Source organism: Engystomops pustulosus, chromosome 7, assembly GCF_040894005.1.
Source record: "Engystomops pustulosus chromosome 7, aEngPut4.maternal, whole genome shotgun sequence".
NCBI classification, from domain to species: Eukaryota; Metazoa; Chordata; class Amphibia; order Anura; family Leptodactylidae; genus Engystomops; species Engystomops pustulosus.
The window spans coordinates 10,901,645-10,973,733 of record NC_092417.1 but is presented as its reverse complement, the minus strand read 5'-3'; the positions used below and the strand labels follow the sequence as shown (position 1 = coordinate 10,973,733).

At 47.0% G+C, this 72,089-nt stretch overlaps 1 protein-coding gene across 1 annotated transcript; it reads right to left on the bottom strand.

Annotated features, from left to right (window-relative positions):
• Window positions 1-16,491: 16,491 nt before the first annotated feature.
• Window positions 16,492-49,946, bottom strand: LOC140069201 (Fc receptor-like protein 5). Its single transcript, XM_072114620.1, has 19 exons — window positions 49,888-49,946; window positions 46,711-46,731; window positions 43,751-43,771; window positions 43,310-43,330; window positions 39,367-39,618; window positions 37,798-38,064; window positions 35,706-35,987; window positions 26,701-26,946; window positions 24,428-24,688; window positions 23,990-24,271; window positions 23,178-23,429; window positions 22,317-22,580; window positions 20,546-20,839; window positions 19,673-19,945; window positions 18,720-19,007; window positions 18,326-18,628; window positions 18,105-18,245; window positions 17,891-17,951; window positions 16,492-17,479 (listed from the first exon to the last, which is right to left on the bottom strand). The coding sequence occupies exons 1-19, from the start codon at window positions 49,910-49,912 to the stop codon at window positions 17,458-17,460; spliced, it is 3,576 nt and encodes a 1,191-aa protein (XP_071970721.1). The 5' UTR covers window positions 49,913-49,946; the 3' UTR covers window positions 16,492-17,457.
• Window positions 49,947-72,089: the final 22,143 nt, after the last annotated feature.

The following is a 72,089-nucleotide window of genomic DNA, read 5'->3' as shown; positions in this document are numbered from 1 at the left end:
TTCCCCCTGTAGTATATAGGCAGCCAGCCTGCTCCCCATGTAGTGTATATAGCCATCCTGCTCCCTCTGTAGTGTATATAGCCAGCTTGACCCGCTGTACCATATAGCCAGCCTGTAGTATATAGTCAGCATGCTCCCCTTGTAATATTTATAGCCATACAGCCCCCCTGTAGTGTATATAGCCAGCCTGCTCCCCTGTAGTGTATATAGCTAGCCTCCCCCCTGTAGTATATAGCCAGCCTACCCCCCTGTAGTATATAGGCAGCCAGCCTGCTCCCCCTGTAGTATATAGCCAGCTTGTCCCTCTGTATTATATAGTCTGTCTGCCCCCTGTAGTGTACATAGCCAGCCTATAAACCCCTGTATTATATAGGCAGCCTGCCCCCCCCCCTGTGTTATATAGTCTGCCTGCCTACTGTAGTGTATATAGTTAGTCTGCATCCCCTGTAGTATATAGCCAGCCTGTCCTCCCTGTATTATATAGTCTGTCTGCCCCCTGTAGTGTATATAGCCAGCCTATAAACCCCTGTAGTATATAGGCAGCCTGCCCCCCTGTATTATATAGTCTGCCTGCCTCCTGTAGTGTATATAGTTAGTCTGTATCCCCTGTAGTATACAGCCAGCCTGCCCCCTGTAGTTTATAGCCAGCCTGCCCACTGTAGTATATAACCAGTCTGCCCCCTGTAGTATATAGCCAGTCTGCCCCCTCTGTAGTATATAGTCAGCCTGCAAACTGTAGCATATAACCATCCTGCCCAGCCCCGTAGTATTAAGCCAGCCTGCCCACTGTAGTATATAGCCAGTCTGCCCCCTGTAGTATATAGCCAGTCTGCCCCCTCTGTAGTATATAGTCAGCCTGCAAACTGTAGCATATAACCATCCTGCCCAGCCCCGTAGTATTAAGCCAGCCTGCCCACTGTAGTATATAGCCAGCAAGCCTGCTCCCCCTGTAGTGTATATACCCATCCTCTGCAAAAAATATTAAATAATACTTACCTACCTGCGCTCCCTGGAACCGCATGGTCTGTCCTGCATCGCCAGCATCCTCTCACTCTATGACCCAGGGGGCGCCTGAGCAATGATGAGTATCTTAAAGATACACAATTCACTGATTGCTCCTGGGGGCTGGGATGACGCCCCAAGATGGGAGGCGAGGGTAGCTCCCTAGGTGATCACCTACCCCTCGTCCCGGCAATATGGGAACACACAGTGCACTAGAAGACAGTATGGATCTACACAGTGTTATTAGCTGCTAGGGGTATGTACATGTCACAGCGATGTGTAAAAGGGAATTTGGGTAGCAGGTTTAGATACAATTATTTTCAGGTGTCACAATGTACTTGCAGAGCCCTTAAGGTACCAGCACAATAAAAAACCCCCCCAAATTACCACATTTTTGAAACTACACCCTAAAAGAATTTATCTAGGGGTGTAGAGAACATATTAGCCCCCGATGGTGTTGGCTTAAATTTTATACACATTGATTGGCCTAACTAGCTGATGTCAATGGATACATACACCCCAGAAATCACTATGTACAGGTACAGCAATACCCTATATGTGGCAATAATCTACAGGCTGAGCACACGGCAGGGCTCAGAGGGGATGGACCGAAATGTAGCTTTCATTAGCAATAGAGGACAGAATCAGTGGCGTAACTACCGCCGTAGCAGCAGTAGCGGTTGCTACGGGGCCCGTGAGGTTCAGGGGCCCGGGGATGCACGCTCCCTGCAGTGCTTTGCCACGGCCTGGGGTAAGTGGTCCGGGGCTGCAGTGCCGGATCGTGCCCCCGGGCCCCTCCCTCTCTGTGCATCTACACGTCTCCTGAGCCCGGCCGCCCACCCATCCACCTCTTTCCGGGATCCCTGCCTGCTCATATCCTTGACCCGGTCCCCAGCCACCTCTCTGACCCGCCCCCCTCATCTCCCTGACCTGCCCGCTCATCAGCCTGCAGGGCGGCACAGATGATTCTCTTCCCCCCCCCCTTCCCCCGCTCGCCCCCCCCCCTTTCCCCCGCTCGGCCCCCCCCTTCCCCCGCTCGCCCCCCCCCCGCTCGCGCCCCCCCCCCCGCCGTCTGAATGCATCTGGACACCCACCTGAACACCTGCCTGAACACCCATACAGCTCCCAAACTTCCTAAAAGGTAAGTATATACAGATGTATTTATCTGTATGTATATATGTATTTATCTGTATGTATATATGTATTTATCTGTATGTATATATGTATTTATATGCATATACTGTGTACATATGTATATACAGTGTATGTGTATATACAGTGTATATACTGTGTATATGTGTATATACTGTGTATATGTGTATATATTGTGTATATACTGTGTATATACGTGTATATGTGTATATACTGTGTATATGTGTGTATATACTGTGTATTTGTGTATATATTGTATATATACTGTGTATATGTGTCTATATATGTATATATTGTATATATACTGTGTATATGTGTGTATATATGTATATATTGTATATATACTGTGTATATGTGTATATATTGTATATATACTGTGTATATGTGTATATATTGTATATATACTGTGTATATGTGTGTATATACTGTGTATATGTGTATATATTGTATATATACTGTGTATATGTGTGTATATACTGTGTATATGTGTACATATTGTATATATACTGTGAATATGTGTGTATATACTTTGTATATGTGTATATATTGTATATATACTGTGTATACATATATATATATATATATATATATATATATATTTATATATATACTGTTTATGCATATTCCGTATATATATATATATATATGTAAATCCTATGTATATGTGTGTATATGCATCTACTATGTATACATGTATATACTGTGTATAAATGCATTGAAGCAAATACTGTATTTTTACATGCATGTATTTATATTAGCATATATATATATATATATATATATATATATATATATATATATATGATGTGTGTTTTTGTATGTGGTAAGTATGTATGCTGTATATACTGAATGTATGTGTATATTCTGTATGTATATGCAGCATGTGTGTATATGGTGTTTTTATCCTGCATGTATGTGTATATATGGTCAGTGTATATGCATGTATGTATATATATATTTATATATATATATGTGTGTGTGTGTATTGTAAATGTATTATATGTATATAATGTGTATACTGTATGAGTTTGTATATACTCTGTGTATTAGTGTATAAATGTATAGGAGTGCATAAGTGTGTGTATAAGTGAATGCTTGTATGTATAAGGGTGTGAGTATACGAGAGTAGAACTTTATGTGTGTGTATATAAAGGTGTGTATATATCAGTGTATAAATGTGTGTAATTGTATAAATATGTCTGTATAGGGGTACCTTCCCAAGAACATATGGGGGACGTATATCTGGCCGCAGATTTGCTGCCGGATATACTTCCCCCATAAGCTTCTATACGCCAGGGCTCGGCACGGTGAGCACAACGAGTACTCACTGTTTTGAGCAAAAGAGATAGAGCGTGCTCAATCTATGGCCGTAAGAACGACCATGCGGCTCTATTCTCTATGGAGAGGGGAGGGGTGAGCCGCTCTCACCTCTCCTCCTCTCCAGCGCGCCCGACGTGTGCCTGCCATATATATATATATTTTAAGGGGAAGGGGGGCCCCATGCTGAAATCTGCTATGGGGCCCAGCCTCTCCTAGTTACGCCCCTGGACAGAATGTACCAGTACGTATAAGACCTGGATTTATAAAATACAAAGAATTTCTACAGATAATAAACCTCTCAAAATGTAATATAACTCAGGAGGAGATGACTGTCCTCTCTGAGGGTCTAGTCCTCTGTCCCAGCTTCTAGGTTTGACAGGTTTGCATGGACCAAAAATATCAACCTATATTCCAGGAAATGTGGGCACATGCGTTGATGTCCTCCTCCGAGCCTTTGTTACAGCACTTGGGATTACGGTAGATGATGATTTATGTGCAATACCCCTGCCAATACATGGGCAAGGGGGTCGTTGCGAATAGGGCTCTCTATCTGTCTCCTCCCCAGCAGGTGAGCATGCGCAACTCTCCTAAGGGGTAGTGCAGTAAGTCTAAGGTAATTAGCAGCTGTAGATCCTGCCTGAATAGGCAATGGTTAAGTGGGTGTAAGTGTTTGACCAATTGTATTTCTACCATGTGCACTGGAGTTTGATTGGAGAGGAAGCCACCACCTGACCGTGAGAATAATACCCCTGGGCATGGAGGAGCCAAGTCCCTTGGAACCAAGCTCTGCCTAGAGAGCACAACATCTATACCAGCAGACAGAGTGAAGAGAGAGAGAGACAGTGTCAGTGCACCATCAGTGCTGACAATTAGCTAATCCCAGGACACGAGTCAGGAGACAGTCAGGACATTAGCTGCCAACTGTATTGTATTCATTTTTGTGTACCGAGGCCGATAACAATCCCTATTCCTGTCTCTAGGACCGTGGGCAGTTTGTCTCCCCTAACCTGCACATAGCCAGCACTTCCCAGAAAGTGCCCTTTACCATCCAAATTGTGCATGGACCATCTGGAGGCCATATGCTGCTGGCCAGCTTTGGTTGTCCTTTCCCATCTGGTCCATAGCCGAGCAGTGGGCGGCTCTTTAAATTACCTAGGGGGTATGCAACACCCCTGCCAATACATAGGCAAACGGGTTGTTGCGAATAGGGCCCTCTATCTGTCTCTTCCCAGCAGGTCATCCTGCGCAGCTCGCCTAAGGGGTAGTGCAGTAAGTCTAAGGTAATTAGCAGCTGTAGATCCTGTCTGAACAGGCAATACTATTTCTATTATGTGCACTGTAATGTGATTGGAGAGGTAGCCACCACCTGACCGGGAGAATAAAACCCCTGGGCAGGGAGGAGCAAGGTCTCTTAGGCCTAAGGCTCTCTTAGGTTCCAGATCCAGACCACAATGTCTGTCAGAGAAAACAGTGTCCATCAGTGCTGACACTTAGCTTATCCCAGGACAAGAGTCAGGAGACCAAGAGCTGCAGCTTCCACAAGTGGACACAGGTCCATCCCAGCCTGCATCTACTACCAGGCTGGTGAACTGTTCCTGAGGACACCTCTCCATGACCACTCCAGTAATCCGAATATGCTGTGAGAACGTTTAGGCCGGTTGCCTGCTGTTGTTCAATAAAGAACCGTGAGTTATTTTGCACAACGTGGGGGGTTGCCCCTGTGAGAACCAGTACATTGGCCTCTCCCTCCATATTTCTTACACACACCACCTGCTGGAGACCTGCCAGGCTGTAGGACAGCTCTCCAGTCCCCATACCAAGCACTGGGACATCAGCGTGCCTAGGCCGCAATGGCTAGCCACTCTGGTATTCTGGGCCCATGGAAAGGCTAGGCCCGGTGGGGGATGTTACATATGCTTAGCTAGGATTGATGTGGTCACCCTGCCTGGAGTTTAAGGAAGTTCTTCTGAAAAGTGTTGCCCAAGTATAATATGTGTAGCCTCTCTTCCAGGAGTACAGGCAATCCCCTCTTCCTGTTCTCTAAAAAATTGAAAGGCTTTACTGCCACCTCTTGAAACTCCAGGAAAGCTCCTCTCTGGCCTGCACATCGATGTAAGGCCTCCTGCAGACAATCACTCTGTGGATATCGGCCATATGTCAACCCAGCCTCACAGACTGCAACCTGGGCATAGGATGGAAGTCCCCAAAATATGCTAGAAGGACTTTGCGCCTGTTGGCAGGACTGCACCGACGGCTAATGGTTAATACAGTGCAGACAATCATTCATATACACTCACCGGCCACTTTATTAGGTACACCTGTCCAACTGCTCGTTAACACTTAATTTCTAATCAGCCAATCACATGGCGGCAACTCAGTGCATTTAGGCATGTAGACATGGTCAAGACAATCTCCTGCAGTTCACACTGAGCATCAGTATGGGGAAGAAAGGTGATTTGTGGCCTTTGAACGTGGCATGGTTGTTGGTGCCAGAAGGGCTGGTCTGAGTATTTCAGAAATAGCTGATCTACTGGGATTTTCACGCACAACCATCTATAGGGTTTACAGAGAACGGTCTGAAAAAGAAAAAAACATCCAGTGAGCGGCAGTTCTGTGGGCGGAAATGCCTTGTTGATGCCAGAGGTCAGAGGAGAATGGGCAGACTGGTTCGAGCTGATAGAAAGGCAACAGTGACTCAAATCGCCACCCGTTACAACCAAGGTAGGCAGAAGAGCATCTCTGAACGCACAGTACGTCCAACTTTGAGGCAGATGGGCTACAGCAGCAGAAGACCACACCGGGTGCCACTCCTTTCAGCTAAGAACAGGAAACTGAGGCTACAATTTGCACAAGCTCATCGAAATTGGACAGTAGAAGACTGGAAAAATGTTGCCTGGTCTGATGAGTCTCGATTTCTGCTGCGACATTCGGATGGTAGGGTCAGAATTTGGCGTCAACAACATGAAAGCACGGATCCATCCTGCCTTGTATCAGCGGGTCAGGCTGGTGGTGGTGGTGTCATGGTGTGGGGAATATTTTCTTGGCACTCTTTGGGCCCCTTGGTACAACGCCACAGCCTACCTGAGTATTGTTGCTGACCATGTCCATCCCTTTATGAGCACAATGTACCCTGTAACATCTGATGGCTACTTTCAGCAGGATAATGCGCCATGTCATAAAGCTGGAAGCATCTCAGACTGGTTTCTTGAACATGACAATGAGGTCACTGGACACAAATGGCCTCCACAGTCACCAGATCTCAATCCAATAGAGCATCTTTGGGATGTGGTGGAACGGGAGATTCGCATCATGGATGTGCAGCCGACATTTCTGCGGCAACTGTGTGATGCCATCATGTCAATATGGACCAAAATCTCTGAGGAGCTTCCAGCACCTTGTTGTATCTATGCCACGAAGAATTGAGGCAGTTCTGAAGGCAAAAGGGGGTCCAACCCGCTACTAGCATGGTGTACCTAATAAAGTGGCCGGTGAGTGTATGTAGCAGGAGGCCTAAAGCCATCTGCTTGCTGTGCACAGTAGCTTCTTGTACCAGGCCTGGGTGTACCTCAAATCAGATGTACTGGAGGTGCAGGAACTCCTGGATCTATCCAGAGACAGAGAGGACATCTGGGGTTTTCCAGTGTCAGGGGATCAGTGCAGCTATCAATATAAAACTTGCAAGGGTGAGGGAAATGTTTTTTTTGGGAGGCGGGGATCTCAACATCATAGATAGTCGGTAGAGATGGGCGAATTTGTTAAAATTCGTTTCAACCCGATTCGCCAAATTTCTCTTAGAATCGCTTCACTCTTCACTTCCATGTGCACTTACATAGGCCAACTTCCCCAAATAAGCGAAGTGGGAACGCAGCCTGACAAGGTAAGGTCTGTGCCAGCTCAAAAGGACTGAGCTGAGGGCCAAGATCTCACTGCAACATCAAAGAGTGCACTCTTTTTACACTGAGTGGCACAATGATATAGTGTGTTGGTGGCATCAAAAGCAGCAGCAGGAGCCCGCAGAGTGGTACAATGATATAGTGTGAAGGTGGCATCAGTAGCAGGAGGAGCCCGCAGAGTGGCACAATGATATAGTGTGAAGGTGGTATCGGAAGCAGCAGGAGCCTGCAGAGTGGCACAATGATATAGTGCGTTGGTGGCATCAGTAGCAGCAGCAGCAGGAGCCCACAGAGTGGCACAATGATATAGTGTGAAGGTGGCATCAGTAGCAGCAGCAGCAGGAGGAGCCCACAGAGTGGCACAATGATATAGTGTGAAGGTGGCATCAGAAGCAGCAGGAGCCCGCACAGTGGCACAATGATATAGTGTGTTGGTGGCATCAAAAGCAGCAGCAGCAGGAGCCCGCAGAGTGGCACAATGATATAGTGTGAAGGTGGCATCAGTAGCAGCAGGAGCCCGCAGAGTAGCACAATGATATAGTGTGAAGGTGGCATCAGAAGCAGCAGGAGCCTGCAGAGTGGCACAATGATATAGTGTGTTGGTGGCATCAGTAGCAGCAGCAGCAGCAGGAGCCCACAGAGTGGCACAATGATAAAGTGTGAAGGTGGCATCAGTAGCAGCAGCAGCAGGAGGAGCACACAGAGTGGCACAATGATATTGTGTGTTGGTGGCATCAGAAGCAGCAGGAGCCTTCAGAGTGTCAAAATGATATAGTGCGTTGGTGGCATCAGAAGCAGCAAGAGCGGCAGAGTGGCACAATGATATAGTGTGTTGGTGGCATCAAAAGCAGCAGCAGCAGGAGCCCGCAGAGTGGCACAATGATATAGTGTGAAGGTGGGCATCAGTAGCAGCAGGAGCCTGCAGAATGGCACAATGATATAGTGCATTGGTGGCATCAGTAGCAGCAGCAGGAGCCCGCAGAGTGGCACAATGATATAGTGTGAAGGTGGCATCAGTAGTAGCAGCAGCAGGAGGAGCCCACAGAGTGGCACAATGATATAGTGTGTTGGTGGCATCAGAAGCAGCAGGAGCCCGCAGAGTGGCACAATGATATAGTGTGAAGGTGGCATCAGAAGCAGCAGGAGCCTGCAGAGTGGCACAATGATATAGTGAGTTGGTGGCATCAGTAGCAGCAGCAACAGGAGCCCGCAGATTCGCACAATGATATAGTGTGAAGGTGGCATCAGAAGCAGCAAGAGCGGCAGAGTGGCACAATGATATAGTGTGTTGGTGGCATCAAAAGCAGCAGCAGCAGGAGCCCGCAGAGTGGCACAATGATATAGTGTGAAGGTGGCATCAGTAGCAGCAGGAGCCCGCAGAGTGGCACAATGATATAGTGTGAAGGTGGCATCAGAAGCAGCAAGAGCGGCAGAGTGGCACAATGATATAGTGTGTTGGTGGCATCAAAAGCAGCAGCAGCAGGAGCCCGCAGAGTGGCACAATGATATAGTGTGAAGGTGGCATCAGTAGCAGCAGGAGCCCGCAGAGTGGCACAAGGATATAGTGTGAAGGTGGCATCAGAAGCAGCAAGAGCGGCAGAGTGGCACAATGATATAGTGTGAATGTGGCATCAGAAGCAGCAGGAGCCTGCAGAGTGGCACAATGATATAGTGTGAAGGTGGCATCAGAAGCAGCAGGAGCCTGCAGAGTGGCACAATGATATAGTGAGTTGGTGGCATCAGTAGCAGCAGCAACAGGAGCCCGCAGATTCGCACAATGATATAGTGTGAAGGTGGCATCAGAAGCAGCAAGAGCGGCAGAGTGGCACAATGATATAGTGTGTTGGTGGCATCAAAAGCAGCAGCAGCAGGAGCCCGCAGAGTGGCACAATGATATAGTGTGAAGGTGGCATCAGTAGCAGCAGGAGCCCGCAGAGTGGCACAATGATATAGTGTGAAGGTGGCATCAGAAGCAGCAAGAGCGGCAGAGTGGCACAATGATATAGTGTGTTGGTGGCATCAAAAGCAGCAGCAGCAGGAGCCCGCAGAGTGGCACAATGATATAGTGTGAAGGTGGCATCAGTAGCAGCAGGAGCCCGCAGAGTGGCACAAGGATATAGTGTGAAGGTGGCATCAGAAGCAGCAAGAGCGGCAGAGTGGCACAATGATATAGTGTGAATGTGGCATCAGAAGCAGCAGGAGCCTGCAGAGTGGCACAATGATATAGTGAGTTGGTGGCATCAGTAGCAGCAGCAGCAGAAGCCCGCAGATTCGCACAATGATATAGTGTGAAGGTGGCATCAGAAGCAGCAAGAGCGGCAGAGTGGCACAATGATATAGTGTGTTGGTGGCATCAAAAGCAGCAGCAGCAGGAGCCCGCAGAGTGGCACAATGATATAGTGTGAAGGTGGCATCAGTAGCAGCAGGAGCCCGCAGAGTGGCACAATGATACAGTGTGAAGGTGGCATCAGAAGCAGCAAGAGCGGCAGAGTGGCACAATGATATAGTGTGTTGGCGGCATCAAAAGCAGCAGCAGCAGGAGCCCGCAGATTGGCACAATGATATAGTGTGAAGGTGGCATCAGAAGCAGCAGGAGCCCGCAGAGTGGCACAATGATATAGTGTGAAGGTGGCATCAGTAGCAGCAGGAGCCCGCAGAGTGGCACAATGATATAGTATGAAGGTGGCATCAAAAGCAGCAGGAGCCCGCAGAGTGGCACAATGATATAGTGTGGAGGTGGCGGAGAATTCCAGTCCCTGGTAAAGATGGTAGGAGGCAGGTAGTTAGAACTCTGACTCATTTCTCAACGTTTGGAGGAGGCATCATGGCTGATCTAATCTGATGCATTAGGCATTGGTGAGTTGAAATCCTGGGCGATCCAAGCCTGATTCATCTTGACAAAGGTCAGTCTCTCCACATTACGGGTGGACAAGCGGGTTCTCCTGGGGGTAACAGTGGCCCCCGCAGCACTGAACACCTGCTCTGATGCCACACTACTGGTCGGGCAGGACAGCTTCTCTACAGCAAACTCCGCAAGTTGCGGCCACGCATCAAGTTTGGCTGCCCAGTAGTCCATGGGATCCTCTACCTCAGGTGGTGAGGTCCAAGTAGGCCACCACCTGCTGGTGCAGGGTCTGCTTCATGTCCTGCTGCTGCTGCCGGTGGCGGCTACCCTCCTCACTAGGCGGGTGAAGGAAATTGCTCATTAAGGAATCCAGACTTAAGCGACTGTTGATGGAACTGCTACTGCTCCTACCCCCCCAGCTCCCCACAGCAGCCGGAGTAGTAGTACGTGAGCAATGACTGCCAGGAATCCCCCGGTCATACCTGACAGAGGATGGACAATGGCGCACATAGGCAGCGGCCAACTGCGTGCTCAGTATTTCTCTATAGTATGCCAGTTGTTCCTTCCTCTCAGCAGCAGGAAAAAAGTCACCCATTTTGGACCGGTAGCGAGGGTCCAAGAGGAGAGCCAAAAGTCATCCCTATGCCGGAGGTTGACTATTCGGCTGTCACTAGTTAGGCAAAGCAGCATGCTGCGGGCCATCTTCGCAAGTGACTCTGAGGGACTCCCGGTCTCCATATCCACAGTATACTGCCACGGTGCTTCTGGGTCATCTGCCTCGTCTTCTACCTCCTCCGGATGCTCCTGCTCCTCCTCTCCTGTCACCTGAGTAGAAAAACCAAAAATTGCACCAGACTCTGCTTGTGCTCCAATGTCCTCCTCCTCCTCCAGTTCAGCCCCCACCGGACTCATGTGGCCATGAGATGTAGTCTCCACTTCTCCAGTGCCCTGCCCTGAAAATCATTAATGGCTTTTGTCTGTTCATACAGGCGGTCCAACATATGGAGGCTGGAATTCCAACGGGTGGAAACATCGCATATCAGACTATGTTGGGGTAGGCCGTTCTGGCGCTGCAACTCAAGGAGGGTGTGCTTGGCTTTGTAAGAATGGCTGAAGTGCATGCACAGTGTCCTGGCCATTTTTAGAATGTCTTGCAGATGGGTGTAAGACTTCAGGAACTTGTTGACTACCAGATTGAACACGTGTGCCATGCAGGGCGCATGGACCATCCCTCCTTGGTGCAGCGTGGACACCATGTTCCTCCCATTCTGTCACCATGGTTCCGATTTTTAGTTGTCGCGGAGAAAGCCACACATTGATTTCTTATTGCATGACACGGAGCAGTTCCTCCCCTGTGTGACTTCGTTCACCCAGGCAAACCAGGTGTAGAACTGCGTGACACCGCTGTGCCCTGCACATGTGGTATGATGGAGCAGCACTTGTGGAGGCTGAGGTGGTGGTGGAGAAGGAGGAGGCGGACACTGGCGCAGGAGCAGCAGTTTGACAACGTGGAGGAGAAAGCGCCATCTCTTGTTGAAGTTGTTGGTGTGGCTGGGCTGGAAGCACATTCACCCAGTGGGCCGTAAAGGACATATACTGGCCCTGACCGTAATTACAGCTCCACACTTCCGCGCTGCTGTGCACCTTGGAAGAAACTGATAAGCTCAAGGACTGGCCCACCTTCTGTTGTACATATTGGTGAAGGGCTGGCACAGCCTTTTTGGAAAAAAAATTGCGTTTGGAACTCTCCACCTCGGTTCGGCACAAGCCATTAGTTCTCTGAAGGGTGCAGAGTCCATGACTTGGAAAGGGAGAGACTGCAGTACCAACAACTTCGACAAGAGCATGGTCAGCTTCTGCACCTTAGGATGGCTGGACGCATAGAGTTGTCTTTTTGTAATCGCCTCGCTCAACGACTGCTGGCACCATGCGTAGCGAGGAGCAGGAGCATATGGACCGGGAGATGATGTCAAAGACAAACAGCTCCCTTCGGCAGAGGTGCTGGAGCCTTGACTTGCTGAAACAGCATGTGTGCCACTAGGTGCTGCTGCTGCTGTTGCTGCGCCTGCAGGAAGGACCGCATCTGACACCCGTTTATCCCAGGCCATTGGATGGTGACGCTGCATGTGTTGGTGCAGGGCCGTGGTGCCAAGGTTAGCTCCCTGGCCACGCGACTACTACCGCCGCTGCCTCGCTGAGCCCCTGTGCCACTGCTTATTTGGGCCTGCAAATCGGGATTTGTACCCCGCGGATGTTTGGCTCCCATCCTCGCACTGCTGCCACCCTGCTGACACCCTGCTGCCTGCTCCGCAAGCTGACACTCTCTTCGCCTGACGATGATGAATCCCCTGCTACACCCGGCTTCCAAGTGCGATCGCCTACATCATCGACAATTTGCGTTTCCCAGTCACTGCTACTCTCCTCACCGATGTCAGTATGCACAGCCTGCCTACTGCAGGAAGCAGCGGAAGTCTGCCCCACCTCTTCACTGCAAAGCAGCTGCTGACTGTCCAAAAGTCATCCCTATGCCGGAGGTTGACTATTCGGCTGTCACTAGTTAGGCAAAGCAGCATGCTGCGGGCCATCTTCGCAAGTGACTCTGAGGGACTCCCGGTCTCCATATCCACAGTATACTGCCACGGTGCTTCTGGGTCATCTGCCTCGTCTTCTACCTCCTCCGGATGCTCCTGCTCCTCCTCTCCTGTCACCTGAGTAGAAAAACCAAAAATTGCACCAGACTCTGCTTGTGCTCCAATGTCCTCCTCCTCCTCCAGTTCAGCCCCCACCGGACTCATGTGGCCATGAGATGTAGTCTCCACTTCTCCAGTGCCCTGCCCTGAAAATCATTAATGGCTTTTGTCTGTTCATACAGGCGGTCCAACATATGGAGGCTGGAATTCCAACGGGTGGAAACATCGCATATCAGACTATGTTGGGGTAGGCCGTTCTGACGCTGCAACTCAAGGAGGGTGTGCTTGGCTTTGTAAGAATGGCTGAAGTGCATGCACAGTGTCCTGGCCATTTTTAGAATGTCTTGCAGATGGGTGTAAGACTTCAGGAACTTGTTGACTACCAGATTGAACACGTGTGCCATGCAGGGCGCATGGACCATCCCTCCTTGGTGCAGCGTGGACACCATGTTCCTCCCATTGTCTGTCACCATGGTTCCGATTTTTAGTTGTCGCGGAGAAAGCCACACATTGATTTCTTATTGCATGACACGGAGCAGTTCCTCCCCTGTGTGACTTCGTTCGCCCAGGCAAACCAGGTGTAGAACTGCGTGACACCGCTGTGCCCTGCACATGTGGTATGATGGAGCAGCACTTGTGGAGGCTGAGGTGGTGGTGGAGAAGGAGGAGGCGGACACTGGCGCAGGAGCAGCAGTTTGACAGGAGCAGCAGTTTGACTGTCCTCAAACACTTCGTCCTTGCTGAATAGTGGCGCAGAGCCCAGACCACCTAGTAGCTCTCTGGCTGCGGGAAAGGAACAGGACAGAGCCTGGTTGAGGACGGATGAGGGCCGCTGGGCCATGCCAACTAATTGTTGTATCTGAGGAACCCACAGACTCTTGGCTGGGGTTGTCAGATGTTATATTTGAGGAATTGGATGACCTAGTCAACCATTCAACAACCTTTGGGTTGTTGATCAACACACTGCCACTAGACGACAATGGCAGTTCTGGCCTCACAGAGTCACCCCCCGGATGTTTGGCTCCCATCCTCGCACTGCTGCCACCCTGCTGACTCACAGCCACAGTAGCGACTTGCTGCCTGCTCCGCAAGCTGACACTCTCTTCGCCTGACGATGATGAATCCCCTGCTACACCCGGCTTCCAAGTGCGATCGCCTACATCATCGACAATTTGCGTTTCCCGGTCACTGCTACTCTCCTCACCGATGTCAGTATGCACAGCCTGCCTACTGCAGGAAGCAGCGGAAGTCTGCCCCACCTCTTCACTGCAAAGCAGCTGCTGACTGTCCTCAAACACTTCGTCCTTGCTGAATAGTGGCGCGGAGCCCAGACCACCTAGTAGCTCTCTGGCTGTGGGAAAGGAACAGGACAGAGCCTGGTTGAGGACGGATGAGGGCCGCTGGGCCATGCCAACTAATTGTTGTATCTGAGGAACCCACAGACTCTTGGCTGGGGTTGTCAGATGTTATATTTGAGGAATTGGATGACCTAGTCAACCATTCAACAACCTTTGGGTTGTTGATCAACACACTGCCACTAGACGACAATGGCAGTTCTGGCCTCACAGAGTCACCCCTGCTGCGACATCCCCTTACTGTGCTGCCACCTCTGCCTGCTCCACCTGCCACCTTTCTGTCTGACATAGTGGTTTATAAACTACGTGGATTTGACAAGTAAATCTGGCTGTAAACTAGAGCCCCCAAAAGGTATTGCAATGTCCGTTATACAGATACCCCACAACTGACAGTGTAATTTCAGCCAATATCACTGTATAAACTATGTGGATTTCACACTTAAATCTGGCTGTAAGCTAGAGCCCCCAAAATGTATGGCAATGTGCGTTATAAAGATACCCCACAACTGACAGTGTAATTTCAGCGAAAATCACTGTATAAACTATGTGGATTTGACACGTAAATCTGGCTGTAAACTAGAGCCCCCAAAAGGTACTGCAATGTGCGTTATACAGATACCCCACAACTGACAGTGACATCACATAAGCCTGCCGGTCGCTGATTGGCTTACAGGTCTGCAGATGTCATCGGGGGTGTTCCTTTCTCCTTCCCAGAGTTCTCTGCCCCACGTAACACGTTGTTCTCGCGCCCATTTAGCAGAAACATGAGGGGAAAAAATCAGCATAAACTTCGGCTTCGTGGTGTTTCAAATTTTTCCTGAAATTCTAACCGAAGTTAGAATCATTAGAATCGATTCGCCCATCTCTAGACATGAGTAAATGAGAAGAGAGAGAGAAGAGACATGAGTAGGAGAGAAGAGAAATGAGTAGGAGAAGAGGTAGGAGAGAAAAGACACGAGTAGGAGAGGAGAGACTTGAGTAGTAGAGAAGGGACATGAATAGGAGAAGAGGTAGGAGAGAAGAGAAGAGACATGAGTAGGAAAGAAGAGACATGAGTAGGACAGAAGAGAAGAGACATGAGTAGGAAAGAAGAGACATGAGTAGGACAGAAGAGACATGTGTAGGAGCGAAGACTCATGAGTAGGAGAAGAGAAGAAACATGAGTAGGAGAGACGAGTCATGAGTAGGAGAGAGGAAACATGAGTAGGAGAAGAGGTAGGAGAGAAGAGACATGAGTAGGAGAGAAGAAACATGAGTAGGAGAAGAGGTAGGAGAGAAGAAACATGAGTAGGTGAGAAGAGACATGAGTAGGAGAGAAGAGACATGAGTAGGATAGAAGAGCCATGAGTAGGAGAAAAGGGCCATGAGTAGGAGAGAAGAGCCATGAGTAGGTGAGAAGATACATGAGTAGGTGAGAAGAGCCATGAGTAGGAGAGAAGAGCCATGAGTAGGTGAGAAGATACATGAGTAGGTGAGAAGAGCCATGAGTAGGAGAGAAGAGCCATGAGTAGGTGAGAAGATACATGAGTAGGTGAGAAGAGCCATGAGTAGGTGAGAAGATACATGAGTAGGAGAGTAGAGCCATGAGTAGGTGAGAAGATACATGAGTAGGAGAGAAGAGCCATGAGTAGGTGAGAAGATACATGAGTAGGTGAGAAGAGCCATGAGTAGGTGAGAAGAGACATGAATAGGAGAAAAGAGACATGAGTAAAAGAGAAGAGACATGCGTAGGAGAGAAAAGACATGAGTTAGAGAGAAGAGACATGAGTAGAAGAAAAGAGCCTTGAGTAGGAGAGAAGAGCAATGAATAAGAACGAAGAGACATCAGTAGGAGAGAAAAGACATGAGTAAGAGAGAAGCGACATGAGTAGGAGAGTACTGCTTTCAGAGCTCAAAGATAAAAGCTTCTTATGCACTCCCACTCTCGTGTAACGTCGTGGGGTGCACCTACGCTAGAGAGCCTCAAATTTAACACACAAAGTCCCACCCAGCGATTCTTGATGGTGCCTAAATTTTACTTTTAGATTTCACTAATTTTCGTCAATTCCTCCCCCTATATATGAGAAATCTCATGTCCTGACAATCCACACCCACTCTGTGATTGACGAGCTCCGTAGGTCTTCATAAATATGGGTTCTCAATCTGCTACACAGATATGAATGGACCACCAGAGCTGTAGATCCAACAGGACCATAGAGAACCCCCAAAATATTGCTACAAGTTTCAGTCCTGATTTTAATTTTTTTTTTATTTCTCTTTGTTTTTTTTTCTTGATCTGTAAAGTAAAAACTTAAAAAAGTGTGGTTATGTAAAATATTCACAATCTCAGAAAAAAATAAAAATCACAGCATTACTCGATGGTTATCAATAAAGCTCACTCTTTGGACACAGCAGAAAAATATTGAGATGATGATAAAGCAACTTAGGTTCAGATGCCACATCTGGGCCATAACAGAGGCATGATGGGAAATGAGGGATGAAGTAAGGACGTAAGGGGCATCATTTGGCCATGGACAGGTACAGCCTTCAGGCCATGGACAGGTACAGCCTTCAGGTCATGGACAGGTACAGCCTTCAGGCCATGGACAGGTACAGCCTTCAGGCCATGGACAGGTACAGCCTTCAGGCCATGGACAGGTACAGCCTTCAGGTCATGGACAGGTACAGCCTTCAGGTCATGGACAGGTACAGCCTTCAGGCCATGGACAGGTACAGCCTTCAGGCCATGCGCCATGGACAGGTACAGCCTTCAGGCCATGGACAGGTACAGCCTTCAGGTCATGGACATGTACAGCCTTCAGGTCATGGACAGGTACAGCCTTCAGGCCATGGACAGGTACAGCCTTCAGGCCATGGACAGGTACAGCCTTCAGGCCATGGACAGGTACAGCCTTCAGGCCATGGACAGGTACAGCCTTCAGGCCATGGACAGGTACAGCCTTCAGGCCATGGACAGGTACAGCTTTCAGGCCATGGACAGGTACAGCCTTCAGGCCATGGACAGGTACAGCCTTCAGGTCATGGACAGGTACAGCCTTCAGGTCATGGACAGGTACAGCCTTCAGGCCATGGACAGGTACAGCCCTCAGGCCATGGACAGGTACAGCCTTCAGGCCATAGTATGCAGGAAAGACCCAGGAGGACACATGTGGCTGGACATAGGTCATTATTGTGCTTTTCTTTAAAAATTTCTTCTCTTTTCAGTTTGGGGGACTGGAAATTCTGGAAAAAACAGAAATTAGGAATGACAAATTAATAGCAATTGTGCTCACTAACACTTGTTTCTCTGGTTTTGAAGGCTCCCCCAACAACAGCTCATCACAACGTATCCTGCTACTGTGATCCTCTGTGATCAGCCATGATCGTTGTGGGAGCCAGATTGGAAATGTTCAACTACAGCACCCCTGCAGGAGAACTGTGGTATTACACCGCTTATGGTGTCATCATTATGGTGTCTGTGTATTATGTGGAATTGTTTAGTCCTACAGAGGAAGTGAGATGTCATCTGTAGCTGTACTATCAATCATAAATGGAATAGTAGGTTGTATGAAATTGAGTGGCTGAGGCAAATATCTTCTTCTTTATTAGTCATGAACCGTGTTGCCTCTCAAGTCATCCCAGTAAAATACTGACCTCTCAAAATTCTCAGCATTTTCCACTAAAACAGCCTTATCTTCAATGTTTACCAAGGGAACTGGAAAAAACAAAGATAAGAGAAGGTAATAGTCCACCCCACACCACTCTGTAACTCCATATACAACCCAGGTCGGATCTAATTTTTGGTCTTCTCAAAGATGCGGTCAAAGATTTCGTTCTAAATCTCAATTGATAGATATTTTTTCCTTACCTCTGATATTGTGTAGTTTTCCTTGGAGAAAATGGGGCTTAAAAATCTTGTTCTGATACTTGTATGCAATAACAATGATGAGAATGATAAGTACCACCACCAGGACTATCAGGAATGGTTTGAGGTATGAACCACCTTTACCTATCAAAAACTCAAGATTAGATAAGTAGAATTTTTTGTATTATCCTCTACATCTGTCCAACACCATGCAGTAGACTTACTTGATATTTTTAAGGTCCAAATACCACTTTTGGAAACCAATGGTCTTCCTGAGGGGATGTCCTTTTCCACCCCACATTGGTAGGAGCCCTCGTGATATGGCTGTGCAGACTTTATATGCAGCACTTTTCCTCCTTCTCTGAACTCGTATGTAGCTGTGTCCTGTTTCAGGTTTTGATCATTGTGTAACCAGAAGAAGTTGGAACCATTACCTTGAGTCAAAGAGCAAGTTAATTTGACACTGTCTTCAGGCATCAAGTCAATTTCTTTTAAGTCGGTCAACAGAAAGGCGCCTCCAGGTGGCTCTATAGAAGAAAAACATACTATAGTGAGATGCCTTCAAAAATAGTCTGAACTTGTTGAGATGGGATCTGTGACACATTATTTATCTCTTACCTATGACCGTGATCTTCAGCTCATCACTCATACTAGAGGAGAAGTGATTGCTGACATTACATCGATAGACCCCGGAGTGCTCCTGCTGAAGGGCTTCTATGTAGAGCACTCTACCATCTTGTCGGATATTATACAATGCACAGTTCTTGGCTATCTCCTTGCCATTGTGCAGCCATGTAAATGAAATAGGTGTACCCTCATGCACAGAACATGTGAAAGTTGTATTACTTCCAACCAACATATTGGCATCTTGCTGGTCAACACTGATCTTGGCACCGTCCATTCGTTCTGCAAGAAAAAAATATGAGAATTGGGAAATTTCTCATCTATGGCAGGAGCTTTGCCCTATTGTAGAAGTCCAGGTATGTTCAGTTCCTTGTCTTCCCATACAATGCCCAGTACGTTGTGTGTTTTCCAGTTGAAAGCTCAATATCACAAATGAAAAGTAACCCCGGTGTCATCAGTAAGATGGTTCGCATTTGTTTTCCACGTAAGTGAGAGGTTTGTGGATGTTATAATAGCAATTCTCAGGGGATAGCTAGCTGCCCCCATACACAATTGAGGGGAAGTGAGATATGTAAGACTTGTCAACTCCTTTCTCAGTGGACAATGGTCCCTGTTTACGATGCAGGCCCTTTAAGTTCAGAGCATGGCACGGGTCCTCCTTGCTAGTTTTTTTGAGTACTACAAAAGGTGTATATGATGTACATTTAATTTTTTATGTAAGTCTCTTATTTGACTTGCATGATGATATGTTTGCTGAAGGCCAATGTCAAAACTTGCTACTGAAGGCTACTGGAGGTTTCACGACTTGTAATCAAACGATGGATGTGTTGTGAGTAGTGAAAAACCTCTAGTTGGCTAAAAAACTAATTTTTGGCCAGTTATGATCTATTTAGGACATGGACATTCTTATAAGCGGAGCAGGAGGTTAACCTAAAATCATGACTTACCTTCTACCAAGATGTACCGGGTTTCGCTGTATTTGATGATCTGCCTGTTGTAGTTATTGGCTGAGCACCTGTATTCTGCGGAAATATATGTCTGAGCCGCATTTATTCGGAAAGTTCTGCTATTTGAATAAACTTTGCCGTTCTTGTAAATGACAGGACGTATAGTGTCGTCCGCTACGTCTGGATGAATCGTGAAGTCACAGGTTAAAGTCAGGGGTTTTCCTTGTCGGATAAAAGTGGGGGACACTGATAGAACGGGAGTAGAAAAGGACTCTAGAATCAAGAAAAGAACAAAAAATTTGATGAGCGTAGTGACCTACACAGATCACATAGAAACACACATGGAGCTATGGCTCCTAAATGTCTTCAGAGTCATGAATGTAGAATAAAGCCACCACTGGAGGGAGCAAGACAATTGGTTTACAATTTTTGTCACACTACATTATTGCTCGGGGTAGAGGCTTTTAAAGGGGAGTTAGTAAAAAACAGAGCTCAATATTTAGGTCAAACCATAAGACGTGGAGAAAGACCAAGAATCTTACACCTCCCCATGGATAGATGCCCCTTTACAACACCTCAGTAAGTGTATAATAACTATTGGTTATTATCCCAGGAACCTGGTGACCACTCTCTGTCCACCAGTGGTTAGAAAAACTCACCAAATCCATCAGCATGTCAAGCTTTATGGTGACCAGCACTACTTGTGGTCTAGAAGAGTTTAGTCTAGGTTCCTAAAGGCACAGCTGGAGCTAGGCTTTCTGGTACCCGAAAAGGGTTCTGCTCTAGCAGAACTCTAGGCCAACGCAAAGTAACCTTTCCTCTCCCGAATATAGACACAAACCCAACAAATTGACCCATGTTTCTTCATATTACCTTCTACATTGATTTCCACTTCTGGGCTGCTCCTCACTAGACCTCTCAGCAAGTACTTGACATTACACGTATAATTCCCAGAATCCTTCACCATGGCTGATGCCATCTCATATGTAGAACTTGTACTAAAATCCCGAATCGAGTTTCCATCTTTGTAAAATGCGAATTCTAGCTTCGTACTGCCACGGAGAGGATTCAAGACAGGATTTAGGGCGACATTGCAGGACAGAGTGATGGCGGTACCTTCCACTGTTGAAGCTGATATTACCTTTAGTACCAGATATGTAAAGATTTCTAGGAAAAAGACATCCCATCACACAAATGTTATAACTAATTATAGGTGAACCAGAACAGCAAAGATCGGGTTAGTGCCGAACTTCCCAACCTTGAACATCATTAGAATTTTGGGGCTGGAATCGGCTCAAACCTCGTCCGTGATCAGTACTGGCAACAATCAGGACATTAACTCTTTGGATAAAAGTAGGCTGCGCACAAACCTCTACTAAAAATATACATTTACATACATATACATTGAAATATGTAAATATAATAGACATGAAGTAAATGGCCACATTAATGCACAGCTACATAAAAAACAAGATCCACAATGGTCTAAAGTGATTACAATGGAAAAAATATAATAATTGGTAGATCACAGGCTGGACTAATAGGATACGGACACTGAAAGGCCCAAGTGTCAGTCATACTCAGAAACCAGCCCGACGTGTCCTACAACGTATGGAACAGAACCCAATGGGAACCTTGTCCAGGGGCTGGAAGAAGTGCTGTGTTATGTTAAACGGCCATTGCCTCATCTATGGGTCCCTGTGCGTCCTCCTTCCACTATACACCCTATGTCAGTTTTGTCAGTATGTCTGTTTTAAAAATTGTGGCATCGTATAATCCAGTACAAGCCAATCAGAATATAAACCGAGGACCCTAATTTTACCACAAAAAAATTGGAAAACCTATTGACTCGAGTATAAGCCTAGGGTGGGAAATACATTGATCACAGACAATATATACCTAATCAGTTCCCTTCCCCCCTAGTATATAGCCATCCAGACCCTGTCCAAAGTATATAGCCAGCAGTCCCTTCCCTCAGTATATAGCCAGACCCCTGCCCCAGTATATAGCCAGCCTCCTGCCCCTGTATATAGCCAGCCATTATTCCTCCAGTATATAGCCAGCCATTATTCCTCCAGTATATAGCCAGCCTCCTGCCCCTGTATAAAGCCAGTCATCTGCCCAAGTACATAGTCAGCCAGCATTCTCCCAGTATATAGCCAGTCCACTGTCCAAGTATATAACCTGCCAGTCCCCTGCCCAAGTATATATCCAGCAAGCCCCCTGCCCCAGTATATAGCCAGTCAGCATTCCTCCAGTATATAGCTAGTCAGTCCCCTTCCCCCAGTATATAGCCATCCAGACCCTGCCCGCAGTATATAGCCAGCAGCCCCTTCCCTCAGTATATAGCCATCCTCCTGCCCCTGTATATAGCCAGCCCTCTGCCCCAGTATATAGCCAGCCATTATTCCTCCAGTATATAGCCAGCCTCCTGCCCCTGTATATAGCCAGCCATCTGCCCAAGTATATAACCTGCCAGGCCCCTGCCCAAGTATATATCCAGCAAGCCCCCTGCCCCAGTATATAGCCAGTCAGCATTCCTCCAGTATATAGCTAGTCAGTCCCCTTTCCCCCTTAGTATATAGCCATCCAGACCCTGCCCTCAGTATATAGCCAGCCTCCTGACCAAGTATATAGATTTTACCTGTGACAGGAACAAAAAGTTCTGCAGCATAATCTTTATAGAGGTAATTAGTCGCAACCGCTTTTTTTTGGCATCTATATGTGCCGGTCATACTCGGGTCAGCTCTTCCCTGGGCTAGAACAGAGCTAGAGTCCATAATTTTCAGGAGTTTGTCATCTTTATAAAACTGGGTCTGATGTAATTGTTGACTTTGCCGATGGCGACAGTCGAGGAGCAGGTCATCGCCTTCTAATATAAATGGAGGAGCCTGAATAACGAGATCACCTGAAAGATAGAACACAAATAATAGAGCTGAAGGTTATGTCCTTCTCTGAACAACATTTTGTTTGTTCTTTTTATTGGTTTCTCCAGGACAGATTAGCTCCGTGGAGACTGGCCGCCAGTAGACCGGAAAATCTTTCGGTGTGCCCCGAAACTGTCTAGCCAAGTGACAACTGGGTCACATTCAATTTAGGGCACAGGCCTGTCCCTAACTTAGTGAGGCCTTTACCCTACATGTTCCAGCATGAGTAGACGATACAATGTCATCTGCTTTGCCCATGTTGGCTTACGGAGTACTTTCAGCATAAGTCCTTTGCCCTAAGTTCACTGGCTGCCAGCACGGCAGCGGGAAGGCAAATCCGATACCATCTAAGTATTGTCCGAATCCGTCAGGTTGTCGGACACCCCCCCAGATTTGTGTCACATGCAAGCCGGCGCCGGGGCAAATCGGCACAAAACGGAAACCATTGGGAAACCCGACGAAAATGTGCTCCGCGGACCCTTAGTAAGTGCGCCCCATTAAGTCTCTGGCGGCCATGTTTCTTTTTCTGCATTATTATGGTGGAAGATGTGATAAGACCATTGACTTTGTTGACTTACCATTACAGACGTCCAGCCTGAGGGGCTCACTCATATGAGTATTGGTGGAGCGGCACTGGTAATACCCGCTGTCACTGACACCCGCGTCCTGAATAGTGAAGCTCTGATGAGTTCTGTCCATCCGGATCCCGTCCTTGTACCAGGAATACTCTTGTTTGTCTTTGATTTTAGGATCCACGTTACACGTCAGGGTCATGTTTTCTGTCGTCAAGATCTTTCCAACATTAGGTGTAAAAGTCACCACGGCCATACCTGACGGAAGAGAAAATGCTCTTTTTGGACCATGTAACATGTGGCTTATTCCTTGGCTTGCAGTGGACTTGAGGTTAATGTCGACCAAACAACCCCTCAGTCTACAATAGGTCCTGTTTTTTACATTCAAAATCTGCATTATTGACAGTAACTGGGATGGAACCCACCTTACCACCACCCTCCTATGTATCACTGAACTAGTCTAGAGCACCAGTTTATAATCCTACAAGGTTGATGCAGAGCTAGCCAAAAACCCATCGAGGATGACCCCCATTGCACATATGGGGGAAAAAATGTCTCCCCAACTCTACAAACGACATCTTTCTGTAGGTGTTTCCCATTGTTACAGGACTTATAACTAAGTTTATAACCTATTCTTATACTCTAATCCACCTATTCCCTCAGGTATTGGCCCCATAACTGCCATGTGTTGCCTTTTTATGGCATGTAACTATGTATTCTGGAGGTACAATTGACTTACAAGGTTGACATTTTATCATAGAATCGTAAGAATAGAATATGAAGGACACGTTTCTTCACTAAACACATGGTTGACTCACCTTGTACATCGATAGATACGGCTTCACTCATTTTTTTGACTGTTGCGCTGGAAGCTTTCACTTCACAGGTGTAACTCCCAGAATCCTCCAACTGGGCCGATAAAATTTTGTATCTACTGGACTTACTAAAATCTTGCACAATCTTTCCATTTTTGTAAAAGGCAAATGCCAAAGTGATGGAGTATCTGAATGGACTGCGTGTGGTGTGACAAGTCAGCGTCATGTCAGCTCCTTCCACCACCGGATGTAGATTTAGTCTGATTTCTGGAGAAGTAAAAAGCTCTAAAATAAAAATATAAAAGAAATAAAATAGTTATCACATCTTACACCCAGAGATAAGTCTACTAAGTACCAGTATGACAAAAGATGTAACTCCAGCCATGAGCACTAGGAGAACTAAGAACATTCTCCGAAAGTTATCAAATTTGAAAAATATACCTGCGACGGAAACATATCCCTCAGCGACATAAGTTTTAGATGACGACCCCGTGTTTATAAATCTTGTACATTTATATTTTCCTGTGGCGTTTTTGGAGACAATTCCAAGATCCAGGTCAGTCTCAGATCCCAAAAACTTTATCATATTGTCGTCTTTATAGAAGGTGGTATTTACAGCCGAGCCGCTCTTCCACATACTACACTGTAGCGTCACCTTGTCCCCTTCATGGATGTGAGGCGGGATCTGCAGGATGAGCCACACTGAAATAAAGATATAAAACAGTAGAAAGAATCTCATCATATGTATATAAATAAAGTATGAATTACATGAACATGATACTGAGGCTAGAGGGCAAAGCCAGGAGGCTGCCTGTAAAGGGGTATTCCAAAGAAGACAAGATTCTTACTCAGGATAACAAAATAACACATTCTCTAATTCACTGCTATTAACAAAAATACAGGATTTCACTGATATAAGTCCAACCTGTGTCTATCATTCCTGCTGTACACAATTTTGGTTGATCTCGGACCCGAACCTGGATCTTCTAACTTTAGAGACGGCAGACATATTGCTCTTCTGTCTGCACTGAGCTCCTCTCTGCCTCTAGCCCCAACCCTTGCATTCCAGGATGAGCTCACACACACACTGAATTCCTGCTGGCAAGCAACACATCACATTGTGAGGAGAGTAAAGCTACAAGCTACAGGCAGATAAGATCTTTATCCAGTGAAGAGGGAGGGAGGTATATAGTAGAGCTGACAGTATGTAATTACTGTGATAGCAGAGCTGAGAATGTCATGTTTAATATATTTCTCATGGGTCTCATCTCTCTTTCTATGTGTCAGGTGCTATTAGAATGTTCAGAAGCTAAATGAAGGTGTATATAGACCTTGTACCCTGATAATCTAAGCATATTGTCAGCACACAGCATCTCAGAGCACAGAGGGGTCATGAAGTATCTGCTCAGAGATTCCCCGCCTGGATTTTACACTTACCAACCTAGGGAGTGATAGGAGCTAAAACAGCAATAACACTATCAAATTGTAAATAAGGGTCTAAAAATGATCTATATTGTGTACACATCAATAGGGGATTGAGATGTGAGAATTTTCTTTTCATGGGCAGACCCCTTTCAAGCCCAGCACATTTTAGTCTTTAGTATTACAAACGACCGTATATACTTGTGTATAAGCCGAGTTTTTCAGCACAACAAATGTGCTGAAAAAACTCGTCTCGGCTTATACACGGGTCAAGTAAAAAATAAAAAACTTTATACTCACCCACGCGGGTCCCGATATTCAGTGTGAGGCTCCCAATCTTCGGTGCGGGTCCCAGTGGCTCTTCTTCTTTCTTCTCTCGCCGGCCAAGTTGCGTCCAGGTGCACACTATGATGTGGTGGTGTCGCTGCTGATGACGTCATCAGCCGCTACACCGCAGCATCGTAGTATGTGCCGTCGGCAGAACGCATGGACGCGACTCTGCCGGCAAAAGAAGAAAGAAGAGAAAAGAGGAGCCACCGGGACCCGCACCGAAGATTGGGAGCCTCACGCTGAAGACCCACTCCAACGATCCGGACACTGGAGGGTGAGTATTAAGGGTTTTTTTGGCAGGGGGCTGGCTGTATACTATATGGGGGCTGGCTGTATGCTACATAGGGGCTGGCTGTATACTACGTGGGAGCTAGCTGTATATTATATGATCTGGCTGTATACTACATGGGGGCTGGCTGTATACAACTTGGGGCTGGCTGTATACTACTGGGGACAAGATGTATACTACAGGGGGCTGGCTGTATACTACAGGGGGCTGGCTGACTGTATACTACATGGGGGCTGGCTAGCTGTATACTACACCCTCGGCTTTTACTCGAGTCAATAGGTTCTGCCAGTTTTTGGTGGTAAAATTTGGGGTCTCGGCTTATACTCGGGTCGGCTTATACTCGAGTATATAGGAGATGTGAATGAACAAGTGAGGGGGCTAACTTTTTTATGTAGTATTAGGAAAGGCTCATTAAGCACCTTAACCGGGGTAAAAAAAGATGCCTAGAAAATAACTGATAAGTAGCCTGGAGAACATCAAATAAAGATCAGAGTGGTACATATACAGTAAATTAGATATTCTTGCAATTTTGTCAGGATTACCATCTCATGAACTGTACAGGGGGTACCCTGACTCCACCCAACAGCTGATAGGTGTGGATAGAGAGGCGGGGCATGATGGATGGTAGAGAAATGTCTTACAGTGGTTATCCCCATTGACCTGCTCATCTTACCAAAGTAAACATCCAGATGAAGAGGGTCACTTTTTTCACCAGATTCGCCCTGGCACTGGTAATATCCAATATCTTTATCACTATAAGCATTAATGGTCACAGTTTTTCTATTTGAGAATATCTTGACATTATCTTTATACCAGGAAAATGTCTTGCTCTTCGGGTCATTGCAGGTCATGATCACCATGTTGTATCGGAATACTTTGTCTACTTTCGGGTAAGTTGACAGGAGGGGCTTAGATAATTCTATGGGGGGAAAGAAAAAGCAAATCAGAAATTCGTTTTCTTAAAATATCCATCGTAGCTAATGCAAACCTCTCTGTGGTTGTCACCGCTTTGGTCCTTTTGGGCTTTTCACTGTATTACAAGTTGGTGTCCATAAAGCTTGTACTCAAGAAATATATGTAAGACATTTTGAATTAACTTTAAAGGAATTGGCCACTTTACCCCATGTTTTGTGTACTGTGTGTAAGTGTGTGTGGGGTGCAGGATATGAGATAATTTACCATTATCTAGTAATAGTTCTGTTCCGATTTCCTGATATGTAAAGTGAAGCCTCCTGTCTTTTACCTCATCAGCCAGACATTCCTGACCATAAAATGGCCGCAGATGGAGGGTCATGTGATCACCAGATGGAGGGTCATGTGATCAGCAGATGGAGGGTCAAGTGATCACATGTCTTAGTTCTGTTACCATATCTATATAGTAAGCTTGGTTCTGTTACCATATCTATACAGTAATCTTATTTCTGTTACCATATCTATAAAGTAAGCTTTGTCCTGTTACCATATCTATACAGTAAGCTTAGTTCTGTTACCATATCTATACAGTAAGCTTATTTCTGTTACCATATCTATACAGTAAGCTTATTTCTGTTACCATATCCATACAGTAAGCTTGGTTCTGTTACCATATCTATACAGTAATCTTATTTCTGTTACCATATATATAAAGTAAGCTTTGTCCTGTTACCATATATATACAATAAGCTTATTTCTGTTACCATATCCATACAGTAAGCTTGGTTCTGTTACCATATCTATACAGTAAGCTTGGTTCTGTTTAGAGATGAGCGAGCACTAAAATGCTCGGGTACTCGTTATTCGAGACGAACTTTTCCCGATGCTCGAGTGCTCGTCTCGAATAACGAACCCCATTGAAGTCAATGGGAGACTCGAGCATTTTTCAAGGGGACCAAGGCTCTGCACAGGGAAGCTTGGCCAAACACCTGGGAACCTCAGAAAAGGATGGAAACACCACGGAAATGGACAGGAAACAGCAGGGGCAGCATGCATGGATGCCTCTGAGGCTGCTTAATCGCACCATTATGCCAAAATTATGGGCAACAGCATGGCCATGACAGAGTGACCGAATGAGGCTAGATAGCATCTAAAACATGCAATAATTGACCCTGACACTATAGGGGACGGCATGCAGAGGCAGCGGCAGCAGTGGCAGGCTAGAGAGTGGCATGGCGACATACCCTAAATGGACTCAGGCTTCAAACCAATGGGTGGCAGAGAGGAACCAAAGGAGGTGAGCAAGAAGTGCTCAAATAATATCGGTACATGATAAAAGTTTGCCAGTATATTTTGTGGATTACACAGCAGGGTGGCGACAAAGTTAACATGGAAGCCATGAAAACAACCCAAAATTCTGCCTGACACAGCTCGTTTGATAAGGGGACCATGTATGGAGGCAGTGAACTAGTAGTAGATTAAAGGTGCTGCAGTTAAAACTATGTTAGTTGGATCTTGGGATGGAACTGGCGCTCCGCTGCCAGGCGAGCTTTCGCCAATCCAAGCCCCTGTCTCTAGGCTACTCCCCAAACAGCACTTCTAAGAACCTTTTGTATAAGATCAAGTGTAGTAGCGTTCTTATAAGTTTAGGATATGGCGGGTGAGGGGAATGTAAACAGAAGCGCAAGAAGCGCTGAAATAATATTGGTAAATGATAAAAGTTTGCCAGTATATTTTGTGGATAACACAGCAGGGTGGCGACAAAGTTAACAACTTTGATGTGGAATCCATGAAAACAACCCAAATTTCTGCCTGACACACCTCGTTTGATAAAGGGACGATGTATGGAGGCAGCTATATGGACGACTTTTGGAGGTAGCAATGGAGACAACGTGTGGAGGCTGCTATGGAGACAATTTAATTTGGATAGTGCCTGTATGTGGCAGTCCAAAAAAGTTTTCAAACCAGAGGAGCAGGTAGGTGGCCCTCCAGAAAAATGGAATAGATTGAGTGCCTGTATGTGGCAGTCCAAAAAAGTTTTCAAACCAGAGGAGCAGGTAGGTGGCCCTCCAGAAAAATGGAATAGATTGAGTGCCTGTATGTGGCAGTCCAAAAAAGTTTTCAAACCAGAGGAGCAGGTAGGTGGCCCTCCAGTAAAATGGAATAGATTGAGTGCCTGTATGTGGCAGTCCCAAAAAGTTTTCAAACCAGAGGAGCAGGTAGGTGGCCCTCCAGAAAAATGGAATAGATTGAGTGCCTGTATGTGGCAGTCCCAAAAAGTTTTCAAACCAGAGGAGCAGGTAGGTGGCCCTCCAGAAAAATGGAATAGATTGAGTGCCTGTATGTGGCAGTCCAAAAAAGTTTTCAAACCAGAGGAGCAGGTAGGTGGCCCTCCAGAAAAATGGAATAGATTGAGTGCCTGTATGTGGCAGTCCAAAAAAGTTTTCAAACCAGAGGAGCAGGTAGGTGGCCCTCCAGAAAAATGGAATAGATTGAGTGCCTGTATGTGGCACTCCCAAAAATTGTTTAAAACAGAGGACCGGGTAGGTGGCCCTCCAGAAAAATTAAATGCATAAAGTACTATAGCTAGAGCCAGTGGGCCCTGTCAAAAAATAGCCAGTTTCCTCTGCTTTACTGTACAAAGAGGAGGAGAAGGAGGAAAATGAGGAGGAGGAGGAGTGGATAAATTATTCAGGTTGAGCTTCCTTCACCTGGTGGAGATTAGAAATTATGAGAAATCCAGGCTTTATTCATCTTAATAAGCGTCAGCCTGTCAGCGCTGTCAGTCGACAGGCGTGTACGCTTATCGGTGATGATGCCACCAGCTGCACTGAAAACCCGCTCGGACAAGACGCTAGCGGCAGGGCAGGCAAGAACCTCCAAGGCGTACAGCGCCAGTTCGTGCCACATGTCCAGCTTTGAAACCCAGTAGTTGTAGGGAGCTGTGTGATCATTTAGGACGGTGGTATGGTCAGCTACGTACTCCCTCACCATCTTTCTGTAAAGATCAGCCCTACTCTGCCGAGACTGGGGACAGGTGACAGTGTCTTGCTGGGGTGACATAAAGCTGGCAAAAGCCTTGTAAAGCGTACCCTTGCCAGTGCTGGACAAGCTGCCTGCTCGCCTACTCTCCCTCGCTACTTGTCCCGCAGAACTACGCACTCTGCCGCTAGCGCTGTCAGAAGGGAAATACTGTTTCAGCTTGTGCACCAGGGCCTGCTGGTATTCATGCATTCTCACACTCCTTTCCTCTCCAGGGATGAGAGTGGAAAGATTTTGCTTGTACCGTGGGTCCAGGAGAGTGAACACCCAGTAATCGGTGGTGGAATAAATTCTTTGAACGCGAGGGTCACGGGATAGGCAGCCTAGCATGAAATCTGCCATATGCGCCAGAGTACCAACGCGTAAGAATTCACTCCCCTCACTGGCCTGACTGTCCATTTCCTCCTCCTCCAACTCCTCCAACTCCTCTTCTTCTGCCCATACACGCTGAACAGTGAAGGACTCAACAATGGTCCCCTCTCGTGTCTCGCCAACATTCTCCTCCTCTTCCTCCTCATCCTCCTCCACCTCCACCTCCTCCGATATGCGCTGAGAAACAGACCTAAGGGTGCTTTGGCTATCAACAAGGGAATCTTCTTCCCCCGTCTCTTGTGACGAGCGCAAAGCTTCCGACTTCATGCTGATCAGAGATTTTTTCAACAGGCCAAGCAGCGGGATGGTGAGGCTGATGATGGCGGCATCGCCACTGACCATCTGTGTTGACTCCTCAAAGTTACTCAGCACCTGACAGATATCAGACATCCACGTCCACTCCTCATTGTAGACTTGAGGAAGCTGACTGACCTGACTACCAGTTCTGGTGGAAGTTGACATCTGGCAGTCTACAATCGCTCTGCGCTGCTGGTAAACTCTGGATAACATGATCAGTGTTGAATTCCACCTCGTGGGCACGTCGCACAACAGTCGGTGAGCGGGCAGTTGGAGGCGGCGCTGCGCTGCCCTGAGAGTGGCAGCATCTGTGCTGGACTTCCTGAAATGCGCACAGATGCGGCGCACCTTCGTGAGCAAATCAGACAGATTGGGGTATGTCTTGAGGAAACGCTGAACTATCAGATTTAACACATGGGCCAGGCATGGCACATGTGTCAGTCTGCCGAGTTGCAGAGCCGCCACCAGGTTACAGCTGTTGTCACACACAACCATGCCTGGCTTCAGGTTCAGCGGTGCCAGCCACAGATCAGTCTGCGCCGTGATGCCCTGTAATAGTTCTTGGGCGGTGTGCCTTTTATCGCCTAGGCTCAGCAGTTTGAGCACCGCCTGCTGTCGCTTAGCGACGGCACTGCTGCTGTGCCTAGAGCTACCGACAGATGGCGCCATGCCCACGGATGGTAGTTCGGAGGAGGAGGTGGAGGAGGGGTGGGAGGAGGAGGAGGCATAGTAGGCCTGAAACACCTGGACCGAGGTAGGCCCCGCAATCCTTGGCGTCGGCAGTATATGACCAGCCGCAGGGTCAGACTCGGTCCCAGCCTCCACCAAGTTAACCCAATGTGCCGCCAGCGATATATAGTGGCCCTGCCCGGCAGCACTCGTCCACGTGTCCGTGGTCAGGTGGACCTTGTCAGAAACGTCGTTGGTCAGGGCACGGATGATGTTGTCTGACACGTGCTGGTGCAGGGCTGGGACGGCACATCGGGAAAAGTAGTGGCGGCTGGGGACCGAATACCGAGGGGCGGCCGCCGCCATGAGGTTGCGAAAGGCCTCGGTCTCTACTAGCCTATAGGGCAGCATCTCCAGGCTGAGCAATCTGGAGATGTGGACATTAAGGGCTTGGGCGTGCGGGTGGGTTGCACTATATTTGCGTTTCCGCTCCAGCGTCTGGGGTATGGAGAGCTGAACGCTGGTGGATGCTGTGGAGGATCGTGGAGGCGACGATGGGGTTTTTGTGGCAGGGTCCTGGGCAGGGGGCTGACTATCAGCTGACACAGGGGAAGGAGCAGTGGTGTGCACGGCCGGAGGTGAACGGGCTTGTTGCCACTGAGTGGGGTGTTTAGCATTCATATGCCTGCGCATACTGGTGGTAGTTAAGCTAGTAGTGGTGGAACCCCTGCTGATCCTGGTTTGGCAAATGTTGCACACCACAGTCCGTCGGTCATCCGGTGTTTCCTTAAAGAACCTCCAGACTTCTGAAAATCTAGCCCTCGCCGCAGGAGCCCTCGCCCTGGGAGCTTCACTAGTTGACACATTTGGCGCTGATGCACCAGGTCTGGCCCTGCCTCTCCGTCTGGCCCCACCACTGCCTCTTCCAACCTGTTCTGGTCGAGGACTCTCCTCCGTCTCAGAAGCACTGTGTTCACCCGGCCTATCAACCCAGCTTGGGTCTGTCACCTCATCATCCTCCGATCCCTCAGTCTGCTCCCCCCTCGGACTTCCTGCCCTGACAACAACTTCCACACTGTCTGACAACCGTGTCTCCTCATCGTCGGACACCTCTTTACACACTTCTTCCACTACGTCAAGAAGGTCATCATCACCCACAGACTGCGACTGGTGGAAAACCTGGGCATCGGAAAATTGCTCAGCAGCAACCGGACAAGTGGTTTGTGACTGTGGGAAGGGTCCAGAAAACAGTTCCTCAGAGTATGCCGGTTCAAATGCCAAATTTTCCTGGGAGGGGGCAGACTGGGGGGGAGGAGGCTGAGGTGCAGGAGCTGGAGGAGTGCCGATTTCGGTGACATGGGTGGGTTGCGTGGAAGACTGACTGGTGGACAAATTGCTCGAAGCATTGTCGGCAATCCACGACATCACCTGTTCGCACTGTTCTGGCCTCAACAGTGCTCTACCACGAGTCCCAGTAACTTCAGACATGAACCTAGGGAGTGTAGCTCTGCGGCGTTCCCCTGCTCCCTCATCAGCAGGTGGTGTCTCACCCCGCCCAGGACCACGGCCTCTGATTCCTGCAGTAGTTGGACGCCCACGTCCCCGCCCTCGTCCTTTACCCCTAGCCCTCGGGTTAAACATTTTGAAAATGAAAGTTATAACTTTCATTTTTTTTTTACTTTTTTTTGTGTTTTTTTGTGTTTTTTAGTTTTTTTTTGTGTTTTTTAGTTTTTAAAACCAAACAATGCTATCCTATTGCTATGGCTATTTTCTAGCCAAGTATGAAAGCACACTGCTATGCCAGATGAGATGACGCTGAGTTATTAAAAAAATAAACGTAAAATAAAAAAGGAAATGGCAGACTGTGCCTAATTGAAATCCAACCCCGGGCCCTAATAAATTTTCCCACTTCGGTCTTTGCGATGGATATGTGCGTCACTAAGCGCAAAACACAGCGGTCGCAAGTCTCACTCCAAATTGCTCACAATTTGCTAGTAGATGCACTGCAGCAACTACAGCCACCAGCAGATCAACCAGAAATCAAATATATATAACGCTACTGTAGGCGTAAGTAAGACGTTTGGATTCTCCTATGGCTATTTTCTAGCCAAGTATGAAAGCACACTACTATGCCAGATGAGATGACACTGAGTTAGTGCCTAATTGAAATCCAACCCCTAATAAATTTTCCCACTTCGGTCTTTGCGATGGATATGTGCGTCACTAAGCGCAAAACACAGCGGTCGCAAGTCTCACTACAAATTGCTCACAATTTGCTAGTAGATGCACTGCAGCAAGGACAGCCACCAGCAGATCAACCAGAAATCAAATATATATAACGCTACTGTAGGCGTAAGTAAGCTCTTTGGATTCTCCTATGGCTATTTTCTAGCCAAGTATGAAAGCACACTGCTATGCCAGATGAGATGACGCTGAGTTATTAAAAAAATAAACGTAAAATAAAAAAGGAAATGGCAGACTGTGCCTAATTGAAATCCAACATCTAATAAATTTTCCCACTTCGGTCTTTGCGATGGATATGTGCGTCACTAAGCGCAAAACACAGCGGTCGCAAGTCTCACTCCAAATTGCTCACAATTTGCTAGTAGATGCACTGCAGCAACTACAGCCACCAGCAGATCAACCAGAAATCAAATATATATAACGCTACTGTAGGCGTAAGTAAGACGTTTGGATTCTCCTATGGCTATTTTCTAGCCAAGTATTAAAGCACACTACTATGCCAGATGAGATGACGCTGAGTTATGAAAAAAATAAACGTAAAATAAAAAAGGAAATGGCAGACTGTGCCTAATTGAAATCCAACCCCGGGCCCTAATAAATTTTCCCACTTCGGTCTTTGCGATGGATATGTGCGTCACTAAGCGCAAAACACAGCGGTCGCAAGTCTCACTCCAAATTGCTCACAATTTGCTAGTAGATGCACTGCAGCAACTACAGCCACCAGCAGATCAACCAGAAATCAAATATATATAACGCTACTGTAGGCGTAAGTAAGACGTTTGGATTCTCCTATGGCTATTTTCTAGCCAAGTATGAAAGCACACTACTATGCCAGATGAGATGACACTGAGTTATTAAAAAAATAAACGTAAAATAAAAAGTAAATGGCAGACTGTGCCTAATTGAAATCCAACCCCTAATAAATTTTCCCACTTTGGTGTTTGAGGTGGATATGTGCGTCACTAAGAGCTAAACACAACGGTAGCAAGTCCCCCTGCAAATTCCTCACAATATGGTTCTAGCTGCACTACTAGTTTCAGCAAGCCCAGCCACAAGCAAATAAAAAAAAAAAAGTAGAACGTTATTGTAGCCCTAAGAAGGGCTGTTGGGTTCTTGTAGAATCACTCCTGCCTAACACTATTCTAATAGAACACCCTAACGCTTTCCCTGACCAGCAGCAGCTCTCTCCCTAGCGGCATCCAGACACAGAATGATCCGAGCAGCGCAGGCAGGGGCTAGTCTATCCCAGGGTCACCTGATCTGGCCAGCCAACCACTGCTATCGACGTGTAAGGGTACCACGTCATGCTGGGTGGAGTGCAGAGTCTCCTGGCTTGTGATTGGCTCTGTTTCTGGCCGCCAAAAAGCAAAACGGCGGGAGCTGCCATTTTCTCGAGCGGGCGAAGTATTCGTCCGAGCAACGAGCAGTTTCGAGTACGCTAATGCTCGACCGAGCATCAAGCTCGGACGAGTATGTTCGCTCATCTCTAGTTCTGTTACCATATCTATACAGTAAGCTTGGTTCTGTTACCATAGCTATACAGTAGGCTTGGTTATGTTACTATATCTATACAGTAAGTTTGGTTCTATTATCATATCTATACAATAAGCTTAGTTCTGTTACCATATCTATACAGTAATCTTATTTCTGTTACCGTATCTATACAGTAAGCTTGGTTCTGTTACCATATCTATACAGTAAGCTTGCTTCTGCTTTCATATCTATACAGTAAACTTATTTCTGTTACCATATCTACACAGTAAGAATGCTTCTGCTTTCATATCTATACAGTAAGCTTAGTTCTGTTACCATATCTACACAGTAAGCTTAGTTCTGTTACCATATCTATACAGTAAGAATGCTTCTTCTTTCATATCTATACAGTAAACTTGATCATTAATAGAGTTCTGATTTAGGTTTTGTGTGTTTTAAGTCACCAGATTCTTACACAATTGCCAATTTTGGAAAGACCAAAAATTGTTTCCTGAATCAACATATTTCCATATTTTTAACAAAAACTGGTGCCCTCCCAGCAAAGTGATTGCATATACATGGGGGTGTTAGGACAACTCTTTAAGGAAAAGGCATTAGGGCAGGAAAAAAGTATAAATATATTCCTGGCAATGGATCCAGTCCACTTACCTGGTATAAGTATCGGCAGCTGTTTACTCATCTTCCTCACACTGTTCATTATTGTTCTGACCTCACAGGAATAATCCCCAGAATCCTCCACTGTAATGGATTGGACTTTGTATTTATTGGAGGAACCAAATCCTTGGACGTGCCAACCATTTCTATAGAAAGCAAATTGTAATTCTGTGTCTGCCCTTAAAGGATGAAGAGACGTCTCACACGTCAGAGTCATGTCCATCCCCAATGATATCGGGTATGAGCTTAATTTTATCTCCGGAGTTGAGAACAAAGCTGGAAGAGAAAGTGAGGGACAAGGTACATGTATCAGTAGGATATGTGGGAGCAGAGAGCAACACATTGGGGCTCACTGAGGGTTGTGGATGGCACTTTCTTTGGATTGTGCCCCATTTTTGGCTTTAGCAAGTGTCTGCGCTGGGATTGTGGCGCACGCGATCCATTTTTGGCGCAGCTGCACTGGCTTTCATTCTACACAAATTGTTGGCTGTGTCGTCTGATAATCCAACTGATTCGGACTGAGCGCGGGATTTAACATTTAAATTGTGTCCCAAGCACTTAGATGCACCGCAAAAAGAATGGCGAACTCAGTTGGACCTGAGCGGGGAAGCGACAAATGCAGGCTATCGGGCGCACGATCTTAGTGAATCGCGGCACAGTGCATTGTCGTCAGACAATTCACTTTTGTGAAACTCCAGCAGCCAGGTAAGTAAATGTACCCCACTGAGGGCTGAATCACAATGGTATGGTCCAGGGTATCCACATCATACCCTTGTGGGACACAAAATCTTGGGTATATGTGAAATTGTAAGTATATTAGCATCACATGTATTCAGAGTTCCCCACCTCCAAAATCAAAGTCAATATGCAACCAAAAACAAATGTCCATGCAAGCAAATGAGTTTTTATATCCTTTAGTGAAAAATACTGTATAATACAAAAACTCTTTACTTTTTTCTTATTATCCAACTTTCATATCGTTATTTTATAGCAATCCACAGTCCATTTAGAATCATGCACTATAGGAAACACTTTATACTGTGCTTCTTGGGCTACATTCATACAGCCGACGTCCCCCATAGACGGCAATGGGCACATGTGTGACACCGTACCATTCCGTAGCCGAGAGAAAGATGGGATATGACCTATCGTTCAGCAGGGTTCCGGAACCCCTCCTCCTTTCCCCAGTGCCGTAGCATGCCCGCTGTACTACGGTACAGCAGGCACACATTGTGTGAATATAGGCTTAGTTCATCTTCTTTGGGAAAAATCTCAGTCTTCCAATAGTTTAGTATATCGACTCAAGGTGGATAATGGGCAGAGACATTACTCCAGACTAGACCAGACGTCTGTTGTGGGAGCTGTCTCCTGTGACGTTTCGGGGGAACGACCCCTTCTTCAGACTGAGGGGGCGTCCTGTCTGAAGAGGAGGACGTTTCTTCAAAACTAAACAGGACACAGCTCCCACAACAGACGTCAGGTCTGGAGTTATGTCTCTGCCCATTATCCTCCTTGTGCCGATATACAGGCGGTCCCCTACTTAAGAACACTCGACATACGACCCCTAGTTACAAACGGACCACTGGATATTGGTAATTTATTGTACTTTAGTCCTAGGCTACAATGATCAGCTGTAACAGTTATCACAGCCGTCTGTAATGAAGCTTTAGTGTTAATCCTGGTTCTTATGACAACCCAACATTTTTAAAATCCAATTGCCACAGAGACCAAAAAAGTTCTGGCTGGGATTACAATGATAAAATATACAGTTCCGACATACATACAAATTCAACTTAAGAACAAACCTACAGACCCTATCTCGTATGTAACCCGGGGACTGCCTGTACTTAACTATTGGAAGACTAAGACTTTTCCCAAAGAAGATGGATTAAGAAGGTATTTACCTATCGAACACAGTTTCAAGTGTTTCCTATATGGACTGTGGATTGCTATAAAATAACGATAGGAAAATTCAAAAATAAGAAAGATATAAAGAGTTTTTGGATTATATAGTATTTTTCACTGAAGGATATGAAAAATCATTTGCTTGCGTGAAGATTTGTGTTTGGTTATATCAGGGCATTACCTGTCACTGCGATGAAGTTGTCCGCATTAGTTTGCTTCTCTTCGTTATTTTGTATGGCCTTCTTTGTACAAGAATATTTCCCTTCCAGACTTTTATCCACTTGCCCAATAAATAAATAAGGCTCCATGGTCATAATTCGTTGTACTTTAGAGTTCTTGAAAAATGAGACTTGAGCCTTGGTTGTATTCACATCTAGACGACTGTCACATGTCAGGTTCAGGATGTCGCCTTCAAAAACGTAGCGTGGTACTCTCAATACGCTAAGGTCTGGCGGAGGGAGACATGAAATACGGAGCATGACTTATGCACAATGCTACATTATTCAGAATTTCCATTGCCTTGACCCTCCTTTACCACCATACATGTGGACATACGATCACTGCTACTTATCCTTTAGTTATGGCCTTCAAACTTAGGCTGATGAGAAAAAGCAACAAATTGGACAAAAATAAATTCCATATATACTCGAGTATAAGCCTAGTTTTTCAGCACAAAATTTCTGCTCAAAAACAGTAACTTGGCTTATACTCGAGTCAACTAAAAAAATAAAGTCAAAATTCACCTTTCTGACGTCAGCCGCAGGTTCTGTCTCCGATGCTCCGGTGCCAACTCGGGTTCTTCGGATCTTCTTCAGGTTCTTCGGCTCCTCTTCAGGTCCCCTCGCGATGCCAGCGGCTCACAAACAATGACGTCGGCAAGCGGCTGACATCATTCTGTGGGCCGGCCGAGCACGGATACCCAAAGAGGAGCCGAAGATGAGCGGAACAATCTAAAGAGGACCGAAGGACCCGAGGCGGCACCGGAGCATCAGAGACAGAAGAGGACCTATGGGGGATGTCGGAAAGGTGAGTACAATGTTATTCTTTTTCGTACTACAGGGGCTGGGCAGGATATATGTTACAGGTGCTGGCAGACTATATAGTACAGGGGGCTGGCAGACTATATAGTACAGGGGGCTGGCAGACTATATACTGGGAGGCTGTGACCAATGCATTTCCCACCCTCGGCTTACACTCAAGTCAATAGGTTTTCCCAGTTTTTGTGTTGAAATTAGGGGTCTTGGCTTATACTCGGGTCGGCTTATACTCGAGTATATACAGTAATTTAATTCCAAATTTACTATAATGACTGATACAAATAATTATCAAATAAAATTTTACAAATAAATGTTTGGTATACCGTAAACGCTCAAGGCAGAGGCAGCACATACAACATCTCAAGTCCATTTTGACCAACTTTTATCCCATGTCTTTAGAGAGATGAAAATTTAGTCAGGTCAGCACCAAACGATGGAGAGGGGTATAGTAAACATACACATGAGTGAGCATTGATAAATGCTTTTATCTTTAATGATCTTTTCATGCTTTAATGATATCATTACTCTAAACCGCTGGTGGATCAACTCCCCTAGACCTCTGAGGAGGACATCACAATTTTCAAGTTGTCAGAAGTTAGGAGCATCTCATTGTCCAGTATACCTAGTCATATATGGTAGATTCCTTTATATTCCAGAGCTTGCTATAGATATTTTACAGCATATTCCAACTGTTAAACAGGTAAGTGACTTACCTGTTATAACTAGAGGCAGTACTGGGTCACTTTTCACACTGCTGCTGGTCTTGCACTGGTAATTTGCTCGATGATATAACTGGATGGAGGAGATAGTGAAGTTCTGAGCATGTACATCCATCTGAACATTGTTCCTGTACCACGTATATGTCTCATCCTCCGGAGCCTTAGGTGACTGGAGACAGGATATTGTAATTGTCTCATTGTAGAAGAAGGTTCTCCAGTCTGGGGTGAAGGAGACCACCGTTATGTCTGCATTAATGATAGGAGGAAAAAATACCAACATTACCATCAAGGTATATACCAGTCCGTCTGAAAAAATTATAATATTACCAAAAATTTTATTTTTTTTTGTAATTCATTTTAAAAAAAGTAATACTCATAAATTACAAAGAGTCATTGCAAACATAGTGAACTTTAAAAGGGAACCTGTTACCAGGTAGCTCATTTTCACTACAGACAGGTTATAGAAACCCATCACACCTGAAGTGCAAATCTGCCTTTCTGCCTTCTCTAAGCATTTGCATTACAATATAATTGTGTGTTGTAACTTTCATTGCACCCTGGCAAAATCCTCTGTGTAGTTCCAGGGGTTGTGCTTTGGTTTGGTTTGGGGGGCTGATAGCTGAGGAGTTTGCAGCACAGACAAGTCACATGTTTTTTTTTTTAAATGAATCGAAAACCAAAGCCCAACCCCTGGGACTACACATAGGATTCTGTCAGGGTGCAAGGTAAGTTATAACACACAATTATATTGTAATGCAAATGCTCAGAGAAGGCATAAAGGCATCTGTGCAATGCAGCTGTATTGTGCTTTTGCTACCTGTCTTTAGTGAAAATTAGGTCCCTGGTGACAGGTTCCCTTTAATGTCAATGATCCTGGCTCAAAACCCAAAAGTCATTATCCCAGAAAATATAAATATTATATAAGACTAACTATGAAAACATTTTTGAATGTTGTGGCCAAATGAAAAAGTCTGCACAGTAAATACCCTCAATACATGGTTTGGGCTCCTTTTGCATAATTGATGGCATTAATATGGCGCAGCATGAGGGATCAGCTGATGGTGCTACAGAGGTGTTGTGGCATGGAGGGATCAGCTGATGGTGCTACAGAGGTGTTGTGGCATGGAGGGATCAGCTGATGGTGCTGCAGAGGTGTTGTGGCATGGAGGGATCAGCTGATGGTGCTGCAGAGGTGTTGTGGCATGGAGGGATCAGCTGATGGTGCTGCAGAGGTGTTGTGGCATGTAGGGATCAGCTGATGGTGCTGCAGAGGTGTTATGGCAGGGAGGGATCAGCTGATGGTGCTGCAGAGATGTTATGGCATGGAGGGATCAGCTGATGGTGCTGCAGAGGTGTTATGTCATGTAGGGATCAGCTGATGGCGCTGCAGAGGTGTTATAGCATGGAGGGATCAGCTGATGGTGCTGCAGAGATGTTATGGCATGGAGGGATCAGCTGATGGTGCTGCAGAGGTGTTGTGGCATGGAGGGATCAGCTGATGGTGCTACAGAGGTGTTGTGGCATGGAGGGATCAGCTGATGGTGCTACAGAGGTGTTGTGGCATGGAGGGATCAGCTGATGGTGCTGCAGAGGTGTTGTGGCATGGAGGGATCAGCTGATGGTGCTGCAGAGGTGTTGTGGCATGGAGGGATCAGCTGATGGTGCTGCAGAGGTGTTGTGGCATGTAGGGATCAGTTGATGGCGCTGCAGAGGTGTTATGGCAGGGAGGGATCAGCTGATGGTGCTGCAGAGATGTTATGGCATGGAGGGATCAGCTGATGGTGCTGCAGAGGTGTTATGTCATGTAGGGATCAGCTGATGGCGCTGCAGAGGTGTTATGGCAGGGAGGGATCAGCTGATGGTGCTGCAGAGGTGTTGTGGCATGGAGGGATCAGCTGATGGTGCTGCAGAGGTGTTGTGGCATGGAGGGACCACCTGATGGTGCTGCAGTGATGTTATGGCATGGAGGGATCAGCTGATTGCGCTGCAGAGTTATTATATCATGGAAGGATCAGCTGATGGGGCTGCAGAGATGTTATGGCAGGGGGGGATCAGCTGATGGGGCTACAAAGGCATTATGGCATGGAGGGATCAGCTGATGGCACTGTAGAAGTGTTGTGGCATGGAGGGATCAGCTGATGGCTCTGCAGAGTTGCTGTGGCATAGAGGGATCAGCTGATGGCGCTTCAGAGGTGTTTTGGCATGGAGGGATCAGCTGGTGGTGCTGCAGGGGTATTATAGCATGGAAGGATCAACAGGTGGCTCTCCAGAGGTGTTATGGCACGGAGGGATCAGCTGATGGTGCTACAGAGGTGTTGTGGCATGGAGGGATCAGCTGATGGCACTGCAGAGTTGTTGTGGCATGGAAGGGTCAGCTGATGACGCTGCAGAGGTGTTTTGGCATGGAGGAATCCCTCAATACAATAACACCTCTGCTACACCATCAGCTGACCCCTCCATGCCATAACATCTCTGCAGTGTCATCAGCTGATCCCTCCATGCCATAACACCTCTGAAGCTCCATCAAATGATTCCTCAATGCTGTAACACCTCTGCAGCTGCATCAGCTGATCCCTCAATACAATAACATCTCTGCTACACCATCAGCTGACCCCACCATGCCATAACACCTCTGCAGCACCATCAGCTGATCCCTCCATGCCATAACACCTCTGAAGCTCCATCAAATGATTCCTCAATGCTGTAACATCTCTGCTACACCATCAGCTGACCCCACCATGCCATAACACCTCTGCAGCACCATCAGCTGACCCCACCATGCCATAACACCTCTGCAGCACCATCAGCTGACCCCACCATGCCATAACACCTCTGCAGCACCATCAGCTGATCCCTCCATAACATAACACCTCTGCAGCACCATCAGCTGATCCCTCCATAACATAACACTCCTGCACCGCCATCAGCTGATCCCTCCATGCCTTAACATCTCTATAGCGCCATCAGCGGATCCCTCCATGCTATAACACCTCTGCAGCGCCATCAGCTAATCCCTCCATGCCATAACACCTTTGCAGCACCATCAACTAATCTGTCCATGCCATAACATCTCTGCTACGTCACCAGCTGACCCCTCCATGCCTTAAGACCCCTGCAGCACCATAAATTGATCCCCCCATGACATAACACCTTTACAGCACCATTATATGATCCCTCCATGGCATAAAACCTTTGCAGCACCATCAACTGATTCCTCCATGTCATAACATCTCTGCAGCACAATCAACTGATCCATAACACCTCTGCAGCACCATCAACTGACCCCTCCATGCCATAACACCTATGCAGCGCCATTACCTGATCTATGTCATAATATTTCTGCAGCACCATTAGCTAATCCTTTAATAACATAACACCTCTGCAGCGCCATCACCTGATCCCTCCCTGCCATAACACCTCTTCAGCACCATCATCTGATCCCTCCCTGCCATAAAACTTTTGCAGCACCATAAACTGATCCATCCATAACATAACACCTCTGTAGCGCCATTAGCTGATCCTTCCATGTCATAACACCTCTGCAGCACCATCAATTGATCTTTACATGTCACAACATCTCTGCAGCGCTATCAGCTGATCCCTCCATGCCTTAACATTTCTGCAGCGCCATCAGCTAATTCCCCCATGCCATAACACCTCTGCAGCGTCATCAGCTGATCCCTCCATGCCATAACACCTCTGCAGCGCAATCAGCTGATCCCACGTGCCATAACACCTCTGCAGCATAATAAATAGATCCCTCCATGCCGAAACACCACTGCATTGCTATCAGCTGATCCCACCGTGCCATAACACCTCTGCAGAACCATCAACTGACCCCTCCACACCATAAAACCTCTGCAGTGCTATCAAAAAGAACATTTGGCTGATATTCTAATTTATTGAGATGTACATAATGTAATATTAGTCTACTCACCTGTGTTTTCTGTGTCTCCATCTAAAACAAAAATATGGAAAAATGGTCAAGAGAGATGTAAAAAAAATACGTATATTTTGAACATATGACTTCATTTATCTCCTTATCAAACTTTAGCTCATATCTAGTATCTATATACATATATATATATATATATATATATATATATATATATATATATATAGAGAGAGAGAGAGAGAGAGAGAGAGAGAGAGAGAGAGAGAGAGAGAGAGGAGAGAGAGAGGAGAGAGAGAGAGAGAGATCTATGTTTCTATGTTTCTGGTGTCATTTTAAGGATAATTATCTCAACTTTTAAACTGCATTAGTTATTGTGACCATGTGGCCATCGGAATAGAGAAACTAACAGTTAACAACATCTTTCTATTATGTATCCATCATATACAGAATGTCCCACTTAGTCACATGTACGTGTCCACTCACCCGGGCTGTCAGTGTCTGCAGCTGTACAAGACAAATGGAAGAGGAAAATATTAATATGTTCGGAGACATAAAACATTTTTTATGATATCAGTAAATAGAATATACTGGAATTTACATGGACATGGGATGTACTTTGGGGGTAAATTGGTTGGAATGTAGGCAAGAGGACTAGAGAAAAGTTGAAAGCTATCAAAGAAGTGGATTTTTTAATATATTGGAGTTTGCACATAGGGGATCAAGAAATATCAAAAATATGAGGATGGCTGCCTATATACTACAGGGGGCTGACAGGCTATATACAGGTGGGGCTGGGAGACTATATTCTACAGGGGGCTGTCAGGCTATATAATACAAGGCGCTGGCAGGCTATATACTACAGGGAGCTGGCAGGCTATATACTACTGGAGACTGGCAGGCTATATGCTACAGGGGGCTGGCAGGCTATATGCTACAGGGGCTGGCAGGCTATTTACTACTGGAGACTGTCAGGCTATATGCTACAGGGGCTGGCAGGCTATATACAACTGGGGGCTGGCTGGCTATTTGCTACAGGGGTAAGGCAGGCTATATGCTATTGAGGGCTGGCAGGCTATATACTACAGGGGGCTGGCAGGCTATATACTACAGGGGGCTGGCTATATACTACTGGAGCTGGATATATACTACTGGGGGCTGGCTATACACTCCTGAGGGCTGGCTATATACTTCAGGGGCTGGCTGGATATATACTACAGGTAGCTTGCTGGCTATATACTACTGGGGGCTGGCTATATACTTCAGGGGCTGGCTGGCTATATATTACAGTGGGATGGCTGGCTATATACTACTGGGGGCTGGTTATATAGTACTGAGGGATGACTATATACTTCAGGGGGCTGGGTGGCTATATACTACAGGGGCTGGCATTATAATACCGGGGGCTGGCTATATACTACTGGGGGCTGGCTATATACTTCAGGGGGCTTGCTGGCTATATACTACAGGGAGCTGGCAGGCTATATACTACTGGGGGCTGGCTGGCTATAAGCTACAGGGGGCTGGTAGGCTATATGCTACAAGGGCTGGCAGGTTATATACTACTAGGGGCTGGCTGGCTATATGCTACAGAGGTAAGGCAGGCTATATACTATTGAGGGCTGGCAGGCTATATACTTCAGGGGCTGGCTGGATATATACTACAGGTGGCTTGCTGGCTATATACTACTGGGGGCTGGCTATATACTTCAGGGGGCTGGCTGGCTATATACTACAGTGGGATGGCTGGCTATATACTACTGGGGGCTGTCTATATACTACTGAGGGCTTACTATATACTTCAGGGGGCTTGGTGGCTATAAACTACAGGGGCTGGCTTTATAATACCGGTGGCTGGCTATATACTACTGGGGGCTAGATATATACTTCAGAGGGCTGGCAGGCTATATGCTACAGGGGCTGGCAGGTTATATACTACAGGGGGCAGGCAGGCTATATACTGTTGGGGGCTGGAAGGCTATATACTACAGGGGGCTGGCAGACTATATACTACAGGGGGCTGGCTATATACTACTGGGGATGGCTATATACTATTGGGGCTGGCTATATACTTCAGGGAGCTGGATGTATACATACTACAGGTGGCTTGCTGGCTATATACTACTGTGGGCTTACTATATACTTCAGGGGGATGGCTGGCTATATACTACAGGGGAATGGCTGGCTATATACTACAGGGGCTGGCTGTATACTAATGGGGGCTGGCAGGCTATATACTACAGGGGGCTGGAAGGCTATATACTACAGGTGGCTGGCTGTATACTACTAGTGGCTGGCAGGCTATATACTACAGGTGGCTTGCTATATACTACAGGAGGCTGGCTATATACTTCAGTGGGCTGTTTATATACTACAGGGGATGGCTGGCTATATACTACAGGGGGCTGGCTGTATATGACTGGGGTCTGGCTATATAGTACTGAGGGCTGGCTATAAACTTCAGGGGGCTGACTGGCTATATACTACAGGGGTTGGCTATTTACTACAGGGGCTGGCTATATACTTCAGGGCGCTGGCTGGCTATATACTACTGGGGGCTGGCAGGCTATATAATACAGGGGGCTGGCAGGCTATATACTACAGGAGGCTGGCTGTATACTACTGGGGGCTGGCAGGCTATATACTTCAGGGAACTGCCAGGCTATATACTACTGGGGGCTGGCTATATACTTCAGATAGCTGGCTATATACTAAAGGGAGGTGGCTGGCTATATACTACAGGGGGCTGGCTATATAGTACTAGGGGCTGGCTATATACTACAGGGAGCTGGATATATACTTCAGGGGGCTTGCTGGCTATATACTACAGGGGGCTGGCTTGCTGTGTACTACTGGGGGCTGGCTGGCTATCTACTAGGAGGCTGTGACCAATGCATTTCCCACCCTCAGCTTATACTCGAGTCAATAGGTTTTCCCAAGTTTTGCTGGTAAAATTAGAGGCCTCTGCTTATACTTTTCGTTTATTGGCTATTGTGCTCTTAAGACAATCACATAAATAAATTTTTTCTATTTTATAATCTTGATCCAATTATCCCCATATGCGTGCCTTGGATTTATCTATGCTACTTGTATTGACTATTGACTTGCTAATATCTAATAGACCCTTAGTGGGTCAGGAAAATCACACTACCCCTCCCTCTGTTTCCTGCCTAGACTACAGATATTCTACAGAGAGTGGTAGAAGAATCCTTCAGGCAAAACCTCATGCCACAAAGACTAGCCCCTTCTAGGTGTGGAGCCAGATATGTACTGGTCCATAATTCTAGCACCCTCCCGAAATATTCTGTACAGCAGAACGAAACGTGGGCGCTTGTCTACAAGCAGGTGATATCCATGTGATGAAAAGTGAATGACCCCCTCTCCTACTATCACCTGGCAAAGGCAGATTGCAGAAGCTTGTTTATAAGAAATTTGTGGATACTCACCAAAAACGGGTGGGAAAATCACTGCATGAAAAGAGGAGAAATTTTATGAATTCATTACATGTTATGTGTCATATTATAATGTATTATAACCTGGATGATGAGATAGCAGATGTCATACAATCTCAGTGTGATAAATATCATCCAACATGAGATGAGCCTTCCAATATACGGCGACAGATCGGCCGATCTAATGTGTCATGGTGGCCTTAGGTTAATATTGCCCTTAGCAGACTTGTCATTTGGTACCTCTCCGCCCATCATAAGTAGCAGGATGTATATACTAGTACAGTCAAGACAGTTTTGGGTTGGAATGTTCAAATAATTTCTTTAATTGTTTCTTTATATTTTTCTTTAATAGTATCTGTCACTTTAGATCATTTTTAATCCCGTGTGAATATTAAAATATAATTTTTTGTTTATATACTTTATTAAAACTAATTCGGATTAGTCTGTAAAGGAACAGACAGTACAATGCCCCTTAGTAACAGCTCATATCTCTCTGCTGATAAGGAAGGATTACAGGCATCTCTGCTCTCTGTGTTTGTTACACAGCTGTGAGCAGTGTGATTTAATCCCTATGGTATTCCACAAGTAATATTTTCTAACAGAATTGTCTCTCTGCTTGTTGCTTACTTTAAATTTGTGCATTATAAATAAAGACTGACATAGTAGGGATTGTGAAAAAAAGATCCTAGAATACTATAAAAGGTCAGAGAGTAGAAAGGGTAAATCCTCACTGCTCAGAGTTGAAAAAAACAGAAATAATAACAGGAGAATTAGATCTAATTCAGCCTTCATAGACGCACACAATCCAGGCTGGAATATGGATTTTCTTAACAATGAAGAGAGAAAAGATGTTACTGAGGGGAAACAATGAAGCCTGATTTATAACAAACTAATGGCTCGTGTACATGAACATGTGCAGCGCGTGTAAATGGGCCGTAAGGAGGCCTGATGCCATGGACTGCGCATAGTGCATTGGATGGGAGTCCCTGCATTATATAGATATATGCAATGTTGTTCTGTCTGCCAGACAAAGAGCTGTGCCAGGAACTACTGCTCAGATGGGACGTCCTTGCATTATATTTTCTGCCCCTAGGATTTGGCCACCATATGGCCCATTTACATGGGCGGCACATGTTCATGTGTATGAGCCCTTAGCAGAATTTCTTAACATTGTATATTGGAAAAATGGTGACCACACTCCCGACTTTCCCCATATAACATGAAAAAAATCCCAATTTATGATTATACTTTAAATTTTGGATAAGGCTCAAATTTTTGGTTGCATTTTTGGTTGATATTTTATAATTTACTGAATATCTACACCGGGTGCCCATAAGATAATCTAAATAAAAGTATCACCCCCCATGGAAAATATCCACTTCTTGTCACCACGGAGGTTACTGATATCTACTGAGATAACCCGCTTGATGCCTTGAAGGGATTCTCCAGGGATTTTGTGAAAATGTGGGCCCAGACAGATGTACAAAAAAATGAAGAGTTCTCACCCAGCTCTAGCTCATTTGTCATGGCTACTAGTCAGTTTGCTTACAATACCAGCGACATCACCTGACCACCACAGCCAATCAGTAGCCTCTTTGATCCTCCTACCAGATATTTTCATAGCTGTGCACCCTTGTCCACGAAGCCGGAGTTCTGCGCATGCGCAAAACACAGGCCAGTGGCTGTGCGGTCTCGGCTCCAAAGCCGATGCTACTGCGCATGCGCAGAACTCCAGCTTCACGGATGAGTGCGCACAGCTCCTTGTAGCTGCGCTCTGAAGATGTCTGGGTAGGAGGATCAAAAAGGCTACTGGGGCGTGGAGTAGCCGTGCCGTGTAGCCTCAGCTACAGCTACTCCACACCCCAGTAGCATCTTTAGAAAATTTGCCTATTACCCTGATTAAAGATTAGAAAAGATAGAAGGGAATAAAGGATTAGCCCTAAAAAGGACTATCCTTACATACATTAGATGCATCTACCACCGGATCTATCTTAATAGATAGATCCGTAGTGGTAGGTGTCCTTTAACACTGCTGATACCTCTGCTAAACCCAAAAGGGAGGCCTGTAGGTGCAGCAGGTGATGGGCAATGATTTCAAGACTCTACAGGTCACCCAGATCATCTAACACAGAGACGCAAGAAGATGATCACCACAGAGGAGGTCACCGCAGAGGAGGTCACCACAGAGGAGGTCACCACAGAGGAGGTCACCGCAGAGGAGGTCACCACAGAGGAGGTCACCGCAGAGAACATCACCACAGCGGAGGTCACCATAGAGGAGGTCACCACAGAGGAGATCACCACAGAGGAGGTCACCGCAGAGGAGATCACCACAGAGGAGGTCACCACAGAGGAGATCACCACAGAGGAGGTCACCACAGAGGAGATCACCACAGAGGAGGTCACCGCAGAGGAGGTCACCACAGAGGAGGTCACCCCAGAGGAGGTCACCACAGAGGAGGTCACCGCAGAGGAGGTCACCACAGAGGAGGTCACCCCAGAGGAGGTCACCACAGCAGAGGTCAACACAGAGGAGGTCACCACAGAGGAGGTCACCCCAGAGGAGGTCACCACAGAGGAGGACACCACAGAGGAGGTCACCACAGAGGAGGTCACCACAGAGGAGGTCACCACAGCAGAGGTCACCACAGAGGAGGTCACCACAGAGGAGGTCACCACAATCCCCATCCAAGATTCAAATCCTGGTTTCACTTTTAGCTAATCGCTCAACTCCATGGAACATCCATAGAATTTAGCAACGCGCTCGCTGATTTGTGGACTTTCCATACAAGTCAAGTCATTGAGTTATCCGGAGATTAACTTAATCCTAAATTATTAGATGACTAATTTAAAATGACAAAGAAAAAAAAAATACACAATAAAATAAACTCTATAACACCTATAAACAGAATAAAATATGCAAAAAAAAAAAAGAGAAATACACACTAAAAATAAAAATACACAAGAAAAAAATAAACACTGAAAATAAAATCTAACAGGGGAATAAAGTACAGAAGAGAACTAAAATCTAAAAACATTCTAAAATAATAATAAACAGAAATGAACAGAATGAATTAATAATATGATCTTACATATACAAAATATTTGCACATTTTCTCAGATATCGGCTCATGATATATTATGTTATAATACTCCGTGTATAATACTCACACAGCAGCAGGCACAGTCCTGACATGACGCCGGGGGAAAACTTTGGCAGAATGGATATTTTTTTCTGCTCTGGGAAAAATACAGCATAAAACAACATTTTTATTTCCTGAGGAAGGGGGAGGGGAAGTATTCCGGGATATCTGCAGATAACAGCTGATTCAGTGTCTTGTCACTAACTGTCACATGCTTTTGAGGGGTAGAAGTGTAATATGTGGCAGACATCATTGTGCTTTGCTATTTCCATTACAGAGTAACTGTCATGGGTGTCCCTGTGATCCACACTTCGGATCGCAGGCACACCTGTACTGCTGTCTTTGGTGGCCGCACCTGTACTGGCTCACTTACCTCTCCACATTCCTGCTCCTGTCCCGGCTGGTCAGCGCGCTTGTCCCTGCTCCCTTGGGTGCGCGCACCAACACTTATAAATGTAAAGGGCCAGCGCGCCACTGATTGGCGCTGGCCACTTCTGGGATTCTTGGAAAGCCGGCTGCTCCCATCAACCCCCGCTGGATCTTAGTGCTCCTAGGCTATGAGAAAGCTTCCTGTGTGTATTCCTTGTATTCCGACCTCCCGTTGTGATCCCGGACCTGACACTGTCTTCGATCCTTCGCTGCCAGCCCTGACCTCCTACTCTGCTCTTGATTCGACACCATTGCCTTTTGCCCTGACTATCTGCCTGTCCCCGACCTTGAGCCTGCTTTATGTTCCTGTACCTCGACCTGGAGGTACCACACCGCAGCAAATCCAACCCACTTTGCGGCGGGCTCTTGTGAACACTTTGGTGCCACTTAGATTCCGGTCCCAGCTGTCGGCTTGTGTCATCGTCCGAGGTGGTTCACTACTTCAGAAGCCTGACAGTAAGATCCGGCCATGGACCCCGCCTAGGTGTTGCTTCCGAAACTGGCTGATCTTACAAGCGTTGTGGTCCAGCGGTCCCTTTAAAAAAGGACTCTCGTCTCAAGAAAAGGACGCTTTGGCCACTCGTGACCTGCCGTCTACTCTGAGTGGTCTTATCACACTATGCACTCAGATTGATGTGCGGCTTATGGAGCGCACCGAGGAGTTACATCACGAGTATCCACAAGCCCGGGTTCAATGGCTACCTCACCTGGCACCCGCCTTCCAAAGGCCGTATCCTCTGCAGAGGAGCCTATGCAGGTGGACTTAGCCCGACTCTCCCTTCAGGAACGTTCCAGGCGATGCCAGGAGAATCTTTGCCTGTATTGTGCCAGTCCGAAGTTCATTGGGGCTTGTCCTGTCCGCCCCCAACGTTCGGGAAATGACAATACCTAGTGTTCTTGGAAGAAGCGTCCCTAGGTGTGAGCAAAGCTCCACGCCTGACTTTTCCTGTGCTCATTAGTTTCGGTACCCACACTCCGATTCAGGTTTCAGCTTTCTCGGACTCTGGTTCTGGGGGGAATTTAGTGGATGCCGCTCTGGTCTCCCGACAATCACAGCCCGGTGGTTCCTCACAAGAATCCTCTGATTATCTCCTCAGTCAGCGGACGTGTTCTCTCCTATCTGGTCCGATACCATACTGAGCCTATCTCTCAGCAAGTAGGAGCTTTTCACAAGGAAAGACTGCCCTTTTACGTGCTGCCACGCGACACCGCATCTCTCCTTCTGGGTCTCCCAAGGCTGCAACTTCACACACTGGTCCTCAATTGGAAGACGGGGGAGATCCTTTGTTGGGGGCCTGAGTGTCACTCACACTGCATGGTGGCATCCCTACCTGTTTCTGTTTTGGCCTCTTCTGTATCTCCTAAGGCATTAGAGGGCCTACCTATTATCTTAGAGGTGCCAATCCCGGCCTCTGATCCTGAGCGGCTGAAGAAGCCTTCTCAAGGTTGAAATCCACCTTTGCCTCGGCTCCAGTTCTCACTAGGCCTGACATGGAGAAGTCCTTTCATCTAGATGTTGCCGCATCCTCCATTGTTGCTGGGGTGGTGCTTACCCATAAAGGGCCTAAAGGCCGAACTTTCACTTGTGTTTTTTTCTCTAGGACTTTTTCCCGCGCTGAGAAAAATTACTCCGTAGGAGATAGAGAACTATTGGCCATCAGGCTTGCCTTGGAGGAATGGCGATATCCTCATCCTCATATAAAAGAACTCTATATGTAGAGCTCATATATATGAAGCACTTCATTGGGGCTTGTCCTGTCCGCCCCCAACGTTCGGGAAACGACAGTACCTATTGTTCTTGGGAGAAGCATCCCTAGGTGTGAGCAAAGCTCCACGCCTGACTTTTCCTGTGCTCATTAGTTTCGGTACCCACACTCCGATTCAGGTTTCAGCTTTCTCGGACTGTGGTTCTGGGGGGAATTTAGTGGATGCCGCTCTGGTCTCCCGACAATCACAACCCGGTGGTTCCTCATAAGAATCCTCTGATTATCTCCTCAGTCAGCGGACGTGTTCTCTCTGATCTGGCCCGATACCATACTGAGCCTATCTCTCAGCAAGTAGGAGCTTTTCACAAGGAAAGACAGCCCTTTTACATGCTGCCACGCGACACCGCATCTCTCCTTCTGGGTCTCCCAAGGCTGCAACTTCACACACCGGTCCTCAATTGGAAGACGGGGGAGATCCTTTGTTGGGGGCCTGAGTGTCACTCACACTGCATGGTGGCATCCCTACCTGTTTCTGTTTTGGCCTCTTCTGTATCTCCTAAGGTATTAGAGGGCCTACCTATTATCTTAGAGGTGCCAATCCCGGCCTCTGATCCTGAGCGGCTGAAGAAGCCTTCTCAAGGTTGAAATCCACCTTTGCCTCGGCTCCAGTTCTCACTAGGCCTGACATGGAGAAGTCCTTTCATCTAGATGTTGCCGCATCCTCCATTGTTGCTGGGGTGGTGCTTACCCATAAAGGGCCTAAAGGCCGAACTTTCACTTGTGTTTTTTTCTCTAGGACTTTTTCCCGCGCTGAGAAAAATTACTCCGTAGGAGATAGAGAACTATTGGCCATCAGGCTTGCCTTGGAGGAATGGCGATATCCTCATCCTCATATAAAAGAACTCTATATGTAGAGCTCATATATATGAAGCACTTCATTGGGGCTTGTCCTGTCCGCCCCCAACGTTCGGGAAACGACAGTACCTATTGTTCTTGGGAGAAGCATCCCTAGGTGTGAGCAAAGCTCCACGCCTGACTTTTCCTGTGCTCATTAGTTTCGGTACCCACACTCCGATTCAGGTTTCAGCTTTCTCGGACTCTGGTTCTGGGGGGAATTTAGTGGATGCCGCTCTGGTCTCCCGACAATCACAACCCGGTGGTTCCTCATAAGAATCCTCTGATTATCTCCTCAGTCAGCGGACGTGTTCTCTCTGATCTGGCCCGATACCATACTGAGCCTATCTCTCAGCAAGTAGGAGCTTTTCACAAGGAAAGACAGCCCTTTTACATGCTGCCACGCGACACCGCATCTCTCCTTCTGGGTCTCCCAAGGCTGCAACTTCACACACCGGTCCTCAATTGGAAGACGGGGGAGATCCTTTGTTGGGGGCCTGAGTGTCACTCACACTGCATGGTGGCATCCCTACCTGTTTCTGTTTTGGCCTCTTCTGTATCTCCTAAGGTATTAGAGGGCCTACCTATTATCTTAGAGGTGCCAATCCCGGCCTCTGATCCTGAGCGGCTGAAGAAGCCTTCTCAAGGTTGAAATCCACCTTTGCCTCGGCTCCAGTTCTCACTAGGCCTGACATGGAGAAGTCCTTTCATCTAGATGTTGCCGCATCCTCCATTGTTGCTGGGGTGGTGCTTACCCATAAAGGGCCTAAAGGCCGAACTTTCACTTGTGTTTTTTTCTCTAGGACTTTTTCCCGCGCTGAGAAAAATTACTCCGTAGGAGATAGAGAACTATTGGCCATCAGGCTTGCCTTGGAGGAATGGCGATATCCTCATCCTCATATAAAAGAACTCTATATGTAGAGCTCATATATATGAAGCACTTCATTGGGGCTTGTCCTGTCCGCCCCCAACGTTCGGGAAACGACAGTACCTATTGTTCTTGGGAGAAGCATCCCTAGGTGTGAGCAAAGCTCCACGCCTGACTTTTCCTGTGCTCATTAGTTTCGGTACCCACACTCCGATTCAGGTTTCAGCTTTCTCGGACTCTGGTTCTGGGGGGAATTTAGTGGATGCCGCTCTGGTCTCCCGACAATCACAACCCGGTGGTTCCTCACAAGAATCCTCTGATTATCTCCTCAGTCAGCGGACGTGTTCTCTCTGATCTGGCCCGATACCATACTGAGCCTATCTCTCAGCAAGTAGGAGCTTTTCACAAGGAAAGACTGCCCTTTTACATGCTGCCACGCGACACCACATCTCTCCTTCTGGGAGACGGGGGAGATCCTTTGTTGGGGGCCTGAGTGTCACTCACACTGCATGGTGGCATCCCTACCTGTTTCTGTTTTGGCCTCTTCTGTATCTCCTAAGGCCTTAGAGGGCCTACCCATTATCTTAGAGGTGCCAATCCTGGCCTCTGATCCTGGGCGGCTGAAGAAGCCTTCTCAAGGTTGAAATCCACCTTTGCCTCGGCTCCAGTTCTCACTAGGCCTGACATGGAGAAGTTCTTTCATCTAGAGGTTGCCGCATCCTCCATTGTTGCTGGGGTGGTGCACACCCATAAAGGGCCTAAAGGCCGAACTTTCACTTGTGTTTTTTTCTCTAGGACTTTTTCCCTTGCTGAGAAAAATTACTCCGTAGGAGATAGAGAACTATTGGCCATCAGGCTTGCCTTGGAGGAATGGCGGTATCCTCATCCTCATATATAAGAGCTCTATATGTAAATAGAAGGAACTGTCAGTAGAGCTCAAAGACATGAGGTGGAGATAACTGTCTCTAAGGGTACATTCACACAGCGGTATGCCCGCCGTGTGCTGGAGAGGAGGAGGAGGCGGCCCCTCCTCCCTCCATAGAGAAAAGCGGCGCACGGCCGCACACACGCCGAAAGATTGAGCATGTGTGGCACCGTATCTGCGCCGCGCCGCTATTGCCGTCTATGGGGGCGTACATGTGAATGTGCCCTAATGGTCAGAGAAATGAGAAAAAATAAAACATGAGGAGGAGATAACTTTTTTGTGATTTGTATATGCTGTATGTGTGTATATGGTACTGTATGTGTGTGTATATGTGGTGTGTATATACTCTATGTGTATAAGGTGTATGGTGTCTGTATATACTGTATGTGTGTCTACATGCTGTATGTCTGTATATGGCACTATATGTGTGTGTATAGGTGATGTGTATATACAGACACCCCCGGAGCCATAAGCAAAGGGGGGACATGACTTTGGCATGGGGGGGCCTAGAACGCTGGAATTGTATGTAGTTGTATTCATTTAATATAGGTGGGTTCTGCTTTCAGAGGGCAGAGTATGTAGGGCAGGGTGTACTGTGAGAGGGCAGAGTTGGAAGACGGGGTGTACTGTGAGAGGGCAGAGTATGTAGGGCAGGGTGTACTGTGAGAGGGCAGAGTATGTAGGGCAGGGTGTACTGTGAGAGGGCAGAGTATGTAGGGCAGGGTGTACTGTGAGAGGGCAGAGTATGTAGGGCAGGGTGTACTGTGAGAGGGCAGAGTGTGTAGTGTATAGGGTGTACTGTGAGAGGGCAGAGTATGTAGGGCAGGGTGTACTGTGAGAGGGCAGAGTATGTAAGGCAGGGTGTACTGTGAGAGGGCAGAGTATGTAGGGCAGGGTGTACTGTGAGAGGGCAAAGTATGTAGGGCAGGGTGTAATGTGAGAGGGCAGAGTATGTAGGGCAGGGTGTACTGTGAGAGGGCAGAGTATGTATGGCAGGGTGTACTGTGAGAGGGCAGAGTATGTAGGGCAGGGTGTACTGTGAGAGGGCAGAGTATGTAGGGCAGGGTGTACTGTGAGAGGGCAGAGTATGTATGGCAGGGTGTACTGTGAGAGGGCAGAGTATGTAGGGCAGGGTGTACTGTGAGAGGACAGAGTATGTAGTGTATAGGGTGTACTGTGAGAGGGCAGAGTATGTAGGGCAGGGTGTACTGTGAGAGGGCAGAGTATGTAAGGCAGGGTGTACTGTGAGAGGGCAGAGTGTAGGGTAGGGTGGTACTGTGAGAGGGCAGAGTATGTAGTGTATAGGGTGTACTGTGAGAGGGCAGAGTATGTAGGGCAGGGTGTACTGTGAGAGGACAGAGTATGTAGTGTATAGGGTGGTACTGTGAGAGGGCAGAGTATGTAGGGCAAGGTGTACTGTGAGAGGACAGAGTATGTAGGGCAGGGTGTACTGTGAGAGGGCAGAGTATGTAGTGTATAGGGTGGTACTGTGAGAGGGCATAGTATGTAGTGTATAGGGTGGTACTGTGAGAGGGCAGAGTATGTAGTGTATAGGGTGGTACTGTGAGAGGGCAGAGTATGTAGTATATAGGGTGGTACTGTGAGAGGGCAGAGTATGTAGTGTATAGGGTGTACTGTGAGAGGGCAGAGTATGTAGGGCAGGGTGTACTGTGAGAGGGCAGAGTGTAGGGTAGGGTGGTACTATGAGAGGGCCGAGTATGTAGGGCAGGGTGTACTGTGAGAGGGCAGAGTATGTAGGGCAGGGTGTACTGTGAGAGGGCAGAGTGTAGGGTAGGGTGGTACTATGAGAGGGCAGAGTATGTAGTGTATAGGGTGTACTGTGAGAGGGCAGAGTATGTAGTGTATAGGGTGTACTGTGAGAGGGCAGAGTATGTAGGGCAGGGTGTACTGTGAGAGGACAGAGTATGTAGTGTATAGGGTGGTACTATGAGAGGGCAGAGTATGTAGTGTATAGGGTGGTACTGTGAGAGGGCAGAGTATGTAGTGTATAGGGTGGTACTGTGAGAGGGCAGAGTATGTAGGGTAGGGTGGTACTATGAAAGGGCAGAGTATGTAGTGTATAGGGTGTACTGTGAGAGGGCAGAGTATGTAGGGCAGAGTGTACTGTGAGAGGACAGAGTATGTAGTGTATAGGGTGGTACTATGAGAGGGCAGAGTATGTAGTGTATAGGGTGTACTGTGAGAGGGCAGAGTATGTAGGGCAGGGTGTACTGTGAGAGGGCAGAGTGTAGGGTAAGGTGGTACTATGAGAGGGCAGAGTATGTAGTGTATAGGGTGTACTGTGAGAGGGCAGAGTATGTAGGGCAGGGTGTACTGTGAGAGGGCAGAGTGAAGGGTAAGGTGGTACTATGAGAGGGCAGAGTATGTAGTGTATAGGGTGTACTGTGAGAGGGCAGAGTATGTAAGGCAGGGTGTACTGTGAGAGGGCAGAGTATGTAGGGTAGGGTGTACTGTGAGAGGGCAGAGTGTAGGGTAGGGTGGTACTGTGAGAGGGCAGAGTATGTAGTGTATAGGTTGTACTGTGAGAGGGCAGAGTATGTAGGGCAGGGTGTACTGTGAGAGGACAGAGTATGTAGTGTATAGGGTGGTACTGTGAGAGGGCAGAGTATGTAGGGCAGGGTGTACTGTGAGAGGACAGAGTATGTAGGGCAGGGTGTACTGTGAGAGGGCAGAGTATGTAGTGTATAGGGTGGTACTGTGAGAGGGCATAGTATGTAGTGTATAGGGTGGTACTGTGAGAGGGCAGAGTATGTAGTGCATAGGGTGGTACTGTGAGAGGGCATAGTATGTAGTGTATAGGGTGGTACTGTGAGAGGGCAGAGTATGTAGTGTATAGGGTGTACTGTGAGAGGGCAGAGTATGTAGGGCAGGGTGTACTGTGAGAGGGCAGAGTGTAGGGTAGGGTGGTACTATGAGAGGGCAGAGTATGTAGTGTATAGGGTGTACTGTGAGAGGGCAGAGTATGTAGGGCAGGGTGTACTGTGAGAGGGCAGAGTATGTAGGGCAGGGTGTACTGTGAGAGGGCAGAGTGTAGGGTAGGGTGTACTGTGAGAGGGCAGAGTATGTAGTGTATAGGGTGTACTGTGAGAGGGCAGAGTGTAGGGTAGGGTGGTACTATGAGAGGGCAGAGTATGTAGTGTATAGGGTGTACTGTGAGAGGGCAGAGTATGTAGGGCAGGGTGTACTGTGAGAGGGCAGAGTATGTAGGGCAGGGTGTACTGTGAGAGGGCAGAATATGTAGTGTATAGGGTGTACTGTGAGAGGACAGAGTATGTAGTGTATAGGGTGTACTGTGAGAGGACAGAGTATGTAGTGTATAGGGTGTACTGTGAGAGGGCAGAGTATGTAGGGCAGGGTGTACTGTGAGAGGACAGAGTATGTAGTGTATAGGGTGGTACTATGAGAGGGCAGAGTATGTAGTGTATAGGGTGGTACTGTGAGAGGGCAGAGTATGTAGTGTATAGGGTGGTACTGTGAGAGGGCAGAGTATGTAGGGTAGGGTGGTACTATGAGAGGGCAGAGTATGTAGTGTATAGGGTGTACTGTGAGAGGGCAGAGTATGTAGGGCAGGGTGTACTGTGAGAGGGCAGAGTGTAGGGTAAGGTGGTACTATGAGAGGGCAGAGTATGTAGTGTATAGGGTGTACTGTGAGTGGGCAGAGTATGTAGTGTATAGGGCGGTACTATGAGAGGGATGGGGCCCAGCAGTAGATGTCACTTCCTGTCCTGGGTCTCTCTTCCTCTTTCTCTCACCAGAAGACCATGGAGAATCATGTCCCTCCCACCCGCCCTGTACCATTACTACTCTACAACTGTTTACCTACTTTATGTATAATTAAGAAAACTTTATTGTACATTATTTGCTGGATCGTGACATTGTGTATTTTGTACCATGTAATATTGCTTTTTACTGCATCATGATGAGATAAAGTTGGTTTTCATCCTCCTAAGCCCAGAGGAAGGGCGACCCTTCAGCCATGGGTTCCCTAGAGGTTTCCTCCACAGGGGGTTTTTCCTCTCCTGAGTGCTGTGGGATGACTCTTTGTGAGCCGGAGGTTAGCCAGATTTTATGGTTGCCTGGACATTAATTCATAATGTATATGTTCATGGCTGTGATTTATTAAAAAAAGAAGAAGAAGAAACATACGAATAGAAACATATATTTGATAAATAAATAAAATGGGAGTCAGTTTCCTTTTGATCTGTTATGACGAAGTGAGGGTCTATCCCATATCCAAAAGTCATGTATGTGTATATGGTGTGTGTATATATTGTATGTGTGTCTACATGCTGTATGTCTGTATATGGCACTGTATGTGTGTGTATATGTAATGTATATATGCTGTATAGGTGTGTGAACCTGTGCTGTGTGTATACTGTATGTGTGTATACATGCTATATGTTTGTATATGGCCCTATATGTGTGTATATGTGATGTGTATATGCTGTATGTGTATATGGTGTATGGTGTTTGTATAAACTGTATGCGTGTATAAATGTTGTATGTATGTATGTATATGGCACTGTATGTGTGTGTATAGGTGATGTGTATATGCTATATGTGCATATGTTGCATGGTGTGTATATATACTGTATGTGTGTATATATGCTATATGTGTGTATATGGCCTACATGTGTGTGTATATGTTCTATATGTGTTTGCATGAGTGTATAAATGTGTGATTGTAACTTGCATGTGTGTATACAAATATCTATATTTTTTTAAGTGGGAAAGGGGGCCCCAAGCCGAAGCCTGCTATGGGGCCCTGCCTCTCCTAGTTACACCATTGAACATCATTCATAATTTTTCCTAAGTACATTTAAAGGGGTTGTATAGCAACTACAAAAAAAAAAAAAAAAGAATGCACTGAAGTCCTACTTACCTTATCGCTCACCATTGGCTTCCATATTTCTTACTCATCAGTTAGAGATAAATCATTTAAGTCTTCGTTACCTTTATTATATTTTACACTTTGAATAAATATTTATAATTTTGGTGTCTGGACACACCCCTTAAAGAGAACCTATCACCAGGTTTTACCCCACAAAGCTCTCAGCCCCTCAGGTCGGGTGTGAAATGTTCTTTACAGAATTCCCTCTTTTATATGAAATCTCACCCCTTTACTTATAGATTATGTCCCCCACAGTCAGGGAAATGGGAATATTTAGTTTCTTTATTTCAACTCTAGTGGTTACAGGGAGATCCTATCTCCTGACCTATAGCACCTAGAAACATGCTGATTGTATTATATTAAGGATAAGAATCTCACCAAGAATCTCAGTGTCTGTTTCCTTTAAGAGCTTCGGCCCTTCCTCGTTCTCACCTTGTTGCCCTCTGCATATATACAGCTTCCTCTCTCTCATTCCTCTCTCATCCAGCCCATCCTCGTGGAATCTTATTGCTCACAGTCCGTCTCATTGACAGACACAGGGCGAGGGGAGGGGTGAGAGCAGTATTACTCATTACTCTCCTGCTGCAGCTCCTCCTATTCATCAGTGCTCAGACATGTAAGCAAAGGTCCATGGAGAGATTGCAGACAGCACTAAAGTAGGATCTAGCCATAGGCCTAAGTATAAAAAGATATTTGGGGGGATGGATAGGGCCTAACTTTGATTTGTGGGAAAACCCCTTTAAAGACATCTGACATACAGATGACCCCTAGTTACAGACAAACCTCTAGCCCTCTGTGATCTCTGGTGAAGTCTCTGGATGTCACATTAGTCCCCGAGCTGTAGTGATCAGCTGGAAGGTGTCAGTAATGAAGCTTTAGTGATAATCCTTCACATGACAAAGTTCCGAAAATCCAATTGTCATATGGACAAATTTTCTGGAGGTACAATTATAAACTATACAGTTCCGAATTACATACAAATTCAACTTAGGTACAAACCTAAAGAACTGATCTTGTATGTAACCCGGGGACTGTCTGTGTAAGTCTACAGCACTGGGACATCACAACATTGCGTATTTGTGTTTTAGAAAGAAGGCGTTGGGATGGGGGAGGAACATCTTATAATGAATTGATGAAGAATGCACTGACTGTATATATTAATGGGGTACACACTGGGACTCATTTACTTACCTGGTCCAAGAAGTCCACTGAAAGTGCATTGTCCGTGTATAATGCACTGTGCCTTGATTCACTAAGATCCTGCTCCCGATATCCTGCATGTGTCACTTCCCCACTCAGGTCCCCGGAGTTCACCTTCTTCTTCCTGGTGCATGTAAGTGCATTGTCCGTGTATAATGCACTGTGCCTTGATTCACTAAGATCCTGCTCCCGATATCCTGCATGTGTCGCTTCCCCGATCAGGTCCCTGGAGTTCACCTTCTTCCTGGTGCATGTAAGTGCATTGTCCGTGTATAATGCGCTGTGCGGGGAGTCACTAAGATTGTGCGCCCGATATCCTGCATGTGTCGCTTCCCCGCTCAGGTCCCCGGAGTTCACCTTCTTCTTCCTGGTGCATGTAAGTGCATTGTCCGTGTATAATGCGCTGTGCGGGGGAGTCACTAAGATCCTGCGCCCGATATCCTGCATGTGTCACTTCCCCACTCAGGTCCCCGGAGTTCACCTTCTTCCTGTTGCATGTAAGTGCATTGTCCGTGTATAATGCGCTGTGCGGGGAGTCACTAAGATCGTGCGCCCGATATCCTGCATGTGTCGCTTCCCCGCTCAGGTCCCCGGAGTTCACCTTCTTCTTCCCGGTGCATGTAAGTGCTTGCTCTTGCGACACAAATTGAAAGTTAAATCCCGCGCTCAGTCTGAATCAGTCGGGTCATCTGACAGCCCCACCCCCCCCCCGATTTGTTGCATGGAAACAGTGCAGCTGCGCCAAAATCCGATCACGTGCTACACAATCCCAGCGCTGATACCCTTTAAACACATGTCAAAGTTGCGCAAATCCCAAAACCAGCGAACAGTCTGATGAAAGTGCGATCCGCGCACCTTAGTAAATAAGCCCCTATCATATCATGATTTGGGGGCAGTGCTGTACATATTTTAATAAAAATGGGTAAACACTAAAAATAACATGGATTTGGTGAAAGTGCTCCGGGTTATTTGGCTGCATTTATAAACCAATTAGAGGGGGGGCTCTGATTATAGTATAATAAATGTGGGGGTGCATTTTGTATATTTTAATGACATCTACAGGTAAGGGGGGAGGGGGATGTCTCCAGATTCTCCTTGTTGGGTTAAATTACCCAGAAACTTCCCTGTTTCTGTATTTCTCGGAGTCTCCTCCGCTTCATTATTCGGAGTAAGCGGCTTCCGTGTTCCGCGTTGCTTCTGTTACAATGTTTGCTATTTTTTTATCATGTGATTTGTTATTTAGAATTTTCTCACTTTCACTGAGATCTCTTCCCTTTTATAAGTTCCTTGTGCAATGTTTCCATCCTGTTGTGTGCGAGACTTTCCTGTATCTGCGCCGGACGCCTGATAACCCCCTCCCCCACCATGACACATAGCGGTACATGTCGTCCTTCCCTTGTCATTACTATGTACTTATAGACAAATACTGAAAACACAACAACATTTTCAGGCCTCTCTGCAGGTCCCGTGATGAAACCGAATACCGAATATTTCATCTCTTATTGTTTAATCCACCATCTAGAATTTACCATTTCTTAGTAGTTCCAGAGCTAGATTTCCGATGTGTTCGCCATCCCTGAATACTTTTTTTATTTTCAGGAATCTTGTCATTTGGTTTCTAAACATTATCACGTTTATGCAAATTACCCTTTAGGGGGTACTCGTGGTATGTAGTATCCCCTGTGAGCTACCGGCTCTAAGTTGCCTCTACAGGGACACCTCCTGCACGTCCATGCTGTCGGTGAATGCGTTGGCCCTGGGCTGGGATCCGCTGCACCGGCGCGGATCATGCCGCATCTCATCTTTCATATTACATTCAGTTCTGTGTCTCACAAAAACATTGGGGCAGATTTACATATCCGGTCCATTCGCAATCCAGCGGCGCGTTCTCTGCGGTGGATTCGGGTCCGGATGGGATTCTCTAAGGCAGTTCCTCCGACGTCCACCAGGTGTCGCTGCTGCGCTGAATGCACTGAACTTCACCGTCCTTCGCTGGGTGCAGGTAAGCGCGAGTCAAGCGACACTTTTTTTTTTAAATGAGGCAGTTTTTCCGAATCCGTCGGGTTTTTTGACGGCCAGGCCCCCTGATTTCCGTCGCATGCATGCCAGCGCTGATGCGACACAATCCAATTGCCTGCGCCAAAATCCCGGGGCAATTCAGGGGAAATCGCCACAAATCGGAAAAATTCGGATAACGTGTTGGGAAAACGGGAATCGGGCCCTTAGTAAATGACCCCCATTATGTGCCTGATGTGCTTTGAAAGATGAGACACTTATCTTTAATATGAATCAGGAACATGTCTCTAGGTGCTATAGAACAAGGAGATCGAGGCTTGTAAAGTAACACTCCCACTGCAACCACTTAACTAACCACTAAACTTGACTCATCCCATGTGAGAAAGAGGTGAGACATATTTCACTGACTTTAGAAGAGATTTTTATAGGTAAAAGGGGAGATTTTACATAAAATAATGAATTCTAGAAAGAAAATTTTATACCTGACCTAAGGGGACTAGTAGTTTAGTGGGGTAAAACCTGGCAACAGGTTTCCTTTATAGAGAAGTCCAATGAAGCAGGTGAAATGATTGTTATGATCACTGGGATGGATGTAGTCTAACCTGTAGATCTATAGATCCACTAAGCTTCAAATCATCCCAATGGGGAGCCCTGGTTTTGGAGGTCTGATTCATTCTGGTTCCTAGAAAGGAAGGGTTTTGTGTTCCTCCATGTTTTTCCCGAACAGGAAACACAACTGGAGTGTCAGGTTTATTGTGTTGGGATTAGAGATAAGCGAGCATACTCGTCTGAGCTTGATGCTCATTCGAGCCTTAGCATACTTGCAACTGCTCGGTGCTCGAACAAGTATTTTGCCCGCTCGAAAAAATGTAATCTCGCGGAGTTTAGATTTTTGGCGGCCAGGAGACTCTGCACTCCACCCAGCATGACGTGGTACCCTTACACGTCGATAGCAGTGGTTGGCTGGCCAGATCAGGTGACCCTGGGATAGACTAGCCGCTGCCCGCGCTGCTCGGATCATTCTGTGTCTGGATGCCGCTAGGGAGAGAGCTGCTGCTGGTCAGGGAAAGCGTTAGGCTGTTCTATTAGAATAGTGTTAGGCAGGAGTGATTCTACAAGAACCCAACAGCCCTTCTTAGGGCTACAATAACGTTTTTCAAAAGTTAAAGTGACAGTCACAGCACAAAATCCTTTTGTGTTCGGTCAGTGTTGGTTAGAAAATAGCCATAGCAATCATCTTCTGTGGTTGCTGTCTAATTTCTTCTGCACGTTTTGTTCTATAAAACCAAAAAAAAAAAAAATTGCCAAAAAAAATTTACAGTTTATATATATTTTTTGTCTATAAAATTGACTTTCATTTTAAAAAAAATGTTGAACCCGAGGGCAAAGGGTAGAGGACGAGGGCGTGGGCGTCCAATTACTGCAGGGGTCAGAGGCCGCGGTCCTGGGCGGGGTGAGACACCACCTGCTGATGAGGGAGCAGGGGAACGCCGCAGAGCTACACTCCCTAGGTTCATCATGTCTGAAGTTACTGGGACTCGTGGTAGAGCACTGTTGAGGCCAGAACAGTGCGAACAGGTGATGTCATGGATTGCAGACAATGCTTCTAGCCATTTGTCCACCAGTCAGTCTTCCACGCAGTCCACCCATGTTACCCAAGTGAGCACTCCCCAGCTCCTCCACCTCAACCTCCTTCCCCCAGTCTGCCCCCTCCCAGGAAAATTTGGCATTTGAGCCGGCATACTCTGAGGAACTGTTTTCTGGACCCTTCCCAGAGTCACAAACCACTTGTCCGGTTGCTGCTGAGCTTATTCCCGATGCCCAGGTTTTCCAAAGGTCGCAGTCTGTGGGTCATAATGACATTGTTGACGTAGTGGAAGAAGTGTGTAAAGAGGTGTCGGACAATGAGGAGACACGGTTGTCAGACAGTGGTGAAGTTGTCAGGGCAGGAAGTCCGAGGGGGGAGCAGACTGAGGTATCGGAGGATAATGAGGTGACAGACCCAAGCTGGTTGATAGGCCGGGTGAAGACAGAGCTTCTGAGATGCAGGCGAGTCCTGTACCAGAACAGGTTGGAAGAGGCAGTGGTGGGGCCAGATGGAGAGGCAGGGCCAGAGCTGGTGCAACAGCGCCAAATGTTCCTGTAGTGAAGGTCCCGTGGTGAGGGCTAGATTTTCTAAAGTCTGGAGGTTCTTTAAAGAAACAGCGGATGACCGTCGGACTGTGATGTGCAACCTGTGCCACACCAAGATCAGCAGGGGTTCCACCACTACTAGCTTAACCACCACCAGTATGCGCAGGCATATGAATGCTATACATCCCACTCAATGGACCAAGGCCGTTCAACTCCGGCCGGGCACACCACTGCTCCTTCCCCTGTGTCATTTGCTGCCTCTGCTAGTCAGCCCCCTGCTCAGGACCCCGGCACAAACACCTCCTGCTCGAAAACCACACCTACGCCTCCACGATCCTCCACAGCGTCCACCAATGTCCCCATGCGCAGTGTTCAGCTTTCTATACGAGGAAATACAGTTCCACTCATCCACACGCCCAAGCCCTCAATGTCCACATCTCCAAATTACTGAGCCTGGCTATGCTGCCCTATAGGGTGGTCGAGACCGAGGCCTTTCGCAACCTCATGGCGGCGGCCACCCCTCGATATTCGGTCCCCAGCCGCCACTACTTTTGCCGATGTCGCATCCCAGCCCTGCACCAACACATGTCAGACAACATCATCCTGACATCCCAGCCCTGACCAACGCCGTTTCTGACAAGGTCCACCTAACTACGGACACGTGGACGATTGCTGCCAGACAGGGCCACTATATATTGCAGACGGCACATTGGGTTAACTTGGTGGAGGCTGGGACCAGGTCTGACCCTGGGGCCGCTCATATACTGCCGACGCTGAGGATTGCGGGGCCTACCTCGGTCACGGTCTCTCAGGCCTACTATGCCTCCTCCTCCTCCCACCCCTCCTCTACCTTCTCCTCTGAATTACCATCCTTGGGCTTGGCACCAGAGTCGGTAGCTCTAGGCGCAGCAGCAGTGCCTTCGCTAAGTGACAGCAGGCGGTGGTCAAACTGCTGAGCCTAGGCAATAAAAGGCACACTGCCCAAAAGCTATTACAGGGCATCACGACGCAGAACAATCTGTGTCTGGCACCGCTGAACCTGAAGCCGGGCATGGTTGTGTGTAACAACGGCCGTAACCTGGTGGCGGCTCTGCAACTTGGTAGACAGACACATGTGCCATGCCTGGCCCATGTGTTCAATCTGATAGCGGTTCCTCAAGAAAACCCCAATCAGTCTGATTTGCTCAAGAAGGTGCGCCGCATCTGTGCGCATTACAGAAAGCCGACCACAGATGCTGCCACTCTCAGGGGAGCGCAGCGCCGCCTCCAACTGCCCGCTCACCGACTGTTGTGCGACGTGCCCACGAGGTGGAATTCCACATTAACCATGTTATCCAGAGTTTACCAGCAGCGCAGAGCGATTGTAGACTGCCAGATGTCAACTTCCACCAGAACTGGTAGTCAGGTCAGTCAGCTTCCTCAAGTCTACAATGAGGAGTGGACATGGATGTCTGATATCTGTCAGGTGCTGAGTAACTTTGAGGAGTCAACACAGATGGTCAGTGGCGATGCCGCCATCATCAGCCTCACCATCCTGCTGCTTGGCCTGGTGAAAAACTCTCTGGTCAGCATGAAGTCAGAAGCTTTGCGCTCATCACAAGAGACGGGGGAAGAAGGTTCCCTTGTTGATAGCCAGAGCACCCTCAGGTCTTTTTCTCAGCACATATCGGAGGAGGTGGAGGAGGATGAGGAGGAAGAGGAGGAGAATGTCGGCGAGACAGAAGAGGGGACCATTGCTTAGTCCTTATTAACTGTTCAGCGTGTATGGGCAGAAGAAGATGAGTTGGAGGAGGAGGGAATGGAGAGTCAGGCCAGTGAGGGGAGTGAATTCTTGCGCATATGGCAGATTTCATGCTAGGCTGCCTATCCCGTGACCCTCACGTTCAAAGAATTTATTCCAGCACCGATTACTGGGTATTCACTCTCCTGGACCCATGGTACAAGCAAAATCTTTCCACTCTCATCCCTGGAGAGGAAAGGAGTGTGAGAATGCATGAATACCAGCAGGCCCTGGTGCACAAGCAGCAGAGGGCGTACTTCTGCGGGACAAGTAGCGAGGGAGAGTAGGCGAGCAGGCAGCTTCTCCAGCACTGGCAGGGGTACGCTTTACAAGGCCTTTGCCAGTTTTATGTCACCCCAGTAAGACACTGTCACCTGTCTCCAGTCTCGGCACAGTAGGGGTGATCTTTACCGAAAGATGGTGAGGGAGTACGTAGCTGACCATACCATCGTCCAAAATGATCACACAGCTCCCTACAACTACTGGGTTTCAAAGCTGGACATGTGGCACGAACTGGCGCTGTACGCCTTGGAGGTTCTTGCCTGCCCTGCCGCTAGCGTGTTGTCAGAGCGGGTTTTCAGTGCAGTTGGTGGCATCATCACCGATACGCGTACACGCCTGTCGACTGACGCTTATCAAGATGAATCAAGCACAGATTTCTCATGATTTCAATTCTCTACCAGGTGAAAGCAGCTCAATTCTGAATAATGTATACATTCCTCCTGCTCATTTTCCTCCTTCTCCTCCTTCTCCTCCTCTTTGTATACTAAAGCAGAGGCAACTGGCTCTAGCTATAGTACTGTATGTATTACATTTTTATGGAGGGCCACATTTGCGGTCCTCAGTATTGCAAATATTTTGGGAGTGCCACATACAGGTACTCTATCTATTTATGTCGTCTTTATAGTTGCCTCGACACGTCGTCTCCATAGCTGCCTCCACATGGAGTCTCCATAGCAGCCCCCACACGTCATCTCCATAGCTGCCTCCACACGTTGTCTCTATTGCTGCCTCCACATGTCATCTCCAAAGCTGCTTCCAAAAGTCGTCTCCATAGCTGCCTCCAAATGTCGTCTTTAAAGCTGCCTCCACACATCGTCTCCATAGCTGCCTTCACACGCTGTCACCATACCTGCCTCCACACGCCGTCTCCATAGCTGCCTCCACACGTTGTCTCCATAGCAGCCTCCACTCGTTGTCTCCATAGCTGCCTTCGCATGTTGTCTCCATTGCTGCCTCCACATGTCGTCTCCATAGCTGCCTCCACATGTCGTCTTTATAGCTGCCTCCACATGTCGTCTCCATAGCTGCCTCCACACGTTGTCTCCATAGCAGCCTCCACACGTCGTCTTCATAGCTGCCTCCACACGTTGTCTCCATTCCTGCCATCCACACGTTGTCGCCATTCCTGCCTCCACACGTTGTCTCCATTGATGACTCCACATGTCGTCTCCATAGCTGCCTCCAAAAGTCGTCTCCATAGCTGCCTCCACATGTTGTCCCCTTAGCAAACGAGCTGTGCCAGGCTCTTTTTTCGAGTGTTTCAACAGATACGTTATGGAACTTGGTCACTCGCCGCCATGCCGCCATGCTGTGTTATCGACTAAATATACCGTCAACCTTTTGTTCACATAGGAAATCATTTCAGCGCTTCTCTCTCACCTCCTTTGGATCCTCTCTGCCGCCATAACCAGGCCAAATACTGATACATACAGTGCTACACGTTATCCTCGCCAAAAGGAATTTTTTTAATTGGTTGAAAGTCTGAGTCCATTTGGGGTATGTCGCCGTGCCACTCTCTAGTCTGCCCCTGCTGACGCTGCCTCTGCATGCCGTCCCCTATAGTGTCAGGGTCAATTATTGGGTGTTTTAGATGCTATCTAGCCTCATTCGGTCACTCTGTCATCGCCATGCTGTTGCCCATAATTTTGGCATAATGGTGCGATTAAGCAGCCTCAGAGGCATCCATGCATGCTGCCCCTTCCTGTCCATTCCTGTGGTGTTTCCATCATTTTCTGAGGTTTCCAGGTGTTTGGCCAAGCTTCCCTGTGCAGAGCCTTGGTCCCCTTGAAAAATGCTCGAGTTGCCCATTGAGTTCAATGGGGTTCGTTATTCGAAAAGAGCATCGGGAAAAGTTTGACTTGAGTAACGAGCACTCGAGCATTTTAGTGCTCGCTCATCTCTAGTCATGATGCATTGGTAGTGGTGTGGTGGTATTATTCAGTTATGACGCAGTGGTAATGGTAGTGGTGTGGCGGTATTATTCAGTCATGACGCAGTGGTAATAGTAGCAGTGTGGTGATATTATTCAGACATGATGCAGTGGTAATGGTGGTGGTGTGGTGGTATTATTCAGTCATGATGCAGTGGTAATGGTAGTGGTGTGGTGGTATTATTCAGTCATGATGCAGTGGTAATGGTAGTGGTGTGGCGGTATTATTCAGTCATGATGCAGTGATAAAGGTAGCGGTGTGGTGGTGTTATTCAGTCATGATGCAGTGGTAATGGTAGTGGTGTGGTGGTGTTATTCAGTCATGATGCAGTGGTAATGGTAGTGGTGTGGTGGTATTATTCAGTCATGATGCAGTGGTAATGGTAGTGGTGTGGTGGTATTAGTCAGTCATGATGCAGTGGTAATGGTAGTGGTGTGATGGTATTATTCAGTCATGATGCAGTGGTAATGGTAGTGGTGTGATGGTATTATTCAGTCATGATGCAGTGGTAATGGTAGTGGTGTGGTGGTATTATTCAGTCATGATGCAGTGGTAATGTTAGTGGTGTGGTGGTGTTATTCAGTCATGATGTAGTGGTAATGGCAGTGGTGTGGTGGTGTTATTCAGTCATGATGCAGTGGTTATGGTAGTGGTGTGATGGTGTTATTCAGTCATGATGCAGTGGTAATTGTAGTGGTGTGGTGGTATTATTCAGTCATGATGCAGTGGTAATGGTAGTGGTGTGGTGGTGTTATTTAGTCATGATGCAGTGGTAATGGTAGTGGTGTGGTGGTATTATTCAGTCATGATGCAGTGGTAATGGTAGTGGTGTGGTGGTGTTATTCAGTCATGATGCAGTGGTAATGGTAGTGGTGTGGTGGTGTTATTTAGTCATGATGCAGTGGTAATGATAGTGGTGTGGTGGTATTATTCAGTCATGATGCAGTAGTAATGCTAGTAGTGTGGTGATATTATTCAGTCATGATCCAGTGGTAATGGTAGTGGTGTTGTCATATTATTCAGTCATGATGCAGTGGTAATGGTAGTGGTGTTGTCATATTATTCAGTCATGATGCAGTGGTAATGGTAGTGGTGTGGTGGTGTTATTCAGTCATGATGCAGTGGTAATGGTAGTGGTGTGGTGGTATTATTCAGTCATGATGCAGTGGTAATGGTAGCGGTGTGGTGGTATTATTCAGTCAAGTTGCAGTGGTAATGGTAGTGGTGTGGTGGTATTATTCAGTCATGATGCAGTGGTAATGGTAGCGGTGTGGTGGTATTATTCAGTCATGATGCATTGGTAATGCTAGTGGTGTGGTGGTATTATTCAGTCATGATGCAGTGGTAATAGTAGTGGTGTGGTGGTATTAATCAGTCACAATGCAGTGGTAATGGTAGTGGTGTGTGGTATTATTCAGTCATGATGCAGTGGTAATGGTAGTGGTGTGGTGATATTATTCAGTCATGATGCAGGGGTAATGTTAGTGGTGTGGTGGTGTTATTCAGTCATGATGCAGTGGTAATGGTAGTGGTGTGGTGGTATTATACAGTCATGATGCATTGGTAATGGTAGTGGTGTGGTGATATTATTCAGTCATGATGCAGGGGTAATGTTAGTGGTGTGGTGGTGTTATTCAGTCATGATGCAGTGGTAATGGTAGTGGTGTGGTGGTGTTATTCAGACATGATGCAGTGGTAATGGTAGTGGTGTGGTGGTATTATTCAGTCATGATGCAGTGGTAATGGTAGTGGTGTGGTGGTATTATTCAGTCATGCTGCAGTGGTAATGGTAGTGGTGTGGTGGTATTATTCAGTCATGATGCAGTGGTAATGGTAGTGGTGTGGTGGTATTAGTCAGACATGATGCAGGGGTAATGGTAGTGGTGTGGTGGTATTATTCAGTCATGATGCAGTGGTAATGGTAGTGGTGTGGTGGTATTATTCAGTCATGATGCATTGGTAATGGTAGTGGTGTGGTGGTATTCTTCAGTCATGATGCAGTGGTAATGGTAGTGGTGTGGTGGTATTATTCAGTCATGATGCAGTGGAAATGGTAGTGGTGTGGTGGTATTATTCAGTCATGATGCAGTGGTAATGGTAGTGGTGTGTGGTATTATTCAGTCATGATGCAGTGGTAATGGTAGTGGTGTGGTGGTAATATTCAGTCATGATGCAGTGGAAATGGTAGTGGTGTGGTGGTATTATTCAGTCATGTTGCAGTGGTAATGGTAGTGGTGTGTGGTATTATTCAGTCATGATGCAGTGGTAATGGTAGTGGTGTGGTGGTATTATTCAGTCATCATGCAGTGGTAATAGTATTGGTGTGGTGGTATTATTCAGTCATGATGCAGTGGTAATGTTAGTGGTGTGGTGGTGTTATTCAGTCATGATGCAGTGGTAATGGTAGTGGTGTGGTGGTATTATTCAGTCATGATGCAGTGGTAATGGTAGTGGTGTGGTGGTATTATTCAGTCATGATGCAGTGGAAATGGTAGTGGTGTGGTGGCATTATTCAGTCATGATTAGAGATGAGCGAGCACTAAAATGCTCGGGTACTCGTTATTCGAGACGAACTTTTCCCGATGCTCGAGTGCTCGTCTCGAATAACGAGCCCCATTGAAGTCAATGGGAGACTCGAGCATTTTTCAAGGGGACCAAGGCTCTGCACAGGGAAGCTTGGCCAAACACCTGGGAACCTCAGAAAAGGATGGAAACACCACGGAAATGGACAGGAAACAGCAGGGGCAGCATGCATGGATGCCTCTGAGGCTGCTTAATCGCACCATTATGCCAAAATTATGGGCAACAGCATGGCCATGACAGAGTGACAGAATGAAGCTAGATAGCATGTAAAACATCCAATAATTGACCCTGACACTATAGGGGACGGCATGCAGAGGCAGCGGCAGCAGCGGCAGGCTAGAGAGTGGCATGGCGACATACCCTAAGTCAGTGATGGCGAACCTTTTAGAGACCGAGTGCCCAAACTACAACCAAAACCCACTTAATTATCGCAAAGTGCCAACACAGAAATTTATACTCCCTGCTCTGTCCCAACTTTGATTCATATCAGCACCTGAGGACACCAATAAAGCAGAAAATAGTCCCAGGAAGATACCTGGAGTCCTCTCTGGTAATGGCCTGGGTGCCCACA

Bases quoted from the DNA above. Each gene is read 5' to 3' on its own strand.
- LOC140069201 (XM_072114620.1), bottom strand. From the start codon at position 49,912: ATGTCAGGACTGTGCCTGCTGCTGT. The intron at 46,732-49,887 runs GTGAGTATTATA...CTTTTCATGCAG, and splicing joins AGGACTGTGCCTGCTGCTGT to TGATTTTCCCACCCGTTTTT. The intron at 17,952-18,104 runs GTAAGGAAAAAA...TGTTTTTTCCAG, and splicing joins AAAACTACACAATATCAGAG to TTCCCTTGGTAAACATTGAA.